The sequence below is a fragment of the Aegilops tauschii genome, chromosome 7 (genome assembly GCF_002575655.3).
Source record: "Aegilops tauschii subsp. strangulata cultivar AL8/78 chromosome 7, Aet v6.0, whole genome shotgun sequence".
Lineage (NCBI taxonomy): Eukaryota > Viridiplantae > Streptophyta > Magnoliopsida > Poales > Poaceae > Aegilops > Aegilops tauschii.
Genome location: NC_053041.3, coordinates 575,684,339 through 575,756,427, shown reverse-complemented (window position 1 = coordinate 575,756,427; position 72,089 = coordinate 575,684,339). Strand labels below are relative to the sequence as shown.

Genomic DNA, 72,089 nt, shown 5'->3' with positions numbered 1-72,089 from the left:
TCTTTCTAATCTTCAACCGCATTGCATCCATCTTGATCTTGTGATCATCGACGACATCCGCAACATGCAACTCCAATATCATCTTCTCCTCCTCAATTTTTTTAATTTTTTCCTTCAAGTAATTGTTTTCTTCTTCAACTAAATTTAACCTCTAGACAATAGGGTCGGTTGGAATTTCAGGTTCAACCACCTCCTACATAAATAAAATCCATGTCACGTTCGTCGGCATAATTGTCATAAACAATAACTGAACCAAATAGTTATAAAAAGATAATATATACCACATCTGAATCATAGACATGACGAGGGCCGACGGGAGCGGATACCAGAACCATCGCACTATATAATAACAAGGAATAATAAAAGTAAGAAAATTAGACAAGTATCTATCTGAAGTAAGAATTTTTTCTTTCAGAAAGAAGATAAGAACAAGAGGCTCACTACGGTGGTGCCGACGACGAGATCGGCGCGGGCGATCGACGGCAGTGAAGACGGGGATGGGACGTGACGGACCGCTAAACCTAGAAAAATCTCGGGGAAAATGGAGCTCGGAGGTCGAGTTTCGAGAGAAGAAATATTAACTAGTGTGGCTCGGACATTTCATCGAACACCTCATGTGCATAGGAGGTGAGCTAGAGCACACAAATGCCCTCCCCTCGCCAGGCAGCAAAAAACAGAGCAGTGTGGAGTGCTCTGCTCGCCGGCGATGGGCTATATATATAGGCAACTCATTTGTCCCGGTTCATGGCTGGAACCGGGACCAATGGATGTGGGCCAGGAGCGAGGCCCATTGGTCCCGGTTCGTGCCTAGAACCGGGACAAATGGGTCCAAAGGAACCGGGACCAAAGCCCACGAGGCCCCGGCCGGCCACCTGGGCTCACGAACCGGAACGAATGCACCCATTGGTCCCGGTTCGTATAAGAACCGGGACTAATGGGCTGGCTAGGCCCGAACGAAAGCCCCCTTTTCTACTAGTGCATATAGCTGCTTGAGGGACTAGTGCCCTCACTCATTTGCACTTGCTCTTCAGATCTGTTCTGGCTATCACTCTGGTCAGACATCTTGGCAAGCAAACTGACAGCAAACCCTGTGAATAGATATAGATGAGGTAGAGTAGATGAGCATCACAAAGTGCAGAGTTTTTGCAAAACAGATGAGTCAAAAACTTAGTTTTAGTTCTCCACAGAAAGCATTTCGGAGGTACCGATTTGATAAACTCGGTGATACCGAAGCAACTTTTGGAGTCTAAACTAGTGAACTCGGTCTGACCGAGTCACAGTTCGGTGGCTCCGAGATTGCTAGGGTTTCACTGAGAGTTGAACTCGGTCACACCGATTTGCAATTTTCGGTCAGACCGAAAAGCGCATGTGCAATGGCCTAAGCCAAATCAGTGAGACCGATTTCTACAACTCGGTCGGTCCGAGATGAGTTCGGCGGAAACCTAACCCTAAATTTTCAAATCAAACCTAACCTAAAGGATGTTTTCTCTGGATAGATTGATTTCATACTTGGTGAAGATCATGGCAAAGGAATGTGCTATGAATCGGAGTAAGGAAATAGCACAAATGATCGACCTCATACCCTAGCTCGGCGGTGAGTTCGCTACAGCGACAATGGCGGGGCAGAATCCCGTTGACGGCGATGGATACCAGTGGCGAGAGGTCGCTGGCGACGAGGAGACGATCCGGAGACCCGAGGCGGCAGAGCAGGACATGCGCGGGCTGAGGAGTTTTGAAGAAATTTCCAAAATCTCACCCGTGGGTATATATATCCCGACCATGTCGGTGTGACCGAGTGGAACAACTCGGTGGCACCGAGATGCAGAATCGCAAGCGGTTACTGCAACTCGGTGTGACCGAAAAGTTCAAATCGGTTGCACCTAGATTGAAAACCTAGATCAACTCAGTGAACTCGGTGTGACCGAAGTGGATGAATCGGTCATACCGAAATGCACAGAGAGGTTTTGGAAGTTTAAGTCTATGACAAATCGGGGACTCCGAGTGCTCCTCACACAGAGTGGTTCGAATCTGACTTGATCAAACTTTGTGATGTAGCATGAATAGATTTTGAGACGAGAAAAGCATAGATAGCTAGAGGAAGTTCTTAGGCTTTCTTGTCCATCCACTTGGCAAAAGAGAAAAAAACCAAACAATCAAAACAACAAGTGGATGTCCTCGAATGAGTAAAATATGCAGTCAACATGCTCACACAATAAAATGGCAAATGAAATATGTGACAGAGCATGCACAAACACTCTAGCATCTATCAAGCAATTGGCGATGACTAGGTCGTCTATATATGAGTATATTGACTTAGGAGTCAAATGAGAACATTTGATCATAGGTCATACTCATCGTTTAAGCACAAGTGGGGTTACCACTTTTACATAAAGCATTGTTGTGTTCACATCATTAGAGTTGCTTTAGCTCAATTGATTAGAGTAAAGCTCCACCTAGATGTGATATCCCCCCTAAGAGGGATGAACTAACCTTGGGTTTTGTCGATGATGACTTCATGTAGATGTTGAAGATGTGGATGCTCAATGTTGATGTAGATCATTTGGAGCAATCCATTGGAGTGAGTTGCACTTTCAATACCTACACGGGTTAGTCCCACAAGGAACAAACAAGGATATCCATAGACTTAGAGTGATATACACACAAGATGATGTCCATGAAAGCATTAGGTTACCTTGTCCCTTGTCTTACCAACAAGTGGGTTTGTGACTCCTTGAACTAGTGCAAGATGTGGAAGTTGTTTGCACTTGTCCTTGCCAAAATGATATGAGTGAAGTATGTTGGTGGAGTCACCCTCAAGAACTCTCTAGTTCTTCTTCTTCGGGATCCACATCATCTTGATGGGAATCCTTGGAGTTGTAGTCGTACTTGACGTAGTAGAACTTGATGTAGTCTTGGGAACCCACTTGACCAAGGCCTTAGGAGCTTCTTCAAATGCATCAATCTCCTCTTGAAGCTTGTCCTTGCCTTTTTGCTTGTGGTCTTGTGGTGGAAGATCATCTTTAGCTTGTGTCCCTTGGAAAGAAGTAGGATCATACTTCTCTTGTTGAGGAACAAACTTCGTCTTGGGGTATTGATCTTCTTCCCACTCAACTCCATTGGCATTGAACTTTCGCTCAAAACCAACACCTTGATTCTTCCGGTGCCTTCATTGCTTGCATACAATTTCCTCAGTGCTTACTCCCGGCAAGGCTCTTGTAAACACCTTTCTCTATAATTCCCTTCAATAAGCTATTTTCTTGCTCAAGTGTAACTTGGCTAAGAGAATCATTAGTGGAATCAAGAGAACTACTAGAAGCAACAACATTGGATTTAGCATGATTATTGTTACTACTAGAAGAAGAATCTTTCTTACTCTTGTTGCTAGTTTTAACTTGTGGCATGTAAGTAGACAAGAGTAAACGCTTGGCAATGTAAGAAGAACTTTTCTTGCGAAGATCATCATTGATTGCTTTTAAGAACCCATGCTCTTGCTCAAGGTTGAGCTTTTCAAAGCGTAACTTCTCATGAGTCTTTAAAAGTTCTCGATGATCTTCCAAGGTAGTTTCATGAGCTAACTTAAGAGTGTTTAGTTCTTTAGTTAGAAGCTCAATCTCCTTCTTATCATCATCATTCATTTTATCTTGATTATCATTATTAATAGCAAGTTCATCATAGTTTTCATCACTAGAGTTGTCAACAAGTAAATCATCATCACCTGGCAAATCATCTTCATCACTATTGAAATCAACATACTCGGGGTGTGATACCTTTGGGCCTTTAGCCATGAAGCATCTTCCAATTCCTTCAAGTGGTGAGTCAAATATGTCGTAGGAGTTGGTTGACACAAGTGCTAGACCGGCAACACCTTCATCTTGAGTATATTCGGAGTCGGAGTGATAACTTCTTTCGGAGTGGCGGTCGGAGTCGGAACCAGATACCCATTCACCAACATGAGCTTGATGTCTTCTTTTTGTGTAGCCCCTTGATGATTTGTCCTTCCTTTCCGAATCCTTACTTCTCCGAGAGGTTCTTCGTTCATAACGATCATCTCTACTCCTTCTCTCTCTTGGAGGTGATTCTTCTCTTCTACTTCTCCTTTTAGGTGAGTCTTCTCTTCTTCTGTAGGGAGCCGTACACTCATTGGAGTAGTGTCCGGGTCTTCCATAATTGTAGCAATTACGTTCACGACTCGAAGATCTTTTGTCATTGTAGGACCTTGACTTGGAACTTCTTTCCTTGCTTCTACTCTTGTAGAACTTGTTGAAGTTCTTCACCATTAGGCTCAATTCCTCATTGAAAGTTTGTTTCTCACTTGATGATGTAGGAGTATCACATGAGGCTTTGTAAGCACCACTTGACTTGTTGTGAAGCTCTTCCTTATCCTTGAGTGACATCTCATGAGCAACAATTCTTCGAATGACTTCCGTAGGCTTGAGATCTTTGCAATTGGGCATCATTTGGATCAATGTGCACACGGTATCATATTTTCCATCCAAGGCTCTTAGGATCTTCTTGATGATGAATCTATAGGCCATCTCTTCACTTCCTAAGCTGGCAATCTCATTTGTGATGAGGGCAAGCCTAGAGTACATTTCAGTGACACCTTCACCATCCTTCATTTTGAACTTGTCAAGTTGACTTTGAAGCACATCCAATTTGGATTCCTTGACGGAGTCGGTACCTTTGTGCATATCAATCAAAGTATCCCAAATTTCCTTTGCATTCTTAAGGCGGCTGATTCTTTTGAATTCTTCGGGGCACAATCCATTGAAGAGGATATCGCAAGCTTGAGCGTTGTATTGCAGCATCTTCAACTCTTCCACGGTAGCTGCACGGTTCGGTTCTCTCCCATCAAAGAATTCACCTTGCAAGCCAATACACACAATAGCCCAAATGGTGGGGTTATGTCCAAGAATATGCATTTTCATCTTATGCTTCCAACTAGCAAAATTAGTACCATCAAAGTAAGGACCTCTACGGTGGTAATTTCCCTCGCTAGACGCCATACTCTCCTAGGTTATGAAACCAAGGCTATGATCACCAAAAGCTATGGAAATCAAGGCAAATGGAGACCAAGGCTATGATACCACTTGTAGGATCGAAAGTATGTCTAGAGGGGGGTGATTAGACTACTTGACCAAATAAAAATCTAGCCTTTTCCCAATTTTAAGTCTTGGCAGATTTTAGCAACTTAGAACAAGTCAAGCAATCAATCTACACATGCAAGTCTAAGAGTATAGTAGCGGAATGTAAAACATTGCATATGAAGGTAAAGGGAGGAGTTTGGAGGGAGCAAGTGCAATGTAGACACGGAGATTTTTGGCGTGGTTCTGATAGGTGGCGCTATCGTACATCCACATTGATGGAGACTTCAACCCACGAAGGGTAACGGTTGCGCGAGTCCACGGAAGGCTCCACCCACAAAGGATCCACGAAGAAGCAACCATGTCTATCCCACCATGGCCATAGCCCACGAAGGACTTGCCTCACTAGGGTAGATCTTCACGAAGTAGGCGATCTCCTTGCCCGTACAAACTCCTTGGTTCAACTCCACAATCTTGACGGAGGCTCCCAAGTGACACCTAACCAATCAAGGAGACACCACTCTCCAAAAGGTAATAGATGGTGTGCTGATGATGAACTCCTTGCTCTTGTGCTTCAAATGATAGTCTCCCCAACACTCAACTCTCTCTCACAGATTTGGATTTGGTGGAGATTTGAGTGGAAAGCAACTTGGAGAAGGCTAGAGATCAAGATTTATGTGGTTGGAATGGAATATCTTGACCTCAACACATGAGTAGGTGGTTCTCTCTGAAAAAATGTATGCTGGAAGTGTAGGCATGTTCTGATGGCTCTCTCCACGAATGAAGAGTGGGTGGAGGGGTATATATAGCCTCCACACAAAATCTAACCGTTACACACAATTCACCAAACTCGGTAGGACCGAATCATGAAATCGGTCAGACCGAGTCAGTTCAAAATGTGAACGTTAGGCTTTTCGGTGGGACCGATATGTCAACTCGGTGGGACCGATTCCATTAGGGTTAGGGCATAATGTAATCTCGGTGAGACCGATTACACAAACTCGGTGAGACCGACTTTGGTAATAAGCTAACTAGAGAGTTGGTCAGGCAAACTCGGTGGGACCGATTCGCTCATTTCGGTGAGACCGAAATGTTACGAAGGGGAAACAGAGAGTTTGCATTGCGAACTCGGTGGGACCGATCGCTCATCTCGGTTAGACCGAAACGTTACAAAGGGAAACAGAGAGTTTGCAATCCCATCTCGATGAGACCGAGATCCCTATCGGTGAGACCGAAGTGACTAGGGTTTCTGGCAGTGGCTATGTCAAATGAACTCGGTTGCGCCGGATAGATCAAATCGGTGGGGCCGAGTTTGACTTTTGGTTTGGGACATATGTGGATATGAGAAAGTGGTTGGGGATTTTTGGAGCATATCACTAAGCATTTTGAGCAAGCAAGCCATTAAGCAACACCTCATCGCCTTTTAATAGTATTGGCTTTTCCTATGGATTCAATGTGATCTTGCATCACTAAAATAAAAATGTAGAGTCTTGAGCTTGAGCCAATATGTGTCCTTAGCATTTTGAGGGGTCCACATTCCTAATCCATGCCATGCCAATCACTGAACCTTCCTGAAATAATCATCTTGAAATAGCATTAGTTCAATGAGCTATATGTTGTTAGTAATTACCAAAACCACCCAGGGATAGTTGCACTTTCAGAAGGGAAAGATGAAGGGAAAGAGAAAGCTGAAGGGGCAGAAAAAGATGATGGGAAAGATGAAGATGAAGATGAAGATGAGGAGTCTCATATTCTCACTGATTTTAGTGAATGTATGTATGGCTATGAGGACAAAACAGAATTTCAAGAAGCATTTGACAATTTGAGGCATAAAGTGCATAAGCAAACTTGGTTAGATAGTATCTACAAGTTGAAAGAAAAATGGGCTGAATGTTATATGAGAGATGTGTTTAGTTTGGGAGTGAGAAGTACACAACTTAGTGAGAGCTTCAACAATTCATTGAAAAACCATTTGAAATCAGATTTTCATATTGTTCGGTTCTTGATGCATTTTGAGAGGACAATGGAAGTTAAACGAAGAAAGGAATTGCAATCTGAATTTGATGCAAGGAAGAAGTTGCCAAGAATCAAGATGCACACACCTATGTTGGTGCTAGCAAGCAAAGAGTACACTCCAATTATTTCTCTCTAGAATGTTGTTTGATGTTAGAAAATGCACTTGATTGCATTGGTCCACAACTAGAGGATAAACTCAATGCAACTACCAATGCGCCGAATAAGGAATGCAATGACAAAGAAAATGTTGACCCAAATATGCAACAAACAAATGAGGTTCTTAGTGCTGCAAAGCTCAAGAAAAAAGAGGTTCAATCAAAAAGATTGAGGAGAAGACAAACTTGGCTTGATAAGTTACTCAAAAGGAAGCGCAAGCCAACTAAAGTTGCTACATCCAAAAACCAAAGAGCAAAGGTATGTAGCAATATGTACATGATGTATTGTTACCGTTCATTCCTAAACTTACTAGAAGTTTTATTGCAACAACACAAGAAACATGATGGTGCAGAGCCTCAAGTAGGAGTGGAGAAGGATGGGCACGATAAAGGAGCAAGTATGGAGTTTCAAGAGTGCAACAAGATAATGAGTTACATGCAACTCTTGACAACTACCCGTTATGATGAAAATCGGTTCTAGCATGTACAAGCTTGTTAGATAGTATTTTGGGCGGTGTCGACTGTATTTTGGACAGGGTTGACTATAGTATTTTGGACTTGTGGGCTAACTATAGTCTTTTGTGGCCTATGTGTACTGGTAAAAGGGCCAACTCTATGTACTTGAATGATTATGTAAGAACAAATTTCAATGTCAAGTAGTTTGTTCAGACCTGCAAAAGAATCTGTATTGTGTTCAACTTTCTGCTGTTGTTGTGTGCTAAAACTTCTAGTAAGTTTAGGAAGTTGTATCTGTATTGAAGTGTTGGGACATACTCCTTTTTGTATTGATGTGTTGAGACGTACTCCTTTTTTGTTGAAGTTTGCTAAACTGAACTGTACTGTATTGTGTTAACTGAACCAATGCTCTGTTCTCTTCTCTGTCTGAAGAAAGTGCACTCTGTTTTCTGTTGTTTTGTCCACTGATTCAGTTTCTTTTGGCTGTGAACTGCTGCTGGCCGCTGGATCAATTCCAACGGTGGATGGGAGGGGGGCAAGGTACGTTGTGCCTTGGCCACAACAAGGCACTGGATCCTCGTCCCCTAATAACCAGTTTCAGAATCTATCTATTATATAATTAAAACATAAGACAAATAAGCCATCACGTTCATCCACACAGATTAAATTATCTTGACCATTAGTTTCAGATATTAAAGGCTAAGGTTTAAAGATGTAAAAATTTACATACAAATATTCTTATTACGTATAGACAGGTCAACATGTCATGATACACATAGATATTGTTCCGACTGAAGCAGAACGTGATGGACAAGGAAAAAAAGGAGCGGCTCAGATTTGACATAGTAAATATTAATTTGGAAGCAGTAGATACGTATGGCTTCTTGACTACTGCTTCAGGACACATATTTAGGCAAGTCAATTCCTATTATGAGTTGGACACAAGGAAGGAGAGTTAAGCTAAAATCTAAAAAGTGGTCGCGCACCAACTAGACGAACCGGGCGGCCGGCTCGCGACCGCACGATCGCTTGCGATCGGCCTCGGGCGAGCGCTAGGTGTCGCCTGGTCGGATTCGTCCAACCGCGCGGTCGTTGGCGGTTTGTCCTCATCCGGACGAACGTGGACCCACATGTAAGCAGGCGTGGCGTAGATCGTGGGCGGCCGTTTTCGAAACGCGAGCCGTTCTCGCTCTTTCTCCCCCTTTCTCTCATGTTCCTCCCCCATTCTCCGCTCCTCTCCTCCGCCCTTGCTCTCGCTCCGCGGCGAAATCGCGCTGCGGTTCTCCAAATCTCTGGTGGACCGCGCGGGGATTCGCTGCTGGCCCTCGTCGGCGTTGCAGGTACCCAGTGCATCTCTCCTTTCTGTGTCTCGTCGCCGGGGGTCTAGGTCGTCTCGAGGTCGTCGGCGGCGGAAATGGCGGGCTGGGATTCCTAGGGTTTCTGCTGTTTCTGTGGCATCAACTTACTCGCATGGTCGTTTTGGTGTAGACGCTTTTCGGGTGGGATGGGTGTGCTTCCGTTCGACTAGTCACAGTGTCATTGGATCTGTAATGGTGGGGATTCGTGGGGGGAATGCATTTGTTGGTGCCCCTTGTTGTTGGTGCAGGTGGTTGTTGCATTTGCGCTCGAGGCAGACGTCCGCGACTGCCCTCTGCTATCCTCCCTCCCTCTCTCTGTCTCGTCGCCGATGGCGAGGTGGTGTCTAGGTCGACGGGTGGCGGATGTGGCGGGCTGCATAGGGGGGGAGCCCTTGCTGTGTTTCCGTTGTGTTTTGCTTCGTTTTTGTGCGGTAGTGGTGGTGGTGGTTTTTGTCCCGCGATTCGTCCTTGATTCATTGTTCATGGCCGCTGCGGGAAGTTTATGAACTGGTTGGCTATGCATTTGCGGTTCTGTGAACTTGTTGTCTCTTAGTTGTGTTCGAGTTTGCAGAAGTTGCTGTGTAGTTGGTAGACACTTGTGTTCCAGTTGCACAAGTTGTTCGTTCTTTAGTTGGATATGTGTTTGAACTAGTTGGTAGACACTTGTGGTCTGGTTGCACAAGTTGATGTACCCAGTTGGCTGATTTTGAAGTTGTTGTACAGATATTTGTTAGATCTGCGTAATGCTCTTGCGCAATGTATTGGCTGATTTGAAGTTGTTGTACAAAGATTTAGGCTGAGAGGATTTTCTATTAGTTGCAAAAAATTCTATCCAGTTGGCTTCATTCATATAGTAGTTGGCTGTCCCTATGTTCTACAGTTCCACCAGTTTGTGCTAGTTGGGTGTCTACACACTGTTCAGTTGCACAAGTTGCCTGCTCAGTTGGCTGCATCACTTTTACTAGTTGGCTGTCCATATGTTCTACACCTGCACTAGTTGTCCCGCTTAGTTGGTTTGCTATTTTGCACTAGGTTGACCGTCTATATGTTGTTCATTTGCACAATTAGTTGGCTGCATCCATATACTAGTTGGCTGTATATATGTTGTTTTTGAGTTGCACAAGTTGCTCTGCTTTCATGGTCAAGTTGGCTGTCCATGTGTTTTACAATGGACACTAGTTGCCCTGCTTAGTTTGCTTGCTGTTTTTGTGCTAGGTTGTCTGTCTACGCGTCGTTCAGTTGCACAAGTTGCCTGATTAGTTGGGTGCATCCATGTACTAGTTGGTTCTGTACTTCATTTTACGCATCTTCTAACTATGTTTTCTTTTCTTGTATTTTCCCCACAGGCTAAAAATGGTTATAATAGGAGGAGAAGCTGATGGCAATGAAGGAGATGTATTTTTCTCATTTTTTCTGCATATTTGAGTTGTTTTCAACTTATCCATGTATGCTTATGTCCTTTTTTCATGTTTTTTTGGTTGCTTAATTAGGGTTCTAGAAGTCAGTCCCTTCGCCGGAGGACAAAGCGTGCTGCTAATCGCCAGCCACGCCCAAAACGTAGTGTTGAGCAGGGAGAGGAAGATGATGTAAGGGCATGCTGATTACACATTCACCTTATTTTGGGTCATATAATAATTGTTTTTCACACACCCATGTTTTTTTTATTTTCTTAGGATGTTGATCGGTTCCGGTTTGCAAAGCGGAATAAACATGCAGCAGCAGCAGGGCGAGCTGAATCATCTACTAGGGTAAGTAAATCCTTGAATATCAATTTTTCTCGGGTTTTTAGGGGCTGATGAATTTATGATGCTGTTGGCATAACTATTTTTGTTCTAGTTGCTCAATTACCATCTTGTAGTTGACATCACTGGTCATCTTGATGTACATATAGTTTTCACAGAAGTTGACATCTTTGTAGTTGACATCATTTTTCACTATTTTTGTGCAGGCAGCAGTTGGTGGAGGAGCTGCCTCATCTTCCGCAGCAGATGCTGAGGTATGTGGTTTTTTGCGTGTGTTTATGAGCTATTGAACTGTTTCTTGCAAACCTTTTTTTAGTTGCTGTTATATTCTTTCCAACATCATGCTTTATCGTTGCACATCCCCTAGAACTTTCTTTAGTTGTCAGGTCTAGTATGTTTTCCTAGTTTTCTTGCTGTTTGCACACTGGTAGTCTTCAGTTGCCATGATGAGCTTTCTTAGTTGCACAAAAACACCATATCAGTTGGCATGATCCATTTTATGTTTATATAGTTTTTGCAATACTGATCCACACGATCATTGCTAGTTTTTTCACAGTTCAGTTTTCTGTCCTATGTTTAATTTTTTTTATTTTTCATCATCAGGCCAGCGTTGAAGGAGTTGAGGTGGCCGCCCAGGAAGATGTGGAGCGACCATCACAAGCTGGCAGGTTAAGGGCATCACCAGGGCGGTTTGCGAAGTTCAACAGCTCGTTATCCCCGCTATAGAAGTCAGAGCTAGTTTCAAGGTTGTTTGGGGGCCTCTTGAATTTATCAGATACACTTCCAGGGGACTTCAATAAATTCCTGGTGCAGTCCTACCAGCCAGAGACATCTGAAATGGTGTTCCCAGGCAGGGGAAGTATCCGTGTCAATGCTGACAGTGTTCAAAGGGTATTTGATCTTCCTAACAGGGGTCTAAAAGTCAGTTATAAAGTTGACAAGGATACAATTAGGAGATTCAGAGAGACTTTCAACATAACTGGAAGTTCTCATCCCCAGATCAGTACATGGACCAAGATGATTAAGGATATGGGGGGAAGAACGGATGACACATTCTTTATGGCTTGGCTTGCGGTTGCATTCAGCACTTTCCTAGCACCAACCACGGCCCTGAGGCTGAGCCCAAAGTGCTACGGACTCGTGGTAGATCATGAAAACCTCAAGAACTTCAACATCTGCCTTTTTGTAGCAGAACACATCAATGAAGCTTTCCGGAACATGGACCAGGCGAAGCAAACTGTTTGCTGCTGCTTGTATCATTTGATGGTGAGTGGAAACTAGCACTTCAATGTCTTTTTCTTCTTTTTGTGCAGTCATAGTTTCTAAAAAATGCCCCTCATAATAACTGAATTTTGGTTTTTCTTTTTTGGTTCTGCGGCAGATCCTGTACCTTGACGCGCTCGTTCATGACATCCCAGTAAGCAACTATGCTATACTATCAAATGCATGGGACAGTAACCTAATTGCCAAGGTGATCAAGAAGGACACGATCTCTCCTGGTGTGTTTGGCAAATTACAAGTGAGTTCCCTTTTGTTTTTTTCAATAGTGCTATTTTTATGTTATATTCATTTCTGCCCAGTTTTAATTCCTTGATAGGTGCATATACGATTTGGATACCAGCTTTTCGACACTTCTTGGTAGTTGCGCAAAAACTGTAATCAGTCGGCACAATAATGCCTGTAGTTGCACAGCTTGTAGCTCTAGTTTGGCATGTGCTCACATGTTTCAAGTTGCATGTGGTCATAAGTAAAACTGTAATCAGTTTTACTTATCTTTGTTGCACAGATGTGTGACAACAGTTGGCAGAAAATTCAATTGCTGATTGAACTAGTTTTTTGGTTTAGTTGCACAAAATTCTACCCAGTTGGTTGCATCCCTTTTTTTAATTGGCTGTTCACATGTTCTGCACTTTGCAGTCTTCCAGTTTGTACTAGGTTGGTTGTCTATTAGTCTGCTTAGTTGGGGTTGGCTTTCCTTTATGCTCTGCAGTTGTTTGCATATGTTGTTCAGTTGCATAAGTTGGTAGAAATTTAGGTAGACACTTTTTGGTAGTTGCGCAAAAACTGTAATTAGATGGCACAATAATGCCTGTAGTTGCACATCTTGTAGCTATAGTTTTTGGCATGTGGTCACATGTTCATTTTTGTATGGGACATCATATGTTTCAAGTTGCACAGTTTTACTTATCTTGTTGCACAGATGTGTGACAACAGTTGGCAGAAACATTTTTTTCAGGTGACCTCTTGGGGTGCACTTTCTTTTTTGTTTTGTGCAGTTTCATTCATGTAGAATTCTGTCTACCCAGCATTTTGTTTTAGTTGCACAAGTTATAACATTCTGTTTTTCCTTCAACACAATATCTGCTTTGATAACCTTATCCTTTTTCTTTTTCTCCTTTTCACATCAGCTTAAAGAGGAGTATAGGGGCACGGAGCAGACACCGCTGTTTGGTGGTCTTTTGCAAGCTCAAGCATTCGTTGCATCCAAATTACCACTAACGTACAATCCCCAGGTAAGTCTTTTGCATAAATCAGTTTCGATCATTTACCAACATTTCTTTTTTTTATAAAACTGTTTATAATTGAATGAGTACTCAATTTTTTGATGCAGAAAAAGGCAAAGATTGCCAAAGTGGTCAATGACTTGTGCAAGGCAGTAACTGAACAGGTTGGCACCTTCATTGAAGCAGTTGGCAAGATCGATGATGAGGAACCGGATGTTGATCCATATGTACAACAGACATCAACGGGAACCGCTCCGTCACGCCGTGCTCCAAAAAGGAAGAGACGGGTTTCACCTATAGCATAAGAAGAAGAGTTCGATGAGGAGGAGTCAGACGAAGATGATGAAATGGAAGTACCACAAGATGTTGAAGACGACGGGGAGTCAGATGAGGATGAATCAGAGAAGGAGGACAAAGAGGAGGAGGACAAAGAAGAAGAGGAAGATGATGAGGAGGAGGAGGAGGATGATGAGGAGGAGGAGGAGGAGGAAGAGGAGGAGGAGGACAAAGGAAAAGAGGACAAAGGAGAGGAGGAGGGCAAGGAAGAAGATAGTGAGGCAGAGGAGGAGGAACAAGAAAATGAAGCCAAAGAAGGAGATGGAAACAAAGCTGCAGCAATCGATGGTAGTGAGGGGGAAGGAGAGGACGGGGAAGAAGACGAGGATGCCGATCCTGATGATCAAGAGGGATTCAATGGAGGGAGTGACAGTTCAGATGATGATGATGATGACAACGCCCCTGGTTCTGGTGGTACAGGCGGCGACACAACCAGATCTGCCAACCCTACCAGCAGCAGCAACTCAATGAGCAGCAGGAGCACACTACAGATGTTGATTGACAAAACTTGCTGGAAAGACAAGAATCTGCCAAAGTCAAAGAAAAATGATGAAGCGGAGTCTCGGGGCAGCATTGACATATTCAAGCTGTGCAACATGAAGCCAGCTTTGCCAACCACCTTCCCTGTGCCAGATTTCCACGAGCGAGAGATGTGTGACGAGATTGATTTTGCTGCTGACCACAATCTGTTCTTCTTGAGTGAGGCTGAAAAGAATCCAGTTGACATGGAGGAAGCAGGGAAGGGTATTGATTGGGTTCATTCAAAGGAGAAATACAAGGAATATTTGAAGCAGCTTCCAGATATCAGCTCCAGCAAGAGCAAGGCAGCATCTGTGGCAAACCCTCATGTGGTCCAGAAGAGCAAAGGAGTTACAATGAAGAAGAATCTGAAGCTGCCTCAAACCAAGCAACAGATGCCGAGGGCAGATGCAGAAATAAATGTGGCGCAAACTGTTGTGCCAACTGTAGTGATCAGAGAGCCAACCACCACTGAAGATGTGTCAGCAATACCTGTTGAGCCTACAACCATCACAGGAGTTCAACAGATCAAGGGTAAGATTCCTCTGTCAACAGCCCCACCTAAACCACCTAAGCAGCAAAAGATTGTCAAGTTTGCCAAGTGCACAAAGGAGGAACAGGGCAGGGAAGGTGTGGGGTCCAGACACGAGACAGAACAACGTGCAACAGCCAACTCTGCAAGACTGCCAAGTTCTGCTAGTTTGGTGCCAACTCAGGCTGCAAAGGTGCCAACTGCAGATACCAGTGTGCCAACTGAAGTGGTCACAGTCAAAACTAGCAGAGTTGTTCAGGAAGACTCAACTGCAACCGCAAGCCCCAAGGTGACAATGTCAAACACTGAAGGAGGTTGTCAATCTGTCAAACTGTCGTGTCCAAGAGCTACCACAGAGCATCCAAGCAAGTCTGCATCACCAAGAGCTGATTTTCAGAACAGATTGACACAAGAGGAGGTGTTCAACATAGTAAGCAGGTGCAAGCCTCCCAGGTCGCCAACTACAACATTACTGCGAACCAAGTCAGCGAACGACGCACCTGTGAATGTGCCGCAAGAAGATGCCCCTGGCCTTCAACCCATACGCAGATCAAATTCTTGCAGCTATCATGGTGACGGGTACTGCGATGCACCAACTTTCGACCTGGGAATAGATGATGATGTTGGGCATGCTGCAGCACTTGCTCCAGCAGCACAAACAGGGGAAGCAAATGTGGTTGTCATAGACGAGGATGAGTTGGACCCAGCAACAACGAAAGAAGGATGCGTTGCTGGTGATGCTGGCAAGGGATTAGCTCACCAGCCAAATGTTGGATCACCAGACAGCTGCCACACCCCAATATGCGGAGGACCAGTAGTTGGCACGAGCAGTTCTTCAGGACCACCTGTTGCAAGAAGACAGAGGAGGGTAATAAGGCCCGGAGCATCTCAAAGGTCTCCTTTCATAGATTACAACAAAAAGAAGACATTCAACTCAAACGAGGCAGTCAACAAGCTTTACGCTGCCATGTTGTAGTGGGTCAGGCATATCCCAGGAGCAGATGATGAGAATACCAGGCAAGTCAACTCCCCACAACCTATGTACATATCTTTTTTCAGTTGCACAGTACAACCCACTTAGTTGCACAGCAAGCAGGGCATGTTGCACAGAATAGTGCTTTAAATTGCACACTTTTGTTTTTTTTTCAATTGCAAAGCAGAGTGGTGTAGTTGGGTAGGGCACTTGTATTGCTACGGTGTTCGAAAGCTAGCAGGGGATGCACATCTAGGGCACCCGTTGTGGCATTTAAGGGCGATGGAGAACGGTTGTTCGTTGTCCAGGGATGTTTGCTGTCAAGGGCAGGGGGTTTGAGATCTGTTCATTATTTCTCCTAGTTCTTCTTCATGTACTAGTTGCTGTTTTTGTGCTAGGTTGGCTGTTGCTGTTTTGTGCTAGCTTGGCTGTCTACGCGTCGTTCAGTTTGCACAAGTTGCCTGATTAGTTGGCTGCATCCATGTACTAGTTGGTTGTCCACATGTTTTGCTTTTTTGCACTAGTTGGTTTGTCTATGAGTACTAGGTTGGTTTCCTGTTTGTCTAGTTGGCTTCTTGTTTGTACTAGGTTGGTTTGTCTATTATTCTGCTTAGTTGGGGGTTGGCTGTCTATTTAGTCTACTAGATGATGAGAACACCAGGCAAGCCAACTCCCCACAGCCTATATTCATATCTTTTTTCAGTTGCACAGTACCACCCACTTAGTTGCACAGCAAGCAGAGCATGTTGCACAGAACAGTGCTTTAAATTGCAGAACATTGTTTTTTTTATTGCACTTTTTCTTTCTTTCTTTATGTGACCCTTCAAGCTAACTTTGTCTTTCTTTATGCAGCCCTGAGATAATCAGGTATGGTAATTTCTTCATTTCTTTGAAGGAGTTAGTTGATTCAATGAAGCCAAAGCAGTGACTTTCAAAAATTGTCATTGAGACTGGAATCATACACATCATGGATAACTTACCAGAAGGGTCAAAGAAAGTTGTCATGCCACTCAGGTTTTCTGTAAGTTTTTCAAAAAAATTATACCCTCTTCCTTCTTTTTTTGTACCACTTTTGTTGACCAACCAGGGAGTCTTTTCATACCCTAGTGCTTGAGCCATGTTTATAATTTTTCTGCAGATCAATTTACAGCAGGGTATCTACAATACGAATGAGATAAATAAGAAGTTTGAACACAAGAACCGTCTCGACAAGAAAGATTTGGTGAGTGTTGTGCCCACATGATCCATCTCATATTTGGCACTCACAGCATGTTTATTTGCACATGACACATCTATTAGTTGGCAAATACCTTCTGCCAACCTGTTTCAACTTTCACATCTCATTTTTGTAGTGTTTTTTCTTACCTATAGTGTGTACCTGTATCTGAATTGTTCACGTGTGCAAGTCATGCTGCCAGTGCTTGAGTGCGCTAATATAAACGACCGCGAAGGAGGCAGGCATTATTGGGTCTTCAACATCAACCTGAGGGACGGACGTTTCGAAGTCCTTGATTCAAACAGAAAGCTAGAAGACATTGAGTTGATGGACACCGCCTCTACGATTGCGGGGGCAGTACGCCAGCTATGGAGGAAGCATTACCCAAAGCAGAGCATCGAGCACTTCCAGATTATTGACATCGACGTACCGAAGCAGATTAGCAAGTATGACAAGAAGCATTACATTGTTCTTTATTTTTTTTCAATCAATCTATAGTCTTTTAAAATTTCCTACTTGTACAATATTTGGTTTTTTAAGACACAAAACTAGTTTGCAATCTGTTTTTCATTTTTATGACTTTCCCAGTTGAACATCAGTAGTTGCACAGTGCCACATAATTAGTTGCACAGTGCCAAATAAGTAGTTGCACAGGAACACATAATTAGTTGTACAGTGCCACAGAGTATATTGTCTTATTGGTTTTAAAAGCCTCCAACATTTTTTCCTTTTCCCCCACTGCAGCAATGAGTGTGGTTTGTTCACACTGTTAAACGCCATTGAGTGGAACGGGAGCCTACTGCCCAACTATGAGCCCAAGGAAGATCTCAACCTCAGGAAGAAGCTGGCATATGATTGGGTCACCAGCACGCACAACTCTGCCCCATGGAGGAAGGTGCTGAGATTCGAAAAGGACTAGGTCAGTTCACTTTTTTTATTCTTTTGCCATTTTTTCGATGCCTTGCAGTTTTGCACAATTTTTATAAACATTTTTGTAGTTGCATACTAGTAGTATTTCTTTTGCAACTAAATGTCATCACTCTTGTTCACACATTACGAGAACTGGGCATACAATTGTTCGACAAGTAAATATTAAATGATTTGCCAACAAAGGCACAAATAGCAACCATTTTTACACAGTGCATTAACTAATTCAAGGAAAACAACTTACAGAGGAGAAAGCATAGTTGTTGTATGTGTCCACTTTTTGCCCCCTAAATTGCTCAAAAACCATCATTCTTTTCCTTTTCCCCTTTTTTGATACAAACGATACAAGAGAATCACAGCAGCCTGAGTGGACACACACCAGCAGTGTGCTCTGTAGATTGGCATTGGCTGCATTTGTTTTTCTTCTTTGGGTGTAGCTCCAGCGCCGATTTGTACCGTCGACTCTTCGCCCTACCCTTTGTAGTAGACCTTGGAGGATCCCTAGGCACAAAATCATCATAGGCTTGTGCTGGGGATGGAGCCTCCAACTGGGCAGGACCATCACGAGCTTGTGTTTGATCACCTGTGGAATAATCATATAAAAAGTTTAGTTTTTTTTCGCGCAACCATGACTGATGTTCTCTGCAACCACACAACTTATGTTGTGCAACTAATTGGTTGTTGTGTGCAAATTAAGTTAAAAAGAAAACCTGTAGTAGCACGGCCCGTCATGCCACTTGGTTGGTAATCACCTGTAGCCAGAACAGGAAAAAGCAAGTTAGTTTGTTTGTCTTGATGCTTGAACTAACAGAGCGCGCGCAACTGGGGACCATGATGTGCGCAACTGAAATCACACACCTAGTTAGATGGGGTGTTGGGCAGGTAATTACCTGGATGACGAGCCCTCTGAGTACTCCCTGTAGGGCCATTAGGAGGAGCACGCGGGGCACTGCTTGTTGGGCCAGGCGGGGGAGGAGGTGGAGGACCGTGCTGTGTAGGGCCTGGAGGTGGAGGAGGTCCCCGAGGGTTGCCATCAACTATAGCCAGAACAGGAAAAAAACCAGTTAGTTGTTTTATCTTAATGCTCATAGCATGCGCAACTAGGTAGCATGTTCTGTGCAACTGGGCACCATGATGTGTGCAACTGAAATCACACATCTAGTTAGATGGGGGTGTTGGGCAGGTAATTACCTGGATGATGAGGCCCGTGAGTACTCCCTGTAGGGCCATTGGGAGGAGCACGCGGGGCACTGCTTGTTGGGCCAGGCGGGGGAGGAGGTGGAGGACCATGCCGTGTAGGGCCTGGAGGTGGAGGAGCTCCTCGAGGGTTGCCATCATCTGATGGCCCCATGGCAGCAGTCGGTTTTTTCTTTTTCTTGGACTTGTTCAGGTGGCCGATCTCGGTACGTGCTGCGCGCATATGCTTGTATACAATAGCTTGTGCTGGATCAGAACCACTCGCAAACTTTGCTAGTTTCCGAAAATCGTATATCATGTTCCTCTCCCTTATCTGCTTCTTTGATTGAGGAGGCATTTCATCCGGTTGCTCATAACCAGTCCCTGGCGCACTAGGTACAGCAGTAGGTATCCACCGTCTTAGCAGGTACCTTTTCGGTATGACATCAACTCCAATATGGGTGAACACCTTGAGGATGTGGCAACAGAGGATGCCGTCCTTGTCCATTTTACAGCACTCACACAAATAGGAACCCTCCTCCACCCTTGCCTGCACCAAGTAGTTTCGAGAACCATACTTGGCAACAAATTCCTGGTTCGGTCTGAGCTCAAATATATCAGCACCAACTTGGAATGCATTATAACGTCCAATCAGTTCAAACTCTTCTCTAAACTTGCGGTAAAGGTCCCTAGTGTAGGTTTTGTAAGCTTGCTTCTCTATTGGGAAGTTGGACCACAGCTCAATCTCAAGGTGTTCTGTCCTGTAATCATTGCAGCCTTCCTTGGCAAGGATGTGGTTCTGAATTTTTTCATATTGCTTGACGAAGTTCAGCATCAAGTTGTGTGGGTTCACATATCTTTTTAAGACGGTGTTGAATCCCTCACTACGCTGTGTAGACTGCAGGAAGGGGAAGAACCTGTGTTTGAAGTAGCACGGCACCCAAGTTGACCTGTATTCGTACAACTTCTCAAAGTGTGTGTGTGTGTGTGTCATAGCCTCGTACTTCACCATTAACCCAGCCCAATTCTGTTCAAACTCGTCTGGAGTGAAGCTGAAGTCAACACAGTATTTGAAATCATCAGAGAGCCCTGGATTCCGGCACAACAGCCAACCAACTTTTTCCTGGGCCTTCTTCATGATGTGCCATCGACAACATCGATGCATGGTGGTTGGAAAGATGCTCTGTATTGACTGCCTCATTGCACCATCTTGATCGGTTATGAAGTTGTCAGGAGGTTTGCCACCCATAGCCTCTAGGAATGCTAGGAAGACCTAATCAAAGCTTGATGCCAACTCCTGCCTCACAAACGCGCAACCGAGCATGAAAGATTGGCCATGTCGGTTTATTCCAATGAAGGGTGCGAACGACATATTATACATGTTGGTCTTGTAGGTAGTGTCAAACGATATGCAATCGTGGTACGCCTCAGCATAAGCTTTTCGAGCTAAGCCATCCACCCAAAATATGTTGACAACTCTGTCCTCTTCATCATATTTTACCTTATAGAAGAAGTCTGGATCGGTTTTCTGTATATCCTTGAAGTGCGCAATTGTCTCAATCATGTCACCCTCCTTTGTGTCATCTCTACGGAAACTTGTACACACATTTGTTATTGCCTTTGGTCCGAACGGCACCATCATCTCAGATCCATAGAACTCTGCCATTACATGCATCATGCGTCCTGCATAATACAAAGAAGAAACAGTATATCCTTTTTTAGTTGCACGAATGCGCACATCCAGCTGCACAGTAATATGACATGTGTTGGCACAGAAGATAATTGCAGGAAATGGACACCTAGCTGCACCTTTTTAAAAACACTTTGCACTTTTTTGCATACAGGACATTGTGTAGTTGCACAGTGAAGACAATCTAGTTGCACAACATGCACGAAAAGTGATATACAAACAGCATGGGAAGTTGGACACCAGTTGCATAGTTAAGTCATTTCAGTTGCACAGTAGTACCATGACAGTTGCACACTGGACCGCCTAGAGGTAAACTTAATTCTTTAAGGGATATAGAAACACCACACCTGTAGTCAAGTTGCAGTTATACAAGATGCGCAAAAACTCCTTTTCATGAGGTGAGATGCCTTGGTGGGATCTCAAGTATTTGGACAATGAAGGTTTGTTCACGAGCGGATGATTGTGGTCACGAACAAAGTGCGTCACCTCCCATCGCCCATCTATCAGCTTCACCAACATTTTCGCCTTGCATTCAGTCTGCTTTATTGTCTCGCGTTTCCATTTCTTCTTCTTCTTACTAGGACCAGCGTCCTCTTCAGCAAAGATTGGAGGTTCATCTTTCATTTCCTCATCACTGTCAACAGTTTTTGGATCTGTAGGGTCCAGGACAGGAGGAGCCTCGGCTCCTCCATCATCAGCTTTGGGCTTCTTGAACTTGTTGCAGCAAAACTGTTGTTTTATCAATACATTGGTGCGGGGTGTCCGCCTAGAGGTGTTCATCTTGATAGAGAAACCCATCCGTAGTGCGTAGCTGTTGTAGTGATCCTTAGCAATTTGAAGGCTGTCAAACCTCATGCCAACATAGGGTTCCATAGGTTGAGAACCAGCCTCATCCTCTCCTTCTTCTCCTTGCACAGCTCCGTCAACAGCCCCAGCTGCTAGCTCAGTCCTGGTTGGACCAGGAACATTTGCCGCGGTTCCCGTGTCATCAAGAGTATGGCTCTCTGACTGCAAAGACACCACTACAGGGGCACCACGGGTTGATGACTGGCCTGCCACATTGGGATGGCCCATAGGGTTACCACCACGACTTGCTTGCGTGTAGTAAACAGATCGCCCATTTTCTGTCCAATTTCCTTGTTGTATGCTGGGTTGCTGCTGATCCATATCATGAGGAAGCTCATTGAGATCAGGAGGCAACTCATTGAGATCAAGCATTTTTTTCCTTTTTTTGGATGCTGCCACACACTCCCTGCACATATAAAAAAGAAGAAAGTGATGTCATCAGTTGGTAACCACAGAAAAGAGTGTTTCAAACAACCTAAAAACTTAGTAAATAGGCAGTTGCACACCATTTTGTGACAATCTTAGTTCCAAAAGCAACATGACTGTAGCATAATCTTTATTATAACAATTATGCATTTTTTTGTTTGCACAGAGTTGTTATGTTAGTTGCACAGTTTGCAGTAAATAACTGGCAAGAGCATGACTTCTTTTTACTACAGAGTTTTCTGACTTTTTCCCTCTGTTTCGTTGCAATGATCTGCAGGTTTTCTGTTTGGCAAGGAGCTGTTTCAGATTTTTCTGCACATAATTTGATGTTACATTTGAGACGGAAAATCCAGGTGAAAGAAGAAAGAAGAATTGGATGACAGATTATAGTTATATGTTTTCATCGCCGTTTCATTTTTTAGTTCTGGTATATTGAACATATTTTTACACTATAGCTTTGCAATAGGTGTGGGATCAGAATATATGTGTGGGGCAAGATTATATGCGTGAACTAGTAAGATGCCCGTGCTACGCTACGGGGTCACAAAAGATCACGTGAAACATTATTGTTTATTTAAATTATGTCCAAGATCCAATTCATTGCTATGTCCCGCAAAAAATAGTTCCTAGACATTGATCAAACGATGTTATATTGTTGATAGGTAGGCATCGAGCACAATCAAACATATGGTTTCCGTCCGCCTTGTTAGTAGAAGCAATTCTTTCTTGCAAAGAACCCATTTCTATACACTATTCGAGCAAAAATCAATGGAATTCCACATCTCTTGCCATTTGAGGCAATATAAGAACTTGTCTCCTTAAAGATTACATATACTGTTCGTCCAAGCCAAACCTTCTCTTCACCATCTTGACCTTGCAGGAAGATTTTTTGTTCTCCTTAGTCCTTACTCAGCTTTCTCATTACTGACTGCAAATAGAAAATCTGACCACACATTTGGCAATCGGGACGACACTGGCCAGCTTTTTCTCTGAATCCAGGAGAACTCAGCATGAAGAGAGGAAACGCAAATAGAAACACGTTATACATAACTTGCATACATACGAGAGTATTAAAATTCAAAAGTGTTGCATGTACATGAATAATTGATTCCGCAATATAGAAAACATCATAAATGCATGCCATCCCAAGTTTATTCATACAATGTAAATATTTGACACATGACATGCAAGAACTGAGCTCGAACATAGATTCTAGTGTAGTGTTATACACTGCTATGGAACAACATCTGCATAAATATCGTATGACTAAATATTCAAACAGTTTAATTAGAAGAGGTGATTTGCTATGGAACAACATCTGCATAAATATCGTATGACTAAATATTCAAACAGTTTAATTAGAAGAGGTGATTTGCTATGGAACAACATCTGCATAAATATCGTATGACAACATCGTCTTCTGATGTTCAGTGCCTTAATCTCTAGCCGTCCTCTTCCTTCTATGTTCCAATCCTAGGTTAGTGTAGCCATGCATACTACATAATACCGTATTAAAAGAAATCACATGTCACTGAGAAGGCAATTCAATATGGTGATATTAGTTTCCCTCTTTCCTTCTCATGTGCTCCTGCCAAACACTCAAGCATATCAAGCATTATAACTATGTAAATATTAATGAAGAAACAAAACATGTTGTGATCTGGAAGAAAAAAAAATTGGTGCTCTTAAGTCTTAAAACACTTCCATGGGCACCACTTTTTCTAGCACAAATCAGTAAATATGGCGTTTCTTCAGGAAAAAATGTATTTTGTTAGAAGACACAAATATGTTTGTTGCAAAAAGTCCAGACTTTTCTATTCTTTTTTTTTGTTTCACACCATTCACCCTAGAGCTGCTTTGGCTCCATATTGAATATTCGACTTTATTGTCAGCACTCACAATTCCCTCAAAATCTCTCTGCTCTCTCTCTCTCTCTATCACCCAAGGTGGAAGAAGAACAGAGGAAGAACACTGAAGTTTTGTGCAACGCTCTGAATGTTGCTTTTCTGTTTCACTTTTATTATCTCTAACAGAAGGCAAACATGCCGCAGGTCTTGCCCTCTTACCGGATCGTGCCATCCCACGACCGAGAACAAGTCCTTACAGGCCTACAAACGCGCCTCAGGATCGTACAGCCCAAGTCCTCAGGCGTCGCTAACAGTTTAACTGAAACTTCTGAAACTACTGAAGAAAACTGCTAACTGAAACTACTGAAGAAAGCTGCAGCTAGAAAAACGCTACCAAACTACTAATCAAGCCACACTGGTTTATTTGCTAACATTTATATCGCTGAATCTTAAGAAAAACAAAGAAGTAAGCTAGTCTAGGGGAAAATCCAGTTTGTGAGGTAAACTTTGCATGACGGTTCTAACCAAAAGCTAAGAATCAAATAATTGATGTATTCCTTTTCGTTTGAGAAGGCAAGTTATGATTAGATTTCATGAGACACCTCAAAATTATCATTCAACTTCTCAAGAGGAGCATCTGATGTGGCCCCGGCCAAACAATACTAAAGTTTTTCAAAACTAATTAAAATAACATGACATATACCTTGTTCAAACAAATATTCTAAAAATTATGCAGGTTCACGTAGGTATATGAGTCTGAAGTCATATATTGTCTTAGGAAAAAATACACAGTTTCCCATGGGATTCTAATCATACAGACGTTACATAATATCAAATTTTACTTGCGGAGAATTAAAACAGATATATGAACTCATAGGGGTTTAGGGTAACACACGATGAGAAGGAAGGCACATGTTGAAGTCGTGAAAAATCTATCTACAAGCAACACAACACTCATGATCGGGCATCTCTCCCAGACCACATATTAGAAGGATATTACTAATGCTGCATACCTTTTTTCAATTAGCATTTCCAAATAGAAATCTTCTGCTAGTGGATGAGACGAAGACAATACTGCATGCCGTTCTTGCTCCATTAATCTCATACAACCACACAAGTGTATATATGCTGTTTTGTAAAAAAGGATTACTCAGATTCCGTTCAATACACAATAATTAATATACAGGGAAGTAAAATTACTTGATACAACAAAGTGGAAAAGCTTATCTTTAAAGTAGGGCTTGAGATCTTTTCCACTTAAGAAGACATTTAGCAAGAGCGCTACTACACAGCCGACGGGTTCTGGACGATCTTCAGATGATGCAGCGCATCAAGCCATCGATGCGTAGAGCAAAGGTAAACAGCACCATTCAATTCTTCAATCGTCCAGAGTTCGGCCAGCAACTGTCGTGTGTACAGTAATTCTGTTTAGCAATGCTTGATAACACTGCTCCATTTTCCTTGAGCAATAAATCTGACACAGATCACAATGGAAAAAAATCTGAATATTGAATAGAAAATCTAGTAACAACCCGAGGGGATGGTTCTCAGTAATTTCCCCAAGGATAAATCTGCAGTTCCCGAGGTACTTTGCAGATCCACTACCAATTAGTTTTTAAACATATTTAGGAGAGGCAATGGTTTCAATCACATAGCTGCACAAATCACACATCTCTGCTCCAAAACAATGACAAACTTCTTTGGGTCTGACAGAGAAACACAAAACTTATGGAGGGATGAACGTGGTTGGGATTTGGGAACAAACACAGTGGCTTGAGGTAGTTGGCACCGGCACTGCCGGGAACGAGTAGTTCGCCACCAGCCGAAATCCTCCGGCGGGCAGCAGTAGGTGGCGACGCAGCCGGCGGCGTACTTCTGAAGGTCGACGTCGGAGGATACGGGGAGCGGGCGGAAGAGATGGCGATGAGGAGGATGATGTGGTGCCGGTGCGTGGTGGGGCTACTGCAACAAGAAAGGGAGGAAGCAAGAGAGGCGTCAGGGTACGGCGGCGGCAACGGCGCACTTCCGGGCATTGGAACCGCAGGAGATGGGGGTGGGGTGTAGGGGATGACGCGGAAGAGGGCGTCGTGGTGGAGATGCTGGGCGGTTGTGCTGCGGCACAACAGGAGGACGAGTCGGCGGACGGGCAGCGTTGGCGGCGTATGTGCTTGCCGAGGTCGGCGCCAGAGGAGACGGGCAAAAGGGGGCGGAGGAGATGGCGGGGAGGACGGGATTTTGCGGTGGTGGTGAGCGCTGGGGCTGATGAGAGCAGGCGTGAGAGGCTTGGGGGTGGATGGCACCGACAACGGCCATCGAGCGAGATCGATTCCAGTGACATCGAGCGAGATCGGTGGTTCTTCCAGCGCCTTCTTTTTCAGATGGATTTTGATGAGTTGGGGGCGCCAGTGCTGAACGGGAGAGATGGGACTTGGAGGGGCTATCTGCAAATGTGTGAAGTGAAGCGGGCGTCTTTCTGTAAAATTGCACAGATTGCTTTGTGTTGTGCGTCGGATGCAGATCCGATGATCCGAAATGCAAGATGGCAGGCACACCATCATCACCAGCTCAGATTTTTATAGGAGTAGAGATATGTTAATATGGTTTGTGGCTTCAGTAGCCATGGACAAAAGTTCTTGTGTTTTTTGCTGTCGCACTACAGATTTCTGGTTTTCGCTAGAATAGATGTCTCAATTGTCAGGATGCATTTTTTCAGTTGGCCAGCATACATATTCAGTTGTATAGTCAATGTATTTAGTTGGCTAGAATAGATGTCTCAATTGGCCAGGTTGCTTTTTTTTGAGTTTTGGCCAACATGCATATTCAGTTGGACAGTTAATGTATTCAGTTGGCTATAATAGATGTTTCAGTTGGCCAGGATACATTTTCTCAGTTTTGGCCAACATGCATGTTTAGTTGGCCAGAAAACATGTTTTTATTGCACATATACTACAGGTTTTCTAAAGTGTTCACTCACAAATATCCAGTACACGTGGGGTACAATGCATGTTTTAGTTTTGGCTAGCATGCATGCTGAGTTGCCAGAATATAGGTTCAGTTGGCTGGGATGCATGTTCAGTTGCACATTTATGAATTTTTCGTTGCACATATCTTTTGGACAGTCAATTTGTTCATTTGCAAACAATAACTACAAGTTGGTAGAATGCTTGTTTAGTTTTTGGCTACAATGCTTGTTGAGTTGGCTTTAATCATGTTTTAATTGACCAGAGAACTTGTTTTAGTTGGCTTGTTTAACACATCCAGGCGGTAGAAACTTGTTTGGCATGCACCAAGTAGTTTTTGGCTTATTTAACACATCCAGCAGTAACATCAAGTAGGCTGGTGTGATGTGCCAGATTCACCTCTTTTTTGAAGCAGCTTCTCCATGGATTTGTGCTAGATCCATGAAGAAGTGGGTTTACATATGCCTACATATATGCAGTAGAAGAAACGGGAAAGTGAAGAGGGGCAGAGGGGCTTACCTACTTGATGTTACTGCCTTGTATGGCTCTGACCATCCTACCCTTAGATCTTCTTTTTTGAAGCAGCTCCTTCTTCTACTTTGGGGCTCCCATGGCGGCTGTGTAGGAGGAGGAAGAAGGGCTGGGGGCGATTCTGTTGGATCTCCTTCTGGCGTGTAGAAGAAGAAGAAGGCAGCGTGCGAGGGGCTGAGGCGTGGGTGTGAGCTGGGGACAGCTGGCCACGTGGAGGGGGGGTGGGGGGGCGATTCTGTTGGTGGCCGCTCGATCGGTCTATTTGTGGCCGCTCGATCGGTCGGGTTGGTGGCTCCTTCCTTTTCTGTTTCGCGGGGGACAGGGGTTATCCTTTTCAGCCGGCCGCTCGGTTGCACTAGTGGGCAGCCGGCCGCTCACTAGACGCGTCCGAGAGGTAATCGCACGACTCGCACGCGTACGTGCCGTTCCAGCTTTCCGAAGCAATAATCCAGGCCCGTGACCTTTTGATGCTTTTGCGATCTTGCCGGCGCATCGACGGAGGCTGCTGTAACCGGACATGAATGCAGCAGCAGGGCTGCGGACCCGCCGTGGTTGCGTCGTGATCAAGTCCAGCTTTCCGAAGCAATAAGCCAAGTCCCACATCCACGGAGGCTGCTGTAACCGGACAGGAACGCAGCAACATGGTTGCGGACTCGGCGTGGTTGCGTCGTCATCAAGGCGAGTGGCCAACGCGATCAGGGCCTTTGGCCGAGCACGCACATACGTACGCATGTGGCTGGATGTGAATAGGTCTGCAGATTCATCTCTCTCTTTCAAGACACGTACGCTTATTGATTCTTCATGGTTACCAACTACTACCTGGTAGTTGTATACGGTCTTACCATCTAGCCTATTTTTGTCATATATGCATGTGTTTATTAGATACATGAGTTTTTTTTCTGGGGGATGCATGTGTGTAATCACTTTTTCTGTTTGCATGAGTGTGAAATTACTAGGTTGTGAAGTCACTACATATTTCTTTTTGCATCGAGTAACTACAAAGCAATCAAGAGATCAACTTCCGCCACCGCCGACGCCGGAGCCGGAGCCGGCAGCTCCATGTCCATGGCCCCTCCGCCCGGTCCCGGCGGGTTGAACGAGCTCAAGCAGCCGCCGCCGCTGCCTCCCGGGGTCTACTTCAACCCGACGAGTGCGGACAGCATGGGGTTCCTCAACCGGTGGATCGACGGCGACGACAAGATGCCCGACGCGCGGGGGTTCATCTTCCACGCCGACATGTACGGCATTACCCCTACGCTCTGCAGCGGCTGCACCCGCCGGCCAGCGCCCGCGCGGGCCAGCACACGTGGTGGTTCCTCGGCGAGAGCAAGTTCCAGAGCCCGTGCAGCGCGACCGAGAACAAGCGCGCCGACCGCAGCGTCCGGACCGGCGGGTTCTGGCGGGTGGAGCAGAGCAAGGAGGAGCTTCCCGAGGGCGGGCGTAAGAACAGCTTCGGGTTCTACTGCGTCCCGCCCCCGTCCAAGAAGCCCAAGACGCCGTGGCTCATGCAGGAGTTCACCAGCGACAGGGACAGGGGCGCCGGCAGGAGGGGCGTGCCCGCGCTCCACAAGCTCTATGTCACGCCGCGCCCCGAGGGCCTGAGGGAAGTCTACGGGGAGGACGGCCTGACGGCGGGGAACAAGAAGCCTGTCCCGGCAGACTATTTCGCCGCCGCCGCCGCGCTGCTGCCGCCGGGGAGTGTCCGTGGTCTCCGGCAAGAGCACGTTGAGCCCCACGCGTCGGATCGGCCGCCTTCTCCCCCGCCTCTTCTTCATTACGGCGACAACGACGACGGCCAAAACTTCATGGATGGCATAATGTCGTCGGTGGGTCCTCTTCACTACGACGACAGCGAGAAGGGGCAGAGCTCCATTGGGGCAGCCAACGTTCTTGGTCAGTACCAGCAGCAGCAGCATGATGAGGACGGGCCTGAGGATAATCTCAGCATGCCAATGGACCAATTCATGAAAATACTTGGCGAGCCAGCGCCAGCGGAGACGGTCAGGGGGGAAGAACCGGCGTGGGACTCTTTGCCGGACATAGTGGATCATGATGAGTTCGTGAAGTTCAACAAGGATGCTTAGATTGCAGCTCCACTTAGACGGAGAAATCCAAGTTCCACTTAGACAGACGGATCGACTGATCTGCTAGCTAGAGACTATTCTTTGGTTGATTAATTTGGTTTGGGGGATTAATTTGTGAGGGCTTTTGGTCTATCTATGCCACTAGTTGTTCTCCATGTACTGTGTTTTTTTTTTTTTGAAATGGAGGCGTGCACCCGGCCTCTGCATCATAATAATGCATGCAGCCATCTTATAAAAAGTTCGCAAAGTATCATAAAGTCGTCAAAGTATTACAGCTTGCAAGTGGAGCGAAAGATAAAAATAAATCAAAGGTCATGTTGACAATCACAACCGGAATGGCAATAAAAAGGATAAACTCTCTAGACTTCTATCCTATTATGCGACCGCCATCCGAACCGGTTGAATATAGCCCGTGCTATCATCTCCCACTGGTTGCACCCAGTAACCAACGGCTCCCTGGATTCCATAGGAGTGAGTAAGGACCACGTACGGATCCAAGCAATAGCTCTGAAGTTGACCTGCAAGAAAGTTAAATTGTGTTGTCTGTTAAATATCAAATCATTCCTACAATTCCATATATATCCCACAAGAGCGCACATATTCCAATCCGAATACGAGCCGCCGTAGTATGTTCGACCCCAGTTAACCACATTCCAAACAACGATGCAATGTCAACTGGAGGGGTAATGTTGAAGGCTATATGAATCGTTCTCCAAAGCAATTTGGCTAATGGGCATTCAAGAAATAAATATTATATTGTTTCATCATGATCACAAAAGCAACATCGTGGACTACCTACCCATCGCCTCTTGATTAAGTTGTCCTTTGTAAGAATTACTTGTTTGTGGACAAACCACCTAAAGATTTTAATGCGCAAAGGAACCTTAATCTTCCAAATATGCAACGATCTCGAGACTGGGCCAGAATTAATCAAATCCATATAGAAAGATTTTACCGTAAAAATCCCATTCTTAGCTACTTTCCATTGCGTGGAGTCCGTTTGGTCGGAGAGTTGAACATCTATCAATCTCCGAACCAGGTGCATCCATGCATTCCATCGCTCACCAACTAGTGCTCGTCTGAATTGAATATTTAAGAGGATCGTATGTAAAACTGTGCCTACGTAATCCTCCTTACATTGCGCAATGTTATACAGGGTGGGATATTGTACGGCCAGGGGCGTCTCTCCTAACCACGTATCCTCCCAAAACCTTGTTGACATCCCATTGCCAACCAGGAATTTGGCCCTTCGAAAGAACAGGTTTAAGCCCTTTCCAGAACGGCGAGTCCGTTGGTCTCATGGTAACCTAAGTGAGTGTTTTGGACTGGAGATACTTATTACGCAAAATCTGTGCCCACATGCTCTCCGGCTCTGTCTCTAACCTGTAGAGCCATTTGCTCATAAGGCACTTGTTCTTGATTTCTAAGTTCTCAATACCGAGACCGCCCTGGTCTTTTGGTCGACAAAGAATGTCCCATCGCGCGAGACGGTATTTCCTCTTGGCCTCATCTGACTGCCAGAAGAACCGAGATCTGAAAAAATCAAGTTGTTTATACTCCATGTACTGTGTTTGTATTAATCATGTGATGTGGTTGGTTTCAAGACTATTTATATTCAGAATTGCATGGAAAGAAATGTTGATTTAGTAGGCTGTTTTCAATTCCCTGCCCTAGTAATTTTACTTGATTCGATCGTACAAAAATGGCACGAGTGTCACAGAAGATTTGCACGAGAGGTTGCGCCAAAGATTATCTTCAGGTTCAGGTTCAGGTGTGTTCGAGGGGTTGCCGGGCCTCATTTGTCTTCATGAAGTCGGAGCTGTAGAGGAGGTGCTTCCGCGGCGACGATGACACGAGACAGGTGGTCGGCTCCGGTGCCGGCTCGACGCAGGCCCAGCGCTTTCCCCCTACAATGCTCGTCGACAGAGTCGGAGCTGCCTGGTCGTCGGCGTGTGCGGTGGACTGTTTGGCATCGACCGACGCAGGCCTCGACGCTTGTTCATGGTTTTCTCTTCGACGGCGTGTGTGCGTTCTTGTGTGGGTTGCCAGGTCGCCCTGTGTGCCTTGTTTTTGCGGGCATGTTGTGACGGTTTTCGCCTGATTTTCCGTTAATTAAGTGGGCACCTCTCTTCGACCTTTTTTATGAATCGGGCCCTAAGGAACCGCGTTTCAAAAAAAAAAATTCAGGTGTGTGTGCAATGTGCTTCACTTCGACCAGTCAAAGTACATGCATAATAGCACAGACGCAGATCCCTAGCTAACTCCATCCGTGGATATTTCGATGGCAGACTCCACCATCAACTTGCCATGGCACATTTTTCTGTGCATGTGTACTAGCATCAACGAATCCTTCCTTTTAAGTTTGCATTTCCTTTGTTTCCTTTTCATTTTATATCAAAAAATGACCACACGGATAAGCCTTTTTTCTTCATACCACGCAAAAAAGAAAACTAAGCCGTCCTTTAACGTGTTAGGGGTGCGCGCTGAATTATCACGTGTGCCTCATCTTTGATCTTGAAAAAGAAATAATGAAATACTTGAAAAATGGCGGTTACTAACTTTGTTTTTTAGAAAGTGTGCAACTATAAACTATGTATTAGCCACGTTTAGGAATGCCAATGCTCTTTTTTGTTTTTTCCTTTGTTGTAGCCAGGGAATGTGCGAAACCCACCTTTTGTTGTTCCAACTGCACATGAAGGTCACACATCTTTACGGATGCATTTGCTCAAGAAAAAAACTTTTCGGAGGCAAAGAGTTCTCTCTCGTTCTCCGGCACACATGCCCACTTGATACAAACGATTTTAGTACATTTGAGACAGTGGGCCCAGCCTATTGGGTGCTCCTAGATTGCCGTAAAACGTTGACATGGGTCGGTCCACAAAGCTCCCTCTCTCTCGAGTGACTAGTTCATCTTGCTGGCTTTCCTTGTTTCTTTCATACAAAACGACCACCAGCTTTTTGATAGTTTCGAAAAAGTTGATCAAATAGAGAAATATTCATGGATCTAAAAAATATTTAATTTCTAAAAACGTCCACAATTTTTATTGAAAATTTGAGACTTTCAAAAATTCACACATTGTGACTTTAAAAGTGTTCACAGTTTCATAAAACATTCATAATTTTTGAAAGTTCTCACGAATTTAGAAGCATGAATTTTGAAAAACTATTGGTCAATTTTCAAAAGTGTTTGTGAACTTTATTGAAGTTCACAATTTATGAAAAACAAAATTCAACTAATAAAAAGAAAAAAAAACTAAGCGGAGAGAAATTGCCAAACCACTTGAAAAAACCTGCAAAAATAAAATCGCTAAAAGGTAGAGTAAAAATCGATAGCACCAAAATGAAACGAACTACCCTCGAACTCTATTCTATAGGGCTTGCCCGTTATTGCTCCTAGTGTGCGTAGGATAGAATTAAGTGGGATCAACTAGTTGACGAGCGCCCCTTCGGGAGCCTCCCAATGACCACTTGGGGATGGGCTGAGAGTGTGACACTTGGGGTGCTCTCAGCCACCGCCACGTGTCGCCCTCTAGGCCCTCCCTCCGGATATTTTTTTAATTTTCCGCAGAAGTTTTCGGCATTTAAGACGGGTTTTTTTCAATTTTTTAAGTTTTCCACCAGTCTCACTTAGCTTTTGGAAAAAAAAATCAATTTTTATTGTTTTCGCAAAAAAACTTCTTTTTTTGTATACGTTTCTTCTTTCCTTTTTTAGTTTCCATTTCTTTCGTATTTCCTTCTTACTCATATCATTTTTTTTTATTTATACTTTTATTTCCACTTTGCAAACATCCTACAAAATCTTGAACATTTTTTGAAACATGAATAGCTTCTTGAAATCATGAACATTTTTTTGTATCAGTGATTTTTTTAATTGATAGCATTTTTCCAATTCTGAACATTGGTTGCAATAAAAAAAATTCCTGTTACAAATTCCTTAACATTTTTTTGAATTCGTACACATTTTTTCAAATAAACAACCATTTTTGAAATCATGGAATTATTTGAATTCATAAACAATTTTAAAAATCACAATTATTTTTTGAATTCAGGAAGATTTATTTTATTATATCAACATTTTTCCAAGTTTGCGAACATTGTTTGACTTGTGTGAACATTTTTTGGAAACACATGAACATTTCTTGGATTTGCGAATTTATTTTCAAAAAAGGAATATGTTTTTAAGTCACATAGGTTTTTTTAAATTAGTGAATATTTTCGAATTCATTAGTAATTTTTCAAATCTGAGGATATTTTTTGATTTTTTTTAAAACCAGGAATAGTTTTCTAGTTCACGATATTTTTAATTTGGAACATTTTTTGAAATAGAAAACCATTTTTGAAATCCTGGACATTTTACAAATTCACGAACAATTTTAGAAGTCACAGATATTTTTTGAAATGAGGAACATTTTTTATTATATGAACATTTTTTTAAATTTGCTAGCATTGTTTGACTTTTGTGAACACTGTTTCAAAACACATGAACATTTTTCTCACATAGTTTTTAATATTCGTCACTAGTTTTTCAAATTGATGAAAATTTTATGAAATCCTAGCACATCATTTTAATTTGTGAACAATTTTACACACCGGGAACAATTTTCTACTTCCCGAATATATTTTTTGAGTTGGAACATTTTTAATGAACTTTTTTATAGAAAAACAAAAAAGATAAACAATTGAGTAAAGAAAATGTAAAAGAAACCTGGGCCAATCAGCCGACCCACGTTGGCAAATGCACCTGAGCGAGTGTTGTTGGTCGGCTTGCCCAACTACACTAGTGCTTTCTCTGGGTTTTCAGTTTTACGAAGGTCTTTGTCCGTTTTTTCGTATTTAATTTATTCTCCAAATGTGTGATTTTTTCTATTATGTTCAAGTTTATTATAAATTTCCAAATCTTAAAACATATTTGGAATTTCAGAAATGTTCAAAACAATCTAAAAATTACATTTAACAAAAAACTTTGTGTTATAATTTCTAAAATATTACTGAAATCTATTAATACATTACTAATATTGGTGAACCTTTTTCAATTTCTATGACGTCATTAAAATTGACCATTTATATTTTAAAATATTTAGAAAAATAAAGTAGTCGATTTGTTTAGGAAAATCAAAAGAAGAAAATCGTACATGAGAGGAGCACTCCATGTAGTCTTGTAGTGGACCGGCCCATCGCATGCTCGCTTGTGCGAAAGGTCGTCACTTTCTCGCAAAAATCCTTCAAGTTCGTCAACATTTTTTTGGATCATAAATTGTATTTTCAAATCCTGAAAACGTTTTTTGAATAAGCGAACATTATTTCAATTGTGAGCATTTTTTGAAATCATTTTCTTTTACAAATTCGTGGCATTTTTTAAAATTGTTGACTTTTTTAATACGCGATAATTTTTGAAATCATGAGCAACTTTTGAAATCATGAAACCATTTCAAATTTGTGAACATTTTAAAAGTAAGAAACATGTTTTTTTGGATCAGGAACATGTTTGATTATGTGAACATTTTCACAATTTGCTAATATGTTTCTGAAAGACCTGAACCTTTTTGGATTCACGAATATTTTTTACATTAGGGGATATTGTTGAATTCACAATTTTAAAAACCACGAACATTTTCCAAATTCACGAATATGTTTTTTCATATTTATGAACATTTTTTAAAATGTGAGAAAAATCTTTAAGTTTGTGAACGATTTCAAAATTCAGTACTAATTTTCAAATTCACACACATTTTTTGAAATTTGGAAAAAAAATTGTCCTGATATTCTTTGTAGAATTAAAACAGAAAACCAGAAAAGGTAAAAAAAATAAGAAAAACGGGTAAAAGAAAGCCGGGGATCCCCGCCCCACAGTGGGCCAGCCAAAAGCGCGCTCCTGGGGTGCGAGGGGTACACTATTGCTTGGTATCTGCCGACCCACCTTGGCAAACACACGTAAGCGATTGTTGGTAGACCGGCTTAAGTGCACTAGTGATTTCCTTGTTATAGCTTTGTTTTTCACTTTAGGAAGGTTCTTGACTGTGTTTTCGTTTTACGTTGTTCTCTACTGGTTTCTACTGGTTTTTTTGACATTTCAGTTTTGCAACTCTTAGCTTTTGACATATTATCGCAATTGTCATTCCGTGGCAAAAGCAAAATAATTCTATTTCACTTTTGCCATTCTTATCTTTTGACAATGTATCACAATTGCCACTCTGAAATTTTTGTTTATGCGACGGAATGGCAGACGTGATAACTCTCAAAAGCTAAGTGTGACAAAAGTGAAACGTCAAAACCTAGAGCGGCATAAGGAAAATGGGCAAAAGCTAGAGTGGAAAAAACAAAATTTCCCATTTTTTAAATGTGTGTGCTTTTACAAGTATGGTCTAGTTTCTTAAAAATGTTCCAAATTTGAAAAAATATTTAGAATTTAGAAATGTACAAATAGTTTGAAAAAAATCACATTTTTAACAAAGTTCATGTCTTTTAAATTTGATAATATTTCTAACCTTTATGAATAGTTTATAAATTTTGGTGAACCTTTTTTTAGTTTCTATGGCGTCTTCAAAATTCACAACTTATGTTCCAAAAATGTTGAAAAAAGTACAGTAGTTGTTTTTTTAGGAAAACTGAAGAAGAAAATCGCAAATGAGAGGAGTGCTCCTTGCGGTCTCTGTGGTGGTCCGGCCCATCGCACACTTACTTGTGCGAAAGGTCGACACTTTCTCGCAGGGAGTGATGCATAGGAGCTCTCCTATTTGTGTGGAATATGATTTTCCGAGTAAATTTCTTGACACGCCTTTCCATTTTTCGACAAACACGAGTTATTTCCAGAAAAGAGGTTGTAAGGCTTAGATTTAACTCAAATTCGAAACAAGTACGCTGCGAGATGTAGTAATTCATTTCTCTGTAAGGTAAAACCGATTTTCCAGTGTTCCTAATAGATGAAAGCATTCACTAAAATTTAGGTGCAAGCAATGTAGAAGAGTTGTGCACCTATGATTTATCGTGGGATATACGATTTCTCAATTCATCAGTTCAACACATGAGTGCTTAAATCTTATCGAGTCAAGTGATTTTGGAAATTCATTGGTATTTTCATGGTTGAATTGCACCATTTCATACATACCGTAGTTGGAAAGTGCATCTAGGCCCTTTTGGAATTTGATTATTAATGACATGATAATTAAGTGGACTAATGGTTTATGCTAATTTTATTTCAAGTTTAGTCCATTTTGTACCTGATTTTTTTGGAATGGTAACCCTTAATTTTATTTTCTAAGTGGTTGTAGCTTATGGCCCTTTACTTGTATTTATCTAGGATTTTAGTGGATCAAAATATTCTACATTGAGTCTAAGGATGAACATATTTTCAATATCTTTAAAAAAATTCCAAAATGTTCCACTCAAACTCACAATTCATCCACCTTTTCACTTCTCTGGTACCTCATATATATCATCCGGTAGTGCCGAGCACGGTGAGGAGATAGTTCTTCCTTAAGCAAACCTTCACGTTTCCTAAGTTTCGTTCTCAAGTCACCAGTTCAAGATGTGAGTGCATAAATCTTACCTAGTCGGGTGAGTTTGAAAGCTCATTGTCATTTTCATGGTTGAATTGCACCATTTTACAAATATAGACTGAAAGTGCATCTAGGCCCCTTTGGAATTTGATGATTAATTACATGATAATCAAGTGAACTAATGGTTTATGCTAATTCTATTTTATAAAGTGATTGTAGGGTAAGGCTCTTAGGTTGTGTTTTTCAAGGATTTCAATGGATCAAAAGATTCTAAATTGAGTCAAAGGATAATCATACTATAAAAAGGTACACATGCAAAATAACTAGGGATGCACATATTTTCAAGATAATCAAACAAATCCCGAAATGTTTATCTCTTGCCTTCGCCACTGCTCCACCTCCTCGACCGCCACGCCACACCCCTGTCGGAACTCTATGTCTCTGTTACCTTCAGCGTTCCAGCCGGGTTCCAGCCCGCTTCTCCTCCGTCGCCTTTCAACCCCCGTCCTCCGGCCGCCCCGACATGTACCATCCGCTAGTGTTATACTCATCATGCCCGGCAACTGATTGATGAATTGTCGGAGCTAAAAAGTTTTATGTTCTTCTTTCTAGCAATGCATTCTGATTTAGAGTACATATACGAGCACTATGTTGAGTCATCCGACGAGGAGGAATATTCGGATGAGATGGCGATGATGCAGGCAGTCCTTAAAGACATGGAGCATGCGGAGTAGCATGTTCTCAGTTTCAAGGTCTCGATCAAGGGTCATCGAGTGCTCAACCGCAATAGGGCGCTAAACAAGGAGATTCGGAGACCTTGTGGAAGGTGACGACATGTTGTGTGATCATGCACAACATGATCGTCGAGGATGAGGATGAGGATGCTGCCGTAGCTCTAGAATTTAAGAACATAGGTGATCCTATCAAACTTTCAGACCAGAATCCGGCCAAATTTGAAGAATTTATTCAAATGCATCAACAAATTTAGCATCGACCAACCCACGAGCAGATGAAAGAAGATATAATTGAGTATCAATGGACGGTTAAAGGGGACAACAATGTTGGAATGTAATATTTAAACTTTTTAAAATTTCAACTAGTGCTACATGCGGCTATTTGGCCGTCTATACTCTATGTATGCAGCTATTTGAACATCTGAACCCTATGTATGCGACAATTTGAATGTGTGAACTTTAAATAAGGGACAGGCTAGATGCAAGTTGACTGAATTTCGACTGGCCAGTAAGTTCTATCAGTCCATTTGCTTGCAAATTCCAAGTCGATTGATTCTGTTGGAGCACGTCACCCCGATCTATTACTCCCACGTGAATAGCTCCCGTAGCTCCACTCTGTAACCACTTCTCCTATTCTCATGCGTCATTAGCGCATGCGCTGGTTTAGTGGAGTTAGCTCCTGTACTAGTTAGATCATGGCCGCACCTGTGTGTGCGTGGGTCAATATATATTGCTCAAAAAGGCGGCAAGCTGCGAGTACATCCATAGAGGTTTCATAGGAACGCCGGAGCGTGAGGGGAGGAACGACCGCCACGAGAAGACGGCGTCCTTGTCACAAAGCTTAGACAAGCGATGTGACCATAAATCTAAGTCTGTTACAGTAAGTTTGAGGTAGAGGGAGGAGTGGGTGCCTAAGTTAGTGGGCGCCTAAGTTTTTGAATGCCTTAGCATCCCGGGCATCCCAAATGTGCCATAATATTGCCATTAGGATGAAAGGCCGGACGGAAGCGTCGAGGGCCATGTGGTACCAAGACGTCCCAAAGTACCGAGGTGTAGCACAGGATGCGCCGGACATTGACATTCATGCATAGGGCCAGTACTTATTTGACGCGTAAATAAGCAAGAGCTCGGTGATTTTTTGTGTCTACTTGAATCAAACACTGGATACAATCCTTTTTTGGTGGGCTGCTTCAAGCAAAACGAGGAAATCAGCCGAAACTACATATGATTTCAGGTTGACATATACATTTTATTTTAAGTTTGTAACACAAAATTAAGCACAATACAAAGCCGTTAACTTGATAGGTCTTGGACTGAAGCAACAACAAGGCACAATACAAGTACGTTTACATATACATTGTGGCTTTTTATAATATGCAAGAATAAGCATATAACAATGGAATTTTCGTAAACAAAAGTTTATAAAAAGGAATGAATTAATGGCAGTGGTATTACACTTAAAGAAAGAAAATTTTGCACATAATTTACACGTCCAATGAAAGAACTAATGCCACTAAAACAAAAACAAAATAATAAAGTTTTCTAAGAAAGAAAGAATTACTGGAATTGACATTACCCTTTAAGAAGAAGAAAAATGAAAAACTAAAACAAATAGCGAAATTTTTTGCACAGAATTTTTCCTTTTTTAAAATTGCAAGGATACACAAAAAAATGTGGAAGCAAAAAAAAGGAAGTTTTCTAAGAAGCAATGCACTAGCGGCATTGGTATTACCATTAAAGATCAACGAAAATAAATAAATAATGACAAAATTTGAAAAAATTCACACAAAATTGCACTTTCTTATATTATGCAAGAATAAACATATAGTAGTGGAACTAGTAGAATTGGTATTACCCTTAAAGAAGAAATAAATTGGAACAAAAACTAAAAACAATAATGACAGAGTTTGCATGTAACCTATATAAAATTGCCCTTTATTATAATATGCAATAATAAACATATAATAGTTGAACTCGTGGCATTGGTATTACCCTTAAAGAATAAAGAAAAACATAAAATAATGAAGTTTTGTAAGGAAAAATGAATTATTGACATTGGTATCAACCATTAAGAAGAAAGAAAATGAAAAAACTACTAAAACAAATAATGAAAAATTTTGCGCACAATTTACACACAAATTACCTTTTTTATAATATGCAAGAATAAGCTTATAATAATGGAATTTTCGCAAACAGGGAAATCTCCTAAGTAGTAGTGGCATTGGTAAGACCATTAAGGAAGAAAGAAAATAAAATAAAAGTTAAAAAAATATCAAAATAACGAGTTTCAGAAAAATAAAATGAAATATAACTTAAAAATTAAAATAATGATATTTTCTAGGGAAGAAGGAATTAATGGCATTGGTATTACCCTTTAAGAAGAAAGAAAATGAAAAAAAAATCTAAAACAAATAATCAAAATAATGAGGTATTCTAGGGTAGAAAGAATTAGTAGCATTGGTATTACCCTTTAAGATGAAAGAAAATGAAAAAATTAATAAAAACAACCAAGTCTAAACCAAAATCAAAATAATGAGTTTTTTCTAGGGAAATAATGAATTAGTAGCATTGGCATTACCCTTTAAGAAGAAAGAAACTGAAAAAAAATCTAAAACAAAAGCAAAATAATAAACTTTTATAAGATATAATAAATTAGTGGCTTTGGTATTAACCTTTAAAAAGAAAAGAATGAATTAGTAACTAAAGCAAAATAAACATAATGAGGTTTTGCAGAGAAGAATGATTGAGTGCCATTGGTATTACACTTAAGAAGAAAGAAAAACTAAAAAAGCGATGACAAAATTTGCACACAATATACACAAAAGTTGCACTTTGTTTAAACTATGCAAGAATACAAACATAGTAGTGGAATGTTCGCAAAAAATAGTTTCCTGAGAAGGAATGAAATAGTGGCATTGGTATTAACCTTAAAGAAGAATGGCATTGAAATGGTAACTAAAACAATCAAAATAATGAAGTTTTATGAGGAACAATGAATTAGAGCTATTGGTATATTACCCTTTAAGAAGAAATATACACTAGTAGAAAAAGGGCCATTTGTCCCGGTTCTAGAGGGCCTTTAGTCCAGCCCCCCTCCCTTTAGTCCCGGTTCTTATACGAACCGGGACTAAAGGCTCTCCACGTGGCTGCTGTCTGGAGCTCCACCTTTAGTCCCGGTTGGTAACACAAACCGGGACTAAAGGAAATTTTACGAATTTTTTTTCTGAATTTTTTGAATTTTTTTCCGATTTTCAAATTTCTGAATTATTTTACCTCTAATCTCTAATCACCCCTCATCGCTGCTGAATTTAACCTCTAATCTCTAATCACCCCTCATCATTCCAAATCATCTAACTTCCCGGTCGGTCACCCATCCTCTCACTACCCCAGCCTGAGCACGCTTAACTTCTGGGTTCTATTCCCCCTCGTTTTCAAGTTTGCACTTGTTGTTTTCCTGACAATAGTAAGATGTCAATCCTATTAACCCTCAGGAGTTTAGCTTGAGCATGAAGTCACACGTTTCACTGTTTGAGTTTGAAACTTTTATTCTAAAAAACAATAATTATTTAGTAACACTAATATTTCTTGAGTAAGTAGTTTGACCACAGTTTGACCAGATTTGACCAAAATTCAAAAAAATTGAAATAATTATTTAGTAACACTAATATTCTTGAATAATTATGTAGTAACACTAATACTTCTTGAATAAGTAGTTTGACCAGATTTAACCAAAATTCAAAAAAAACTGAAATTTGAGCATATCTTTTTTTCCTTTTAGAATTTGAGGATTCTAAAAATTTGCAAACAGGCCATATGCAGTCAAAATCGGATGCGAATTTTCGTGCTGAACATTTTGATATATTATACGTTTTTTTACGACATCGTATGCAAAAGTTATAGCCGTTTTACTTTTTTATGACACTTTTTTGCAAAACATGTCCAAATTTAAGTTTTTAAATTTTCCTAACTAGTAGATGTAGTAATATAACTACATCTCGAAGGATTTTATTTTTTGAAGTTTTTATCATTTTCTTTTGTTTTTTCAAAACTGAAATGGCGATACAGGGGGGGTGGTAGAGTCCCGGTTTGAGATATGAACCGGGACTAAAGGGTGCGATGCCCTTTTGTCCCGGTTCGTGTCTCAAACCGGGACTAAAGGGCCCATTTGAACCGGGACTAATGCCTTTAGCCGCTCGAACCGGGACTAATGCTAACATTAGTCCCGGTTCGTAATGCAACCGGGACTAATGTGAATATTTCCCTGTGACCAAAACCCTGTTTTCTACTAGTGATAATGAAAAAACTTGCACACAACTTTGCACTAAAATTGCACCTTTTCTAGTATGCAAGCAATAATTATATAATAGCGTAATTTTCCTGCATATCGCATAGTATTAACGCGTATACATTTGTACCCACCCAACATCCCAAAAAACAACTTATAAAAGAAAACAAAAAAGGCATAAAAACAGAAAAGGAAAACAAAGGGACAGAGGGAGGGCTGGGCTGGGCTATAGATTAAATGGCTTCAACCCAGTAGCAAAATTGACTGACCCAAATATGTGGTCAGTCAAAAACCAGCCCAAAACAACTCAAAGGACAAACCAGGAAAAAAAAGAGCACGGATCTCCAAGCAGAAATCTACGGCCAAAATATTTGACTGACCCAAAATCAATTTTCAGGCGACTTACCTTTAGCTAAAGTGTTCAAATAAATGAGGAAGACCGGATGTATGCGGGCAGCGTTGGATGAAGGTCTCCCGAATCCGAGTCCGTGGATGGATGCAGGAGAAATTTTGCGGGTCGCTATGCCCTTGCACGATGTTTTAGCACATCATTGCTTCGTCTTGCATGAAGCTTTACTGCATTCACCGCTGCCATCCGTATCATGAGAATGTACGTTTGTCTCAAAAAATAAAATAAGAATGTACGTACGAAATCCCTCGCATAAAGCCAGTAATTTGCATGAGCAGCAGCGCACTCGCAGAGCTGCCAGAGCCGGCGATTCTTTTCTGGCCAGCAGTGCATACATACATGAAGTAAAGAGCAAAAGCGTAAATTTGGTCTCATGTGTGCGCGCGCAAAGGCGAGAGGGCTCTCTTCGCTTCTTTTGAAGCCTGGAAAGGCTCGCAATTTGCATCCATGCATATGCATGGTTTGGTTTGGTTTGGTTTGGTTCGGTGTCCCCTTCGCAATGAGCATCGTGGTGGCCCGCATGTGTGCGCTTTGCGACGGCATATAGCAAACCTAAAGCCATTATGCATGTTCTTTGCTTCTCCTGCCACCATTGCATGTTGCTGATTTGTGGCGCATCATGATGATCTTGTCTTTAGAGTTGCCCCTGAATGAAGATACTTAAGCAATCATGCTGTTTTGTGTGTTCTCCAAGCACCACGCATCAATCAATCAGGAATGCAGGCATCTCTCTGTATATGTGAAGCTCCTATTTATTCATCTGCGTGTTTTCTCCCATATTCCTTTTTCTTTTTTGAGGTGACAGAGATTTGTGCATCTTTCTTTAAACAGAAGATATATAGATGCTCCCCATCCCAATGGAACATTGCAGAATCTAGAGTGAATTCCACATTCCACCCTGTTTGTACATTTGTGGCGCGCGGTGCTTACACATTTCAAGTTTTTTTTTTAAAGGGGATTTTACCCCAAAGTTGTTACATCGTGTCAAGTAAAAACTTGGCAGGCCGACGTGGCTGCTGACTTGGATGCCAACTCGGATATATGCAAACCAGCTAGGCCTGTCCTCCCTACTCGCACGACCCGATCAGACATGGGGCAAACACTGTCATAATAGCTAGCGACATCGTGGAAGGAATTTCGCTAAACCTCCATTGGTTTCAGCAATTCCCACATATTACAGCAACTTCCTTTTGCTGAAAAAACAGCAACAACAGAGGGAGGAAAGTGGGCTATTTATCGTCAGATCAGAGATGGTTGGACAAGAATCTAACCAGGAGTCAGGAGATTCATTCATTGCAGCAACTATGATTGGACGCCTCGCTTAGATTATACTACAACTAATCAGTGTTTCTTCTTCTTCTTCTTCTTCTTTTTCTTCTTCTTCAATCCTTGTGCTTCTCTTTACCTTTAGAATCGCTCGAGATAAAGCCCGCCCAGGCCAAGCTGCTGTTGCAGTGCTCCTCCAGCCCTCCTCCTTTCCTTGCCAAGCTCGCCGGGCGCGACCTTTTGCCGGAGCCGGAGGGGACACCGGACACGAGCAAATCATGCGCATCACTGCGCGGCGTCGGCGGCAAAAGCAGCGCTCGCTCGCCCGCCCGCGCCTTGTGGGACACCGGATCATCATTCGGAATCATCTTTTCCCTATTTGCTTCTCCCGTCGTTCTGCAAAGGACCTGCTCTTCTTTGCATGCATGCAGCCAAGCTAGGCTCACTCACTCGCTCACCCTATCTGAACCTCGACGCCCGAACCTGAATTCTGAAAGCATCGATGCGTTTTATCTGAATCTGCTGGGGAAAGCGCAGACACGCTCATGGAGCCGGTCAAGCTCGACATTTGACCCGGATCCATGATGTCCAATGAATGGAAACACAGAGCCTGATCTGTTCTTCTAGGCCAGCAGACGAAGAAGAACACAAGGGGGGCCCCCATGAAAACAAGAGATGGTTTGGGAATGAAGCAACTCGATCTGTGTGATGTGTAGCCAATGAGTGTGCTGAGCTCCACTTTGCTTACCATGGGCCCTGAAAGACACTCATAATAATTTCAGAATTTCATACACGGATAGATGCTGAGCTGCTGCATTTCTTAGCATATGTTCTGCATGGATCATCCAGAGAAGCAACGTTGGATTTGGATCTTGGAATGTCGCATAAACAAAGATTGTTCGTGATTCTGGCAAAGATTTCCTTGAGTTTGTTTAAGCCTGATAGGTGCATCTGCGGAGCACAAAGTGTGCCTTTGTAGCCCCCTAGCCTACAGCTTTAAGCAAGCTCCACATGATTTGCACCTCGGTCATGAGCTGCTCCTGAGTTGTAGTGTCTCGGCTCTCAACTGCTTGCTACTTTTGTTTCAACTTGACTGAACTGACCGCTGCTGAGATTAATTAGCACACATTATGCATGACACTGGCTTGAGTAATTAATGTAACCACTTTGAGCTGGAGTAATAAGTAACCACTTCAATCTGTCTCTGCCTGGTAGTAGCTTTTTGCATCACCGCTGGATCTGTTTTTATATATGCAATGGTGTCTTTTCAGTATAATACTTTGTTAAGGGTTACAAAATCACGGTCACAACTACGGAAAATTACTTTTAAAGATGAATACAACACAATGTTGGGTAACACCATCCTCACATCATTTGATTCGTTCTTGGCCAAAGCCTGAATTTAGGAGGTCAAAATTTGCCTGAAATAAAGAAACAGATGGAGGGATTTGTAGAATTTTTTCAGATAACGAGCAACATATAAATTCATCAAGCTGAATCAACCGTCAATGTCTTTTCCAGATACTTGAAGTCAGACAGAGCAACCGTCAATGGCAGGCCTCGAGGAGTATAGTGTTGGGCAGACATATTTAAACTTTTGAATCAACCGTCAATGTCTTTTCCAGATACTTGAAGTCAGATGCATAAATTTATCTCATAAAATACTTCAATATCATATGTTATTCTTGAGTGAATTATATATAAGTGCATTCTAATATACGTTAGTGGTCAAAATTACGCTTTGGAGACTATGATTCAAAAAATGACGATCTTCTGGGGCCTGAGGTTATTTAATTTTCTGTAAAAAAGAGCACCTTTTGATCTTTGAACTGGATAGTTATTCACGTCTCAAATGATTTTCTACTCCCTGTAACTAATACAATAGTCGGTGTGCAAAGCACCAACACAAAGGGAAACCATTAACAAGAAGATAAAGGAGGCCACCATGTCTCAGGTCAAGTGGAAAAGGCAATGGAATTTTCTGGTATGAAAAAAGGCGAGGGGATTGGATTTTGGGGGCAATGGATCAACCACCATGATGCCGTGTCTGCAAAGGGGACGGCAAAACATGATCATCCCATCTCACATGCCTCCTCCCCTCGACTAAAAGTGATGCCATCATATCTTAAAATCGATTATACTCCCCTCTTGCATGCATCAATTAATCTTGTTATCTGATGCTTGAAGATACAACAGCTAGGCAACACGGAACAAGGAGCTGTCAGTTTAACTGACAACTGTGCAGTGGTTAAAGTGTTGGTCTTTCAGTTAAGCATCGGTGCATGATTGTGGCGATCAGAGCGCGCGCTTAATCATGCAGGCGTTGGGCCATTTTAACATGTGATTTGACCGCCCACAAGCAAGATAAAGTTACAATCAATTAAACTGTTTATTTTTACAAAATAGATGTCCTGTAAAAAACATTACAATAAACTCATTAAAAAAATGTGCAATGTTCTGTGACTGTTTCCTGCCAAGGAGATGTGAAATCTTAGAACTGTAATTTATCTTCTGCAGGTAGTTCACTACGAAATTAGAACGCAAAGGCGACGCTGATTAGTACCTGTCCGTACTAACTGTACCTGGCTACAGTACGTAAGTGGCACTGAAACGGGAACTATATATATACACGCATCCAACGGCCCAAAAGCACCCATCTTTCCGACCTACTCGCCCCGCTTGTCTCTTGTATAAATCATAAGAGCTCCGTCTCCTCTGACACCAAGAAGCACAAAGCCCTCACACGACGATCGAGCCGAGCATAGTGGTGCTATAGTTTTATAGTGGTGTGCTCTGGTGCGTGTGATCGGTCGGTGGAATGGACGAGTCATGGAGGTGCACGATGGGCGCGGTGCTGCCGCGGCAGCGCTCGTCGGACGGCCAGAAGAGCCTCGCCCCCGACGACTTCCGGGACGTGTTCGGCGGCCCGCCGCGCACCGTGCTCCTCAGCAGCTTCTGCGGCGACGCAGCCGCCGCTGACTACCACGCCGCGGCGGCCGCCCACGGCGGCCAGTATTCTCACTACTCCTATGGTGACGCCTTGTGCCGCCGCGACGGCCGTGGTAGGCCGGCGTCGGCGGCCGTGCCCACCGAGGAGGGCTTCTTCGACGACATCTTCGGCGCCCGCGCCCGCCAGGTGCGGTCGAGGTCCAGGTCCAAGTCGACCAAGTCTTCGTCGGTGATCAGCTCCGACGAGTTCGGCTCCGGCCGCTCCGCCTTCCGGTCAGCGGCCACCGGCGGCGGCCGCGGCGACGCCGCCCTCTCCTCCTTCGCGTCCAAGCTCAGGTGAACCAGACGATTCGTGCGCATGCATGAAGCATTTGGTTTTGGTCACGTGACACGTTGCATCGTTCGATTATCCATTCTGACGCTCTCGGTTTTGCAGGCCCATTGCGATCCCGTCGCGCCGGTACGACTCGTCGCCGCCGTCGAGCGCGTCGACGAGGGCGGAGTACCAGAGCAGCTTCACGTGCTCGACGGCCGCCTACCCGGCGTGCCGCTACTACTACGGCAACGGCGGCGACTGGACCAACCACAGCGGCAGCAGCGCGGCGTCGTCGGCGGTCAGCAACAACGGCGCCGCCGCCGAGAGCTCCTCGTCGCGGCACCACCGCGGCGGGAGCAGCGGCTTCTGCTGCTTCACGTCGAACCCGGAGACCAGCAGCCGCGAGCCGAGCTTCCGGCGCACGCAGCGGCGCGGCAGGGCACGGTCACCGGCGCCAGACTACGCTGCGGCCGACACCAGCACCGAGTGCTCCGGCGCCGCCGACGACTACGGGTACTACTACTCGCCGTCCTCGGCCGCGTCGTCGTCGCTCTTCGGCAACCCGCCGCGGCCGCGCCCGCACCGGCTGGAGGAGGCGGTGATGCAGGAGGCGATGATGATGGAGGTGAGGGAGCGGGCGCCGCTGCTCATGGACGACGACGGCGACATCGACAGCGTCGGCGCCGCAGCCGTGGACGAGGCGATCGCGTGGGCCAAGGAGAGGTTCTGGAGCCAGGCCTAGCATTCATTAGCAGTGGCACAAGCATGACGGGATTTGAAGGCCCACATTAGGTCTCAACTCTCAAGTCCTCCACTCAAAAGAAGAGAAAGAAGATCGATTTGAAGTTGCAACCACACTGACATTCTAGATTATGTGCCCATTGATGATATGTCCAGATCAACATTTGTTTCCACTGTAATGTTTAATCATGGAGGATTGAACACATTTGCATATCAAACCAAATATACAAAACTCCTAGAATGCCGCAAGATTGAGACGATGTATTTCAGTTCAGGAAAATTAAGGGTAAAGATAGCAAAAATTACAGGGTCCACATAGGGAAGAACACGACTTTCTCAACACAAGAAGCAGGGTTCCTTTTGCTCGTATATCATGTTACATACTTCGATTTATAAGGTTACAGTCTTATGATCAGGTCATCGTTGCAATCGCCAATCGTGATATTAATACACAGATTCTGCTGCCACCAGTATCTAAAACCACTACAGCTGCGACTAGGATGATTCCCAGGAATGGTAACCCTGAAGTTTCATCATGGATGTTATACAAAACTCGGGCAATGGAAAGAATGCAATGACCAAGGCGTCCAAAATTTTCCAAGTGGAACACTACACCCGTGGCGAAAGTCCGCCTTATCTTCTCCACCTTGTGTATAATCTTACTATTTTGTCCTCGTGATGACTCTCTGTGTGATATCAATAAGAGCGCGCCTTGAAATCAGAACATCTTCATCGTCGCTGTCCGGGAGAGCTTCGATGGCTTTGACCGCAAGGTTAACGTGTTCTTGCGCAAGCTCTTTTGTTCTTTCGATTCCCCGGCTCTTCTGGAGGTAGTCCAAGGCCTATAGTTTGCAAGTATGGATTGTTATGTCAGGTCACAATACAGGTCAAGACAGCGCCCATTCTTTTATTTATATAAAATAACTACTCACGATCTCAACATTTGCAGGATTGTCAAAACCCTGGTCAACGACATCTTGTAGTTGTGGGAATTCTTCCATCGCATATAGCATTGGAGCAGTAATGATTCCCTGCATCATGAATGCCATTACGTAATGCAAAAAAACAAGCGCTACCTGCATGACGACCGAGAGAAACAGCAGAATGTGGTCCTTGTTTGAGGACCGTCTAACTGGATATGCTGGTAATTTCACAAAGTAGGTGATCATAAACAGAAGCAAGTATTTTAATTTTGACACAAGAGCTCTCTAAAAAAAAGGGCAGCCCAGTACACGTAGCTCCCGCTTGCGCAGGGTCCGGGGAAGAGTCAAACCACTTTGGGTCTTTTGTACGCAGCCTTTCCCTGCATTTCTGCAAGAGGCTGTTTCAAGGACTACACGTGACCTCATGGTCAGAAGGCAACAGCTTTACCGCTGCGCCAAAGGCTCCCCTTGAACACAAGAGCTCTTTGTTAACTAAATTTTGCATCTAATTTGCACTGGCCTGACCACATACACAATTAGTTTTGCAAGCAGTAGGGTTCAGAATATCCTTCTTATCTACGTTGTCAATAGTAGATTCTACACTTCTACTCCCTCCGTTCGGAATTACTTGTCGCAGAAATGGATGTATCCAGACGTATTTTAGTTCTAGATACATCCATTTCCGAGACAAGTAATTCCGAACGGAGGGAGTAATATGTTAACTTAATTGCGATAGGTCAATGAAGGATGAAAGAGAACGCCATTATGCAAGTTTTTCATGTGAGAGTATTCTATCTGTCTGGCATGAGGGTGACAAGTTCAAGACAGTGGCTAACATAATTACAGCAACACGAGCTTTCGTGTCAGACAAGCAGTCTATGCCGATCAGCCGATGTAGCACTATTGTTAGCCAGCAAAGTTTTGTGTAGATCTGTCCTACTGAGAAACAATCTAAGTAGCTGGCCCTGGGAGGCAAACAGCTATTCCAGATGATGAATACTGTAAATAAAATATAACAAAAAAAAAGAGAGGATGGCTGTTATTACATGACGAATATCAGATAATGAACCCTTCCCGAGTGATGCAGAGGTTCCTGTGAAATCAAGAACATCGTCGATCAACTGGAAGGCTAGACCCTGCAATGATATCGAATTAATCAAGTCGGTGCTTTACAGGATTAAATCAGAAGGGGAAATAATTCCAGAAAAGAGAGATGTTTTACGAACCAGGTTTCGACCATATTCGTATGCAAGCACTGAAACCTCAGCGGTGTGCCCTGCAAGAATAGCAACAGCCTTGCAACTGTTTGATATCAATGATGCTGTTTTGTAGTACGTCTTCTGCAAGTAGTACTCCATACTGCGCATTTTTTCAGAATCGTATCAGAACCAACAAACAATGGCATAAAAAATGGAGAAACCAGAGTAAACAAAAACCAAATATGTCCAAGCATTTTATTCTGCATCTCTTGGTTTTAGGCATTAGATGTGATGAACATTTAGTCATGATAGAGAAGCACTATTTAACCTTCGCCGTTGCTCTCTGCTTGTTGACATTTGCATAGTTTCACCGGTAACTAGATGTCCAACTGCAGTTGCCATAAGAGATACCACCTGCATAAGTTAGGTTGATCAATTGAAAGTTTGGTACCATATAAGACTTGCAAGAAAGAGAGCAGGTAAGAACTCCAACCATACAGGATAATCTTGAATGCTAAACCATTAGGATGGATAAGCTTGGAATGGAGAAAACAAGAAAAATGATTCCCTAAGAAATGACACTGACAGCCTAGTATTAACTAGCTAAATACTCCAGCGTTGAAGCAGATATAACAATAAGACCACCCAGCCTACCCTACTTTGGTAGCAAACAGGACCACCATCTCAGGCATTTGCAACAAATCTAACAGCTTACATCAGGAGGGGGAAAGGAGGTGAACACACAACCACCACAGATTGATGTCTTTATAGGAGTAAAGAAATCAAGGACATAATGATTATGCCAAGCGGAAACTAAAAATAATACAAGAACAGACTTGTGTGATACTGATGCCCATCAAACATATATAGTGACCAGCATAAATCAAAACCACTTTAATTTCCGCATCATTAAAACAATCTAGAGGATATGTACAGCAATCTATCTTAGGATAAATAAATAATGACCTCTGTATTCCCAAGTGCTGCAAGTGCCACACATGCTCTGGACAGGAGAAAGTCACCAGCCAAAACAGAAAGCTGCACACAAAAGAGTTCCATGAATACCGATGCCAAGATGATTCTGACTGCAGTACCTCCACGAAAAATTCTTAAAAAATGATGTCCAGGTAAACTTTCCTGCTGTGGTGCAGCACTTTTTACTGGAAGATCAAGCTTTTCACTGTGTGCTAACTACTAAAGTGCTCCCTCCGTCCGGAAATACTTGTCGAAGAAATGGATGTATCTAGAACTAAAATACGCCTAGATACATCCATTTCTCCGACAAGTATTTCCGGACAGAGGAAGTAATTTGTAGTTCTTAATGTGAGGACCCAGTTGATTCACCTAGTATACTGAATGTTCAATGGTGTTGCATACATTACCTTGTTGCCCATAATGCAATTCAATGAAGTGACACCTCGCCTAGTGTCAGCATCATCCAGAACATCATCATGCAGAAGACTTGCGACCTGTAATAGATGTCAGCTTGAGAAATAAAAAATAAAATATACTGGGTCTGATGGTCAGGCGCCATACTAACATGGATCATTTCAGTTATCTCGGCAATGTTTTGCTGCCGTGTGCGCAGCTTACTTGCCAATATACTGAAAACTCCAACATCTGTCGATTCTGGTATTGGGAATTTCAGAGCTGATGCCATAAGCAATAAAACCTGCCAATGTAAATAAATGCATTCAGTGCACACAAGGTAGATAGGATAGAAAGAAATCATAGAGTAAAGTGATAATGTAATATTGACTAAAAAAGGGAGATTAAGATGTTACCGTAGGTCGGAATCTTTTTCCCTCAGCTCCTACTTTAAAAAAATATTCAGCAGCTGATTCTAGTTTAGGGACCTGAAAGTACTCACTTAGGCAAATTGGGTATGTTTGACAATGTGGTAATCACTAGATAAAAGAAACATCCAAACACCATGCCAGCAGCAGCCTAGTACCACAGAGAGTTGACATGAGTAGGATGCACTACTAACCTCAGCAACCACCATGGACCGTAGTCTGTTTCCAAGAATCGATAGTTCATCAGCAACCAATTCAAATGGATCCTGTTGTTCCTGGGAGCAAGAAGAATTTTTCTCATCAGGGAACAGCAATACACTACACTTTCCATGATTAGCATTCACATGCATTAAGAAAAAAAGAGGATTTCAGCTGTTATTCATTGTTACAACTGATCATCATTATCCTTCATTACGGACAGCATAATCACATAGCCGAGGGGACCTTCAGCCAGTTTTTCTTCAGCTTCTATGTTGATGACAACATATAGAGAATAACTGGCCAGGGGCCAGGAATATCAAACATACATTTCTCTGATAAAGCGGATAACGTCACTTGATTTAAGTTTCAAATCAATGTACAGTATAAATGTATAATGCACGGTTGTCTTGCTAGGCTATAATCTGATTCCATTCCAGGCTCAACATATTCCGCTGCATAACAAGTCGATTTATCAATTAGCAACTGAAGGCCCATTTCATCTGATGCATTGATATCCTACTTTTTGATTTTGGCACAGAGAAATTAGAACTTGGGTGCATTTAATCTTCATGAAAACTAATGCATAGAATAACTCGCCGGCAGAGTTATCAAAGAAGAAGCCATTCATAGGGCAGAGTATCAGCAAAAATGACGCAAACAAATGGGAGCCGTCAGGGTGGCAATGCTTCACAATCCTATGGCAGCAGGTAATGTGTGGAACTATGGGTTGGTTGTACAACAGCCTAGTTTTGATATTTATGTTTAGACATCTCCCATATCTCAATTCATAATCATGTATTCTGCTGGCATGTACTGTAGCAGGACACTGATGTGTTTTTCCAGCAGTGAATAGTGATGCACAGTTTCTTTATTAAGCTGGGCTCTAGATGTTTGACTGACGAAAGAGGTACGATGACAAGATCATTAAGATAACAAACGAGCAGCACAAAGGCAAATCATCAAACAAATAAAGGGTTCACCTACTTCAGCCCTCGAAACTCCGTCTTGGCGAGTCTGGCATTGGGTGGCATCATGCAGCCATCGCGAGTTCACGAAAGCAGCTCCTCTGCAACCCACCACCTACTAATCCACACCAAAAGTAGAGAACCTATCAGCATAACAGAAGGCTAACCCAATCCACAGTTCAATAACACGTGGACACCTAATCGGCCAATCCCATTAGGAAGTTCCAACAACTTGAGCGGTTACTATTCCTGCTCGCCTTAACTCTCTTTACCTTCTGCAATGTAACCACTAGTATGCAACTGAGTGACTTACTAAAATCAGTAAAAGTAACTCAAAATCAACAGCAAGGACAAATTAGTGTGCACGCCTGCACTTTGCAGCTGCGAGCACGACTCCACGGGATTTAACCGCGACGCTACTCTAGTCGGCGGCATATACACAAACACTTGGCGGGCTGGCAGCTCCGCCGCGGCTACCTGGAAGGGCCAGGGCCAGGGTCGGAGAACCGCGAACCAGGGACCAAACAGGGCGTGCGAGGACCGCCCAGGACTAGGACGGGAGGCTAATGCGCGGAGGAGGGGGACCTTGTTCCGAATCTGGGGCGGCGCGGGAGGGAGCCTCCCCAGGAGGGCGCCCGACGAGGAGAAGAGCCTCTGCGCCTGGGCGGCGCCTGGGCCTCCGCCCGTGCCGCCGCCGACGAGCGTGGCGACGCGCCGCGCCAGAGCCCACCGCCAGGACATGTCTCTCTCTCCCTCCCGAGATCGGGGAGAGGGGGCGGGCGGCGGGGTTGAGCTTGGAGAAAAAGTCAGACGGGGAAGGGGGGAAGGGCGGCGGCTAGGCTTTGCTTGCTCGTGTTGTTTGTTTGGGGTGGGGTGGGGGCACCGCGTCGGGGTTGCGTACGTGGACCGTGGGCGCGCTCGGCGTGCCACGTGAGGCTGTGGAATGCGGGGGCAGGAAACTGCCACGGGCGACTCTTCTCCCTTGCGTGCATCTGCGTATTTTCGGCTGCCAAGTGCTAGGCGTCGGTCGACCGACGACGCCAGTCCCGACCGGTTTCCTTCCTGACCGTATGATTAGCCTCACGCCAGCCGTCGGATCTCATCCTCATTTCCTCCGCAGCCCTTCCCCTTCTCCTTATCGATTTCAAGTGAAGCTTCCTTTCGCGTAGGCATAAATCAGTCGATTCGAGGCGCCTCGTGTTCCCCTGCGCAGCCCCTCCCGCTGCTTTTCAGAGTTGGAACTGATTGGACATAGTAGTAGCTACCAAAACTCCACGGCAGAGTTTATCGTCCATTAACTACCAAGCAACGGGGTTGCTAGTAGTATTGATTTCACACATCACGGTTCATTTGTCAGCATTCCGGTTACAACCAACACGGAGACCGATGAAATAAATGATGATGTCGAGAAGTATCACTATATGAAGAAGTCATAGGAGGTGGGCAATCCCATGACAATCCTGACATAAAGGGGGTAATACCCCAGGGTAGAACAGAACAAGTGTTGGATTGGCATTTTGATCCGCGAAATGCAACTGCTTTGACCCAATCCCCGGAATGGATTAGCTACTGGAGTTTGTTTCTCCTAGTCATTCTGGAGTAGAATGGCTCGACTGACCATATGCATAATAGGCATCGATGAACACACATGCACAATTACTCCTGACTATCAATTTATAGACGATGGTCGGAATATAGTTGAAGAGGGACAACTCAAAGGAACACATGATTTTCTGAGTTGTGGATGCATAGATTAGCATATCGAACAAGTTCAACATATTTCTTCTGGATAACCCATGCAGAAAGGTAGGATTGGCAGCGTCACAATATAGAATGCAGAACTCTTCAAGAACACTCTCGTTGTGATTTTTTGGCTCAAAAGAACTTCTGGCATATTGGTTCATTTGGAAGAATGATGAACCACGAAACTCGAAGACTATCACAAAGGTTACTAATATCCTAAAGAAACGAGCAAACACTATCAACAGGAATAAGCAGATCAGATCTTGGGTATAAGAACCCAGAACTAGAATGCTTGCTAACTAAATAACATCACGAGATGCTTTCGAGAATGGTGGCCAAAATCATCACACTGGGAACACAAACATGGCTAGATTACTGGGTGGTTCACTTAACACAACATAGTTTCCTAATACCTTCAGCATATATATCGAGGTAACAGGGTACCTGAACACAATGATTAGTGTGGGTAGTCTGGCCAAAAGGACATTCAAACAAGGACGAAAGGTTTGCAAATGCATCAGACTATTTGGAAACCTTGGATAACTCGGGCGGCATAACGGTTGTATGGGCATGGAATATGAGACAACCTGCAAGACAACTGACAACATAACAACTGAAATCTTATGAAAACACTGATCCGAGAAGACAACAAATTTCCTATAAGTCTGCAGGATAGTAACTCGCCGTCCTGATATATAGATGAGAAGTCTAGTTCTTAAACCCCATGGAAAAGAAGACGATGACTCAAAATCAGAATGCCACAAGGATAATGAGGAAAAAGAGTCTTACGTTCCCTTCCACAATCAATTCCCCTATACAATTAAAGCATTTCTAGACTCGACTTCGACCAGTTTGGCTTGATAATCCTACAGGCACTCAGGCTCTGATACCAAAGCTATCGGGACCCTGATCCAAAGTTGTGACGCCCGGGTAATTAAGCAACAGTGAACCTCTGCTAATGATGCCATGTCACCTCGGTTACTGTTGCTAATCTCGCGTTAGTTCGAAATCGTTTCAAATTCAAGATTCGAAATCAAGCAAACATTAAAAGTTTTCAAATGTCAAAACTAAAATGTTCTAAATATGACAATAAATCATATGTAATATCGATGGAGAAACCACACTTTTATGAAGTGTTAAAATGCACTATAATAAATAAACTGTGGCAGAACAGTTATTCAAATGCTTTCAAAAATAATAAACAATTTCAAAACTATTTTATTTCAGTGCTAAACCGTTTGTGGCAGTGGCATATTTATTAAAACTAAATTAGGAACTAGTTTTGTATTTCATTTAAACTACAAAAGGGTGAAACTAAGAGAAAGCAGAAACAAGAAAATAAATAAAAAGTAATAAAAATAAAACAAACAAAACGAAAGAGGGAAAAGGAACCCCCCCCCTCAGTGGGCTTCGGCCCAGTAGGCCACCATGCCGCCTGGCCGGCCCAACCGGCCACCCACTCCCCACATAACCCCCCGCTAGCCCGAAAACCTAACCCACGAACCCCCACTCACCCACTCCCTCCCCACGATTTCCTCCCCCTCGCCTCTGCCCCCGCCCCCGATCTAGTCGGGATCGAACCCGCTGCCCCTGGCGCCGCCCCGACAGCCGCGCCCTGCCACTCGGTGCTTCCCGACGCAGCTTGCCGTTGTCCGCCGTCGCCTCCCCGCCGCTGTGCGCGTCGTCGTCGCCGGATCGCCGGCGCCACCTCGCCCCGAAGTCACCCCGTCGCCCCCCAACGCCCGTCGCCACCACCCGTCGCTCGTCCCCGTCGTCCTCCCCAAAGGCACCCCCGAGCCACGCCGCCCCTCGTCCCTACAGCGTGGGTGAGCCCCCGGGCTCCGGCCTCGCTCCTTCTTCTCTGTTTTTGCTGCGGCTATCGCTGCGCGCCGTCGTCATCATGTCCTTCCCTCGCCGTGGCTCGCACCGCCAGCGCCCGCTACGCACCTGCCATGGCCGCTCGGCTCCCCTCCCTGCTCCGGCTGCGCCACTGCGCACGAGACCGTGCCCCGGCCAAGCCACCCGCACCTCCCGACCGCGGACTGCGCGCGCCACAACCGCGTCGGCCGCGTCTTCGCACCCCCTGGCTCGCATCGCCACCGCAGCCCCGTGCACTGCTCTCGCGCTTCGCCGCCTACCACTGCTTCCCCCCTACCACGCCGCTGCTCGCCTCGCCATCTGCGGCTGCCGCTGCCGCCCCACGGCCGTTGCACTCGTCGCTTTCCCCTGCCCGGTGCCACTCCACCCCTGGTGCTGGCGCCGTTATCCCGTGCCCCACCTCCGCCACTGGCCCCACAGGCCACCGTCGCGTCGGCGGCCAGTTCCGGCACCCCGCCGCGCCTCGGGTCTGCCCTTTCGGGCACAAACGCCCAGGCGCCCGCTAGCGCCCGTAACCGCTAAGGCCCCTAGGGCCAATGACAAAGGGGCCCAGCGCCCCAGAACGATTTAAAAAAAAAGAGAGATTAAAATAAATAAATAAATAATAAGTAAATAAAAATGTTAACTAATTAAGTAATTAATTAACTAAATTAATCTTGTTTAATTAAACTAAAAACATTAGTTACCTAATTAACTAATTAAACTGATTAATAGGTTAATTAGATTACTGTACCTATGACATGCGGGACCCACACGTTGGCGACCCAGTCAACACCTCTGTTGACTGCTGACGTCATGCTGACGTCAGCATGTACTATTCTGGATAATGTTGAACTAAATTAATTAAATAAATTCTAAAAATGATTTAAAACTTTAAAAATTAAAATAAAATAAACCGTAACTCGGATCGAAATACTTTGTACATGAAAGCTGCTCAGAACGACGAGACAAATCCGGATACATAGCTCGTTCGTCCGCCACACATCCCTAGCATAGAAAACACGCAACTTTCCCCCTCTGGTTCATTTGTTCGAAAACGCGAAACACCGGGAATACTTTCCCGGGTGTTTCCCCCCTTCGCCGTTATCATCTACTACCGCGTTAGGGCACAACTAACACCGCTCATTGTCATGTCATGCATCGGCATGCATATGTTTGCATTATATTTATTGTTTCTTCCCCCTCTTCTCTCGCTAGACACTGAGACCGACGCCGCTGCTACCCAGTACGACTACGGTATGGACGACCCCTCCTTCTTGCCAGAGCAACCAGGCAAGCCCCCCCTTGATCACCAGATATCGCCTATTCTTCTCTATACTGCTTGCATTAGAATAGTGTAGCATGTTACTGCTTTTCGTTAATCCTATTCTGCTGCATAGCCTGTCTTTGCCACTACTGTTGTTACCTTTACCTGCAATCTTACATGCTTAGTATAGGATGCTAGTATCCCATCTATGGCCCTACATTCTTGTCCGTCTGCTGTGCTATACTATCGGGCCGTGATCACTTGGGAGGTGATCACGGGTTTATACTATATACTTTATACATGATACATTTGGTGACTAAAGTCGGGTCGGCTTGTGGAGTACCCGCGAGTGATTCACGGATTTGTTGGGGAACGTAGTAATTTTAAAAAAATTCCTACGCACACGCAAGATCATGGTGATGCATTGCAACGAGAGGGGAGAGTGTTGTCCACGTACCCTCGTAGACCGAAAGCGGAAGCGTTAACACAACGCGGTTGATGTAGTCGTACGTCTTCACGATTCGACCGATCAAGTACCGAACGCACGGCACCTCCTAGTTCAGCACACGTTCAGCTCGATGACGTCCCTCGAACTCCGATCCAGCCGAGTGTTGAGGGAGAGTTTCGTCAGCACGACGGCGTGGTGAGAATGATGATGTTCTACCGACGCAGGGCTTCGCCTAAGCACCGCTACGATATTATCGAGGTGTAATATGGTGGAGGGGGGCACCGCACATGGCTAAGAGATCAATGATCAATTGTGTGTCTTTGGGGTGCCCCCCTGCCCCCGTATATAAAGGAGCAAGGGGGAGGCCGCCGGCCAAGGAGGAGGGCGCGCCAAGGGGGGAGTCCTACTCCCACCGGGAGTAGGACTCCTCCTTTCCTTGTTGGAATAGGATAAGGGAAGGGAGAAGGAGAAAGAAGGAAGGGGGCGCCCCTCCTCCCTAGTCCAATTCGGACTAGTCCATGGGGAGGGGTGCGGCCACCCTTTGGGGCCTTTCTCTCCTTTCCCGTATGGCCCATTAAGGCCCAATACGAATTCCCGTAACTCTCCGGTACTCCGAAAAATACCCGAATCACTCGGAACCTTTCCGAAGTCCGAATATAGTCGTCCAATATATCGATCTTTACGTCTCGGCCATTTCGAGACTCCTCGTCATGTCCCCGATCTCATCCGGGACTCCGAACTCCTTCAGTACATCAAAACACATAAACTCATAATATAACTGTCATCGTAACGTTAAGCGTGCGGACCCTACGGGTTCGAGAACTATGTAGACATGACCGAGACACCTCTCCGGTCAATAACCAATAGCGAAATCTGGATGCTCATATTGGTTCCCACATATTCTACGAAGATCTTTATCGGTCAGTCCGCATAACAACATACGTTGTTCCCTTTGTCATCGGTATGTTACTTGCCCGAGATTCGATCGTCGGTATCTCGATACCTAGTTCAATCTCGTTACCGGCAAGTCTCTTTACTCGTTCCGTAATACATCATCCCGCAACTAACTCATTAGTCACAATGCTTTAAAGGCTTATAGTGATGTGTATTACTGAGTGGGCCTAGATACCTCTCCGACAATCGGAGTGACAAATCCTAATCTCGAAATACGCCAACCCAACAAGTACCTTTGGAGACACCTGTAGAGCACCTTTATAATCACCCAGTTACATTGTGACGTTTGGTAGCACACAAAGTGTTCCTCCAGTAAACAGGAGTTGCATAATCTCATAGTCATAGGAACATGTATAAGTCATGAAGAAAGCAATAGCAACATACTAAACGATCGAATGCTAAGCTAACGGAATGGGTCAAGTCAATCACATCATTCTCCTAATGATGTGATCTCGTTAATCAAATGACAACTCATGTCTATGGCTAGGAAACATAACCATCTTTGATCAACGAGCTAGTCAAGTAGAGGCATACTAGTGACACTCTGTTTGTCTATGTATTCACACATGTATCATGTTTCCGGTTAATACAATTCTAGCATGAATAATAAACATTTATCATGATATAAGGAAATAAATAATAACTTTATTATTGCCTCTAGGGCTTATTTCCTTCAGTCTCCCACTTGCACTAGAGTCAATAATCTAGTTCACATCGCCATGTGATTTAACATCAATAGTTCACATCACCATGTGATTAACACCCATAGTTCACATCGTCATGTGACCAACACCCAAAGGGTTTACTAGAGTCAATAATCTAGTTCACATCGCTATGTGATTAACACCCAAAGAGTACTAAGGTGCGATCATGTTTTGCTTGTGAGATAATTTTAGTCAACGGGTCTGTCAAATTCAGATCCGTAAGTATTTTGCAAATTTCTATGTCTACAATGCTCTGCACGGAGCTACTCTAGCTAATTGTTCCCACTTTCAATATGTATCTAGACCGAGACTTAGAGTCATCTAGATTAGTGTCAAAACTTGCATCGACGTAACCCTTTACGACGAACCTTTTGTCACTTCCATAATCGAGAAACATATCCTTATTCCAGTAAGGATAATTTTGACCGCTGTCCAGTGATCTACTCCTAGATCACTATTGTACTCCCTTGCCAAAATCAGTGTAGGGTATACAATAGATCTGGTACACAGCATGGCATACTTTATAGAACCTATGGCCGAGGCATAGGGAATGACTTTCATTCTTTTTCTATCTTCTGCCGTGGTCGGGCTTTGAGTCTTACTCAATTTCACACCTTGTAACACAGGCAAGAAACTCTTTCTTTGACTGTTCTATTTTGAACCACTTCAAAATCTTGTTAAGGTATGTACTCATTGAAAAAACTTATCAAGCGTCTTGATCTATCTCTATAGATCTTGATGCTCAATATGTAAGCAGCTTCACCGAGGCCTTTCTTTGAAAAACTCCTTTCAAATAATCCTTTATGCTTTGCAGAATAATTCTACATTATTTCCGATCAACAATATGTCATTCACATATACTTATCAGAAATGTTGTAGTGCTCCCACTCACTTTCTTGTAAATACAGGCTTCACCGCAAGTCTGTATAAAACTATATCCTTTGATCAACTTATCAAAGCGTATATTCCAACTCCGAGATACTTGCACCAGTCCATAGATGGATCGCTGGAGCTTGCATATTTTGTTAGCACCTTTAGGATTGACAAAACCTTCTGGTTGCAGCATATACAACTCTTCTTTAATAAATCCATTAAGGAATGCAGTTTTGTTTATCCATTTGCCAGATTTCATAAAATGCGGCAATTGCTAACATGATTCGGACAGACTTAAGCATAGATATGAGTGAGAAACTCTCATCGTAGTCAACACCTTAGACTTGTCGTAAACCTTTTGCGACAATTCTAGCTTTGTAGATAGTAACACTACTATCAGCGTCCGTCTTCCTCTTGAAGATCCATTTAATCTCAATGGCTCGCCGATCATTGGGCAAGTCAATCAAAGTCCATACTTTGTTCTCATACATGGATCTCATCTCAGATTTCATGACCTCAAGCCATTTTACGGAATCTGGGCTCACCACCGCTTCTTCATAGTTCGTAGGTTTGTCATGGTCTAGTAACATAACCTCCAGAACAGGATTACCGTACCACTCTGGTGCGGATCTTACTCTGGTTGACCTACGAGGTTCAGTAATAACTTGATCTGAAGTTACATGATCATCATCATTAACTTCCTCACTAATTGGTATAGGCGTCACAGAAACTGGTTTCTGCGATGAACTACTTTCCAATAAGGGAGCAGGTACAATTACCTCATCAAGTTCTACTTTCCTCCCACTCACTTCTTTCGAGAGAAACTCCTTCTCTAGAAAGGATCCATACTTAGCAACGAATGTCTTGCCTTCGGATCTGTGATAGAAGGTGTACCCAACTGTCTCCTTTGGGTATCCTATGAAGACACATTTCTCCGATTTGGGTTTGAGCTTATCAGGATGAAACTTTTTCACATAAGCATCGCAACCCCAAACTTTAAGAAACAACAACTTTGGTTTCTTGCCAAACCACAGTTCATAAGGCGTCATCTCAACGGATTTAGATGGTACCCTATTTAACGTGAATGCAGTTGTCTCTAATGCATAACCTCAAAACGATAGTGGTAGATTGGTAAGAAACATCATAGATCGCACCATATCTAATAAAGTACGGTTATGACGTCCGGACACACCATTACGCTGTGGTGTTCCAGGTGGCGTGAGTAGTGAAACTATTTCACTTTGTTTTAACTGAAGGCCAAACTCGTAACTCAAATATTTTACCTCTGCGATCATATCGTAGAAACTTTTATTTTTGTTACGATGATTCTCCACTTCACTCTGAAATTCTTTGAACTGTTCAAATGTTTCAGACTTGTGTTTCATCAAGTAGATATACCCATATCTGCTCAAATCATCTGTGAATGTCAGAAAATAATGATACCCGCCGCAAGCCTTAATATTCATCGGATCACATACATTAGTATGTATGATTTCCAACAAATCTGTTGCTTGCTCCATTCTTCCGGAGAACGGCGTTTTAGTCATCTTGCCCATGAGGCATGGTTCGCAAGCATCAAGTGATTCATAATCAAGTGATTCCAAAATCCCATCAGTATGGAGTTTCTTCATGCGCTTTACACCAATATGACCTAAACGGCAGTGCCACAAATAAGTTGGACTATCATTATTAACTTTGCATCTTTTGGCTTCATTATTATGAATATGTGTATCATTACGATCGAGATCCAACAAACCATTTTATTGGGTGTATGACCATAGAAGGTTTTATTCATGTAAACAGAACAACAATTATTCTCTAATTTAAATGAATAACCGTATTGCAATAAACATGATCAAATCATATTCATGCTCAACGCAAACACCAAATAACACTTATTTAGTTTCAACACTAATCCCGAAAGTATAGGGAGTGTGCGATGATGATCATATCAATCTTGGAACTACTTCCAACACACATCGTCACCTCGCCTTTTACTAGTCTCTGTTTATTCTGCAACTCCCGTTTCGAGTTACTACTCTTAGCAACTGAACCAGTATCAAATACCGAGGGGTTGCTATAAACACTAGTAAAGTACACATCAATAACATGTATATCCAATATACCTTTGTTCACTTTGCCATCCTTCTTATCCACCAAATAGTTGGGGTAGTTCCGCTTCCAGTGACCAGTCCCTTTGCAGTAGAAGCACTTAGTCTCAGGCTTAGGACCAGACTTAGGCTTCTTCACTTGAGCAGCAACTTGCTTGCCGTTCTTCTTGAAGTTCCCCTTCTTCCCTTTGCCCTTTTCTTGAAACTAGTGGTCTCGTCAACCATCAACACTTGATGTTTTTCTTGATTTCTACCTTCGTCGATTTCAGCATCACGAAGAGCTCGGGAATTACTTTCGTCATCCCTTGCATACTATAGTTCATCACGAAGTTCTACTAACTTGGTGATGGTGACTAGAGAATTCTGTCAATCACTATTTTATCTGGAAGATTAACTCCCACTTGATTCAAGCGATTGTAGTACCCAGACAATCTGAGCACATGCTCACTGCTTGAGCTATTCTCCTCCATCTTTTAGCTATAGAACTTGTTGGAGACTTCATATCTCTCAACTCGGGTATTTGCTTGAAATATTAACTTCAACTCCTGGAACATCTCATATGGTCCATGATGTTCAAAACGTCTTTGAAGTCCCGATTCTAAGCCGTTAAGCATGGTGCACTAAACTATCAAGTAGTCATCATATTGAGCTAGCCAAACGTTCATAACATCTGCATCTGCTCCTGCAATAGGTCTGTCACCTAGCGGTGCATCAAGGACATAATTTTTCTGTGCAGCAATGAGGATAATCCTTAGATCACGGATCCAATCCGCATCTTTGCTACTAACATCTTTCAACATAATTTTTCTCTAGGAACATATCAAAAATAAACACAGGGAAGCAACAACGCGAGCTATTGATCTACAACATAATTTGGAAAATACTATCAGGACTAAGTTCATGATAAATTTAAGTTCAATTAATCATATTACTTAAGAACTCCCACTTAGATAGACATCTCTCTAATTATCTAAGTGATTACGTGATCCAAATCAACTAAACCATAACCGATCATCACGTGAAATGGAGTCGTTTTCAATGGTGAACATCACTATGTTGATCATATCTACTATATGATTCACGCTCGACCTTTGGGTCTCAGTGTTCCGAGGCCATATCTGCATATGCTAGGCTCGTCAAGTTTAACCTGAGTATTCCGCGTGTGCAACTGTTTTGCCCCGTTGTATTTGAACGTAGAGCCTATCACACCCGATCATCACGTGGTGTCTCAGCACGAAGAACTTTCGCAACGGTGCATACTCAGGGAGAACACTTTTATCTTGAAATTTTAGTAAGAGATCATCATATAATGCTACCGTCAATCAAAGCAAGATAAGATGCATAAAAGATAAACATCACATGCAATCAATATAAGTGATATGATATGGCCATCATCATCTTGTGCTTGTGATCTCCATCTTCGAAGCACCGTCATGATCACCATCGTCACCGGCGCGACACCTTGATCTCCATCGTAGCATCGTTGTCGTCTCGCCAACTATTGCTTTTACGACTATCGCTACCGCTTAGTGATAAAGTAAAACAATTACATGGCGATTGCATTGCATACAATAAAGTGACAACCATATGGCTCCTGCCAGTTGCCGATAACTCGGTTACAAAACATGATCATCTCATACAATAAAATATAGCATCATGTCTTGACCATATCACATCACAACATGCCCTGCAAAAACAAGTTAGACGCCCTCTACTTTGTTGTTGCAAGTTTTACGTGGCTGCTACGGGCTTAGCAAGAACCGTTCTTACCTACGCATCAAAACCACAACGATAGTTTGTCAAGTTGGTGCTGTTTTAACCTTCGCAAGGACCGGGCGTAGCCACACTCGGTTCAACTAAAGTGAGAGAGACAAACACCCGCCAGTCACCTTTAAGCAACGAGTGCTCGCAACGGTGAAACCAGTCTCGCGTAAGCGTACGCGTAATGTCGGTCCGGGCCACTTCATCTCATAATACCGCCGAACCAAAATATGACATGCTGGTAAGCAGTATGACTTATATCGCCCACAACTCACTTGTGTTCTACTCGTGCATATAACATCAACGCATAAAACCAGGCTCGGATGCCACTGTTGGGGAACGTAGTAATTTCAAAAAAATTCCTACGCACACGCAAGATCATGGTGATGCATTGCAACGAGAGGGGAGAGTGTTGTCCACGTACCCTCGTAGACCGAAAGCGGAAGCGTTAACACAACGCGGTTGATGTAGTCGTACGTCTTCACGATTCGACTGATCAAGTACCGAACGCACGGCACCTCCGAGTTCAGCACACGTTCAGCTCGATGACGTCCCTCGAACTCCGATCCAGCCGAGTGTTGAGGGAGAGTTTCGTCAGTACGACGGCGTGGTGAGAATGATGATGTTCTACCGACGCAGGGCTTCGCCTAAGCACCGCTACGATATTATCGAGGTGTAATATGGTGGAGGGGGGCACCGCACACGGCTAAGAGATCAATGATCAATTGTGCGTCTTTGGGGTGCCCCCCTGCCCCCGTATATAAAGGAGCAAGGGGGAGGCCGCCGGCCAAGGAGGAGGGCGCGCCAAGGGGGGAGTCCTACTCCCACCGGGAGTAGGACTCCTCCTTTCCTTGTTGGAATAGGAGAAGGGAAGGGAGAAGGAGAAAGAAGGAAGGGGGCGCCCCCCCCTCCCTAGTCCAATTCGGACTAGTCCATGGGGAGGGGTGCGGCCACCCTTTGGGGCCTTTCTCTCCTTTCCCGTATGGCCCATTAAGGCCCAATACGAATTCCCGTAACTCTCCGGTACTCCGAAAAATACCCGAATCACTCGGAACCTTTCCGAAGTCCGAATATAGTTGTCCAATATATCGATCTTTACGTCTCGGCCATTTCGAGACTCCTCGTCATGTCCTCGATCTCATCCGGGACTCCGAACTCCTTCGGTACATCAAAACACATAAACTCAATATATAACTGTCATCGTAACGTTAAGCGTGCGGACCCTACGGGTTCGAGAACTATGTAGACATGACCGAGACACCTCTCCGGTCAATAACCAATAGCGGAACCTGGATGCTCATATTGGTTCCCACATATTCTACGAAGATCTTTATCGGTCAGTCCGCATAACAACATACGTTGTTCCCTTTGTCATCGGTATGTTACTTGCCCGAGATTCGATCGTCGGTATCTCGATACCTAGTTCAATCTCGTTACCGGCAAGTCTCTTTACTCGTTCCGTAATACATCATCCCGCAACTAACTCATTAGTCACAATGCTTTAAAGGCTTATAGTGATGTGTATTACTGAGTGGGCCCAGAGATACCTCTCCGACAATCGGAGTGACAAATCCTAATCTCGAAATACGCCAACCCAACAAGTACCTTTGGAGACACCTGTAGAGCACCTTTATAATCACCCAGTTACGTTGTGACGTTTGGTAGCACACAAAGTGTTCCTCCGGTAAACAGGAGTTGCATAATCTCATAGTCATAGGAACATGTATAAGTCATGAAGAAAGCAATAGCAACATACTAAACGATCGAGTGCTAATCTAACGGAATGGGTCAAGTCAATCACATCATTCTCCTAATGATGTGATCTCGTTAATCAAATGACAACTCATGTCTATGGCTAGGAAACATAACCATCTTTGATCAACGAGCTAGTCAAGTAGAGGCATACTAGTGACACTCTGTTTGTCTAGGTATTCACACATGTATCATGTTTCCGGTCAATACAATTCTAGCATGAATAATAAACATTTATCATGATATAAGGAAATAAATAATAACTTTATTATTGCCTCTAGGGCATATTTCCTTCAGGATTGGGGGCTGAAAGGACCTTTGTCCCGACGGCCCTCTGGGTGGATCTTTATGGCGGAGCTACAGGGCAGGTTGAGACCGCCTAGGTGAGATGTGGGCCTGGCCCTGGTCGATGTCCGCGGTTACTTCAAAATAACATGCTTAACGAGTTCTTGGTATTTGATCTGAGTCTGGCCATTTGGTCTATACGCACTAACCAACTACGTGGGAAAGATATGGGCACTCGACGTCGTGGTATCAGCCGAAGCCTTCGTGACGTCAGCGACTGAGCGGCGCGCGTCAGATTGGTCCGCGTAACACAACTTCCTTTGAAATGGAGGTTGCTAGGTCTGCTTCCGGCCGCCCTCGCAACATGCAGGTGTGCAAAGCGCGATGGGCCCAGACCCCTGCGCCATAGGATTTAGACCGTCGTGCTGACCTCTCTGTTGTGCCTAGGTAGGGCTGCGACGTGTTGATCTTCCGAGGCCGGGCATGACCCAGGAAAGTGTGTCCGGCCAAATGGGATCGAGCGTGTTGGGTTATGTGGTGCACCCCTGTAGGGAAGTTTATCTATTCGAATAGCCGTGTCCCTCGGTAAAAGGACGACCCGGAGTTGTACCTTGACCTTATGACAACTAGAACTGGATACTTAATAAAACACACCCTTCCAAGTGGCAGATCTAACACGGTGATCGCTCTCTCACAGTTCGACGAGGAGAGGATCGCCGGGTAGGATTATGCTATACGATGCTACTTGGTGAACTTACCATCTACTCTTCTACATGCTGCAAGATGGAGGCTGCCAGAAGCGTAGTCTTCGACAGGATTAGCTATCCCCCTCTTATTCTGGCATTCTGCAGTTCAGTCCACTGATATGGCCCCTTTACACATATACCCACGCATATGTAGTGTAGATCCTTGCTTGCGAGTACTTTGGATGAGTACTCACGGTTGCTTTTCTCCCTCTTTTCCCCCTTTCCTTTCTTCTCGGTTGTCGCAACCAGATGCTGGAGCCCAGGAGCTTGACGCCACCGTCGACGACGACTTCTACTACACCGGAGGTGCCTACTACTACATGTAGGCTGCTGACGACGACCAGGAGTAGTTTAGGAGGATCCCAGGCAGGAGGCCTGCCCCTCTTTCGATCTGTATCTCAGTTTGTGCTAGCCTTCTTAAGGCAACTTGTTTAACTTATGTCTGTACTCAGATATTGTTGCTTCCGCTGACTCGTCTATGATCGAGCACTTGTATTCGAGCCCTCGAGGCCCCTGGCTTGTTGGTAGGCCAAACCAAACTGATAATTCGAAGAGACTTGCAAAGATAACCAATCATACATAAAAGAATTCAGAAGATTCAAATATTGTTCATAGATAAACTTGATCATAAACCCACAATTCATCGGTCTCAACAAACACACTGCAAAAGAAGATTACATCGAATAGATCTCCACGAGAGGGGGGGAGGACATTGTATTGAGATCCAAAAAGAGAGAGAAAGCCATCTAGCTACTAACTATGGACCCGAAGGTCTGAAGTAAACTACTCACACTTCATCGGAGAGGCTATGGTGTTGATGTAGAAGCCCTCCATGATGGGTGCCCCCTCCGGCGGAGCTCCGGAACAGGCCCCAAGATGGGATCTCGTGGGTACAGAAGTTTGCGGCGGTGGAATTAGGTTTTTGGCTCCGTATCTGATCAATTGGGGGTACGTAGGTATATATAGGAGGAAGGAGTACGTCGGTGGAGCAACAGGGGGCCCACGAGGGTGCAGGGCGCGCCCTGGGGGGGTAGGCGCGCCCCCTACCTCGTGGCTTCCTCTTTTGTTTCTTGACATAGGGATTGATTGGAAAGAATAACTTTGAGGTGGTTTCGTACCCTATCATAATCTCTTCGTTTGTTCTCCGCTATTAGTGACTTTGGAGTGACTCTTTGTTGCATGTTGAGGGATAGTTATGTGATCCAATTATGTTATTATTGTTGAGAGAACTTGCACTAGTGAAAGTATGAACCCTAGGCCTTGTTTCCTAGCATTGCAATACCGTTTACGCTCACTTTTATCGCTTGCTACCTTGCTGTTTTTATATTTTCAGCTTACAAAAACCTATATCTACCATCCATATTGCACTTGTATCACCATCTCTTCGCCGAACTAGTGCACCTATACAATTTACCATTGTATTGGGTGTGTTGGGGACACAAGAGACTCTTTGTTATTTGGTTGCAGGGTTGCTTAAGAGAGACCATCTTCATCCTACGTCTCCCACGGATTGATAAACCTTAGGTCATCCACTTGAGGGAAATTTGCTACTGTCCTACAAACCTCTGCACTTGGAGGCCCAACAACGTCTACAAGAAGGTTGTGTAGTAGACATCAAGCTCGTTTCTGGCGCCGTTGCCGGGGAGGTGATTGCTTGAAGGTATATCTTTAGATCTTGCAATTGAATTTTTTTTGTTTCTTGTTTTAGCACTAGTTTAGTTTATCAAAGAAAACTACAAAAAAATGGAATTGAGTCTACCTCATATGCTTCATCTTTTTAATGTCTTTCGTGAGTATGATGGGAAGGAAAATTGTGCCAAAGTGTTAGAAGAAGAATGCATTAAAAAATTTGGCACTAAATCTTTGAATGATGAGCATGATTGCAATGTTGTTAGTATGAACTCCTTGAATATCCATGATGCTAATGATATGCAAAGCCACAAGCTTGGGGAAGCTATGTGTGATGAAGATGATATGTTTTGTCCCCCAAGCTTTGATGAGCAAATTTACTATGATGAAAGCATGCCCCCTATCTATGATGATTATTGTGATGACATGTATGCTATAAAGAATAATGATAACCATGAAACTTGTCATCTTGATCTTAATTTTCAATCACATGATAGTTATTTTGTTGAGTTTGCTCCCACTACTATTGATGAGAATAAATTTGCTTACGTGGAGAGTAGTAAAATTTCTATGCTTGTAGATCATGAAAAGAATGCTTTAGGTGCTGGTTATATTGTTGAATTCATTCATGATGCTACTGAAAATTATTATGAGGGAGTAATATATACTTGTAGGAATTGCAATAATATCAAGTTTCCTCTCTATGTGCTTAAAGTTTTGAAGTTATGCTTGTTTTGCCTTCCTATGCTAGTTGATTATTGTTCCCATAAGTTGTTTGCTCACAAAATCCCTATGCATAGGAAGTGGGTTAGACTTAAATGTGCTAGTCATATTCTTCATGATGCTCTCTTTATGTTTCAATTCTTATCTTTATGTGAGCATCATTGAAATCATCATGCCTAGCTAGGGGCGTTAAACGATAGCGCTTGTTGGGAGGCAACCCAATTTTATTTTAGTTTCTTGCTTTTTGGTTCTGTTTAGGAATAAATAATCCATCTAGCTTCTGTTTAGATGTAGTTTTATGTTTTAATTAGTGTTTGTGCCAAGTAGAACCTTTGGGAAGACTTGGGTGAAGTCTTTATGATCATGCTGTAAAAAACAGAAACTTTAGCGCTCACGAGATTAGCTTCAACGTTTTACTGGAGATTGCTATTTAGTTGATTCTTTTTGCAGATGATTACTAGACAAATTCCTCAGGTCCACCAATTTATTTTAGAATTTTTGGAGTTCCATAAGTTTGCGTTAGTTACAGATTACTACAGACTGTTCTGTTTTTGACAGATTCTGTTTTTCGTGTGTTGTTTGCTTATTTTGATGAATCTATGGCTAGTAAAATAGTTTATAAACCATAGAGAAGTTGAAATATAGTAGGTTTAACACCAATATAAATAAAGAATGAGTTCATTACAGTACCTTGAAGTGGTGTTTTGTTTTCTTTCGTTAACGGAGCTCACGAGTTTTCTGTTAAGTTTTGTGTTGTGAAGTTTTCAAGTTTTGGGTAAAGATTCGATGGACTACGGAATAAGACTTGGCAAGAGCCTAAGCTTGGGGATTCCCAAGGCACCCCAAGGTAATATTCAAGGACAACCAAGAGCCTAAGCTTGGGGATGCCCCGGATGGCATCCCCTCTTTCGTCTTCGTTCATCGGTAACTTTACTTGGAGCTATATTTTTATTCACCACATGATATGTGTTTTGCTTGGAGCGTCGTTTTATTTTCTTTAGCTTTGCTTGATGTTTGAATAAAATACCAAGATATGAAATTCTTAAATGATAGAGAGTCTTCACATAGCTACATAATTATTTAACTACTCATTAATCTTCACTTATATCTTTTTGGAGTAGTTTGTCATTTACTCGTGTGCTTCATTTATATCCTATGAGTAAATAGTTGAATGATTTGAATGTCATGAATTATATATGTTTCATATGCTTATCCCATGGGGAGTAATGCCTTCATATATAAGAAGTAGAGGTGGTAAATTTATTGAAGGTTAGCAAACATTGTATTGGTCGCTTGAACAATTCATGAAAGAATATTGAAGGAAGAGAGATTTCACGTATAAATATACTATCTTGGACATCTTCTATGATTGTGAGCCCCATTAATTATTTTCAAACCTGAGCAAATTAGTTGAAGTTGGACAAGGAAGACAACTTAATGAACCAAGTTTCTTCCATGAGTGTCCACCATATCTACCTATATGCGGTATTTACCTGCCGTTCCAAGTAAATTTGCATGTGCCAAACTCTAAACCTTCAAATAATAATCTGTTTTGTATGCCCGAATCGCTCATGTAGCAACTACGGGTTAGCAGTATCTTCCATGCTAGGTGGGTTATTCTCACGATGAGTGGACTCCGCTCATCATTCACAAGAAAATGGCTGGTAACTGGGATGCCCAGTCCCATGATCAAAAGATCAAAATCAAATCAAAAATAATTGCAAACAAAACTTCCCCAGGTTTGATGTTAGTTGGAGGCACCCGTTGTTTCGGGCAAGCCATGGATTGATGATTAATGGTGGAGGGGGAGTAAAAATCTTTACCTTTTTGTTTGGGAACCGCCTATAATGTATGTAGTATGGAAGATATTGGGAACTCTTGGTCGTTATGTTGACAATGAAAGCATACCTCTCAAAATTATTTTCATCTCCGTTTTTGCTTTGAGCTCTGGCACCTCTGCAAATCCCTGCTTCCCTCTGCGAAGGGCCTATCTTTTACTTTTATGCAAGAGTCAGTAGTATTCCTTCTCTTTCCAACCTACTATTTAGGTGGCAAGCATCATGTGATGGAAAGATCTAAGCATATATGGCCATTCAAATATATTTGAGCATGAATTATTATTGTTGACATTACCCTTGAGGTAAAAGGTTGGGAGGCGAAACATTAAGCCCCTATCTTTCTCTGTGTTCGATGAATACTATTTGTTCTAAAAATATGCTTTGAGTGGTAGCAATCATGCAAGACTAAATGATAGTTGAGTATGTGAAGTTTGCTGAATCAAAGCTCTGACATAGACTCTTCCTGAAAATAAGATGAATTGCAATTGTTTGATGACTGAGAACATAGTTTGTTAGTTTTCAAGAAAGTTTTTGATCTATACTTTAACATGTGAATAGTTTGTTACTTGATCATGAAAAGTTCTATGAGTTGAGCTACTGTTATGACATATAATGATGCTAGAAAAGGTGATTGAAATTATCATTGATCAAACTTGTGCACCTGCTAGCATTCACACTTCATAAATTATTTCTTTTATCATTTACCTACTCGAGGATGAGCAGGAATTAAGCTTGGGGAT

At 43.3% G+C, this 72,089-nt stretch overlaps 2 protein-coding genes, 1 long non-coding RNA gene and 1 pseudogene across 4 annotated transcripts; 2 read left to right on the top strand and 2 right to left on the bottom strand.

Moving 5' to 3' along the window:
- Positions 1–22,519: 22,519 nt before the first annotated feature.
- Positions 22,520–27,409, bottom strand: LOC120968210 (uncharacterized). Its single transcript, XR_005762446.3, has 3 exons — positions 27,283–27,409; positions 24,817–25,277; positions 22,520–22,945 (listed from the first exon to the last, which is right to left on the bottom strand). It is a non-coding gene; the product is annotated as an uncharacterized lncRNA (long non-coding RNA).
- A 600-nt stretch (positions 27,410–28,009) lies between these two features.
- Positions 28,010–29,533, top strand: LOC120969614 (uncharacterized; annotated as a pseudogene).
- A 16,712-nt stretch (positions 29,534–46,245) lies between these two features.
- LOC109742432 (uncharacterized) lies at positions 46,246–47,948 on the top strand. The gene is made up of 2 exons (XM_020301516.4): positions 46,246–46,853; positions 46,954–47,948. The coding sequence occupies exons 1-2, from the start codon at positions 46,387–46,389 to the stop codon at positions 47,573–47,575; spliced, it is 1,089 nt and encodes a 362-aa protein (XP_020157105.1). The 5' UTR covers positions 46,246–46,386; the 3' UTR covers positions 47,576–47,948.
- LOC109742431 (solanesyl-diphosphate synthase 1, mitochondrial) lies at positions 47,907–53,553 on the bottom strand. 2 transcript variants are annotated; one of them, XM_020301514.3, is made up of 12 exons: positions 53,244–53,553; positions 52,678–52,773; positions 51,687–51,767; positions 51,481–51,552; positions 51,237–51,368; positions 51,079–51,165; positions 50,663–50,734; positions 50,025–50,110; positions 49,724–49,856; positions 49,544–49,633; positions 48,507–48,605; positions 47,907–48,416 (listed from the first exon to the last, which is right to left on the bottom strand). In XM_020301514.3, the coding sequence occupies exons 1-12, from the start codon at positions 53,397–53,399 to the stop codon at positions 48,237–48,239; spliced, it is 1,284 nt and encodes a 427-aa protein (XP_020157103.1). In that variant the 5' UTR covers positions 53,400–53,553; the 3' UTR covers positions 47,907–48,236. The 2 variants fall into 2 exon arrangements, with proteins under 2 accessions (XP_020157103.1, XP_020157104.1); XM_020301515.4 differs by having other exon boundaries at positions 52,678–52,776; positions 53,244–53,497.
- Positions 53,554–72,089: the final 18,536 nt, after the last annotated feature.

What these genes read in the sequence shown, in the direction of transcription:
- LOC109742432 (XM_020301516.4), top strand. Translation starts at nt 46,387, where the DNA reads ATGGACGAGTCATGGAGGTGCACGATGGGCGCGGTGCTGCCGCGGCAG. An exon ending in TCCTTCGCGTCCAAGCTCAG is followed by an intron (nt 46,854 to 46,953) that starts GTGAACCAGACG and finishes TCGGTTTTGCAG; the next exon opens with GCCCATTGCGATCCCGTCGC.
- LOC109742431 (XM_020301514.3), bottom strand. Translation starts at nt 53,399, where the DNA reads ATGTCCTGGCGGTGGGCTCTGGCGCGGCGCGTCGCCACGCTCGTCGGC. An exon ending in ACGGAGTTTCGAGGGCTGAA is followed by an intron (nt 51,768 to 52,677) that starts GTAGGTGAACCC and finishes TCTTGCTCCCAG; the next exon opens with GAACAACAGGATCCATTTGA. An exon ending in ACGAATATGGTCGAAACCTG is followed by an intron (nt 49,634 to 49,723) that starts GTTCGTAAAACA and finishes ATATCATTGCAG; the next exon opens with GGTCTAGCCTTCCAGTTGAT.